Source organism: Dermacentor variabilis, chromosome 8, assembly GCF_050947875.1.
Source record: "Dermacentor variabilis isolate Ectoservices chromosome 8, ASM5094787v1, whole genome shotgun sequence".
Taxonomy (NCBI): Eukaryota; Metazoa; Arthropoda; class Arachnida; order Ixodida; family Ixodidae; genus Dermacentor; species Dermacentor variabilis.
Genome location: NC_134575.1, coordinates 71,343,731 through 71,415,819, shown reverse-complemented (window position 1 = coordinate 71,415,819; position 72,089 = coordinate 71,343,731). Strand labels below are relative to the sequence as shown.

At 47.4% G+C, this 72,089-nt stretch overlaps 1 long non-coding RNA gene across 1 annotated transcript; it reads right to left on the bottom strand.

Moving 5' to 3' along the window:
• Nucleotides 1-14,487: 14,487 nt before the first annotated feature.
• LOC142591095 (uncharacterized) lies at nucleotides 14,488-50,115 on the bottom strand. The gene is made up of 3 exons (XR_012830336.1): nucleotides 49,989-50,115; nucleotides 32,321-32,432; nucleotides 14,488-14,762 (listed from the first exon to the last, which is right to left on the bottom strand). It is a non-coding gene; the product is annotated as an uncharacterized LOC142591095 (long non-coding RNA).
• Nucleotides 50,116-72,089: the final 21,974 nt, after the last annotated feature.

The following is a 72,089-nucleotide window of genomic DNA, read 5'->3' as shown; positions in this document are numbered from 1 at the left end:
CGGCTTATAATTGGATTTGTATATTGCAACTGGTGCCCTAAAGTAGATCAGTTAGAAAGTTGTTTATTGAAACTTTATTTGGTCAAGTATACATTCTATTTTTCAGTGTATGAGTAATGTCTGCGTCTTCGAGTGATACATATACATATACATATATATATAAATATATCCCAAGAGGAGATTTTCTTAAATTGGTGGACGTTAATAAAATATCCCATATATAATCTCCTTTCAATCCACTACCTTCAATTCAATTCAATTTATTGATAAGGCAGCGTAAAGCGGCTCATTGAGCGAAAAATCCGGCGTCTGTGGCAGCGAAATGGCACCTAAATTCCCATTGGCTTCGATGTCACGTCACGAGCGCGCCTGGACGGAGCAGAGCGGGCGAAAGGGAAAACCTGCTCCCTCGATAGCGCGCCAGATGCTGCACGATGGGAGAGGGCATCACAGCGACGCCACGTGGCCCTCGCTCTCGCTCTCAGAAGCTGGCACGCGGTCCAGTATCTCTCTCGTACCTTGGTCGCCGCTGCTGCTTCCTTGGTCTCTCGCCACGCAGGACGTCGGTGGCACGCGGCGTTGGCACCGCAGGCTGCTGCTGCTGCTGTTGCTGCTTGCTGGCTCGGGCAGCATGTGCCACTATGGTTCACTACTCTCGGTGCAAAATTGGAATGGCCGCTGAGCGGCGTTTATTTGGGCAACAATGATTTCGCATTCGCAACTCATAAGAAGTCAAGGCCCTGTACACCAGCATTCCAATCCCCAATGGTTTATCTTCGATAAAACAAACGCTGTCGAAACACAATGCACAACACTCTACTGAAGCAAGGAAGGAAGGAAGGAAAAGTTTATTGCTCTATTTACAGCTTTCAGCGGCTAACAGAGGTCTTCATGTTTTACTGAAGTCTCCGTCGTCTTGAGTGGTCGGCGCCCTTATTCCGGAGCACCGCTGACCCTGGCCACTTTGAGAGCGTGCTGCACCAATTTGGACTGTCAGCACGCCGCTGGTGAGCAGGCCCTCCCACTGATCCGCACTGGTATTTTTTTTCTTTCTGGAAAGAAAAGTTATTTCTGCACTCCCATGTGATGTGATATAGTGTTGGCATGGCCCCACACCATGTGCATGTGTCCCTGTATTAACTGGGAAGCATTTTATTTAGGATGTGTAGATTGGAGAATGTTCCTGTCTGCAGCCTTCGCCAGCCGACTGCTTCGTGTTGTGTTAAAGATGGGTGGGGTGGTAGATATATTATCCTTTTGCCTCGGTGATGGTTTAGTATTTCCGCGTACGTTGGTTCCACCGTCGTAGTGGTATCCGGGTCCATTGACTGTGCCACTCGGTATGTGAGCTCGCGAGCTAGACTCTCGGCCCTCTGGTTACCCTCTATTCCGGTGTGACCCGGCACCCAGAAAATCGTATGCGGTATCTTTTCTGTCGGAAGCCCTGCCTCGAGGAGGATTCGCAGCGCCCCTTTGTTGATTCTACCTGCCGTGTAGTTTCTGCATGCTTCTTTGGAGTCTGTGAGTATTATAAAGGATCTGTTTCTAGGGCAACCCTCCGCGGCTGCTAGAGCCATCAGCTGCTTCTTCCCCCTCTGTTACCGTGCAGCCTCTTAAGGTTGCGATGCTTATCAGCTCTCTCATGTGATCCACGGTCACTGCCGCAACTCTATGTTCTTTGGTGTTGTGCTCCCATGGGTATAGGGCTGAATCCGTGTATATCACATTGATTTGTACAACGCCTGTCTTTCGGCCGCATGCAGATTCGGGTCCATATTCCTTGGTAGGGGGCTAGCTTTCAGCATCTGGCGAAAAGAGTCTGGTATGTTAGCAAACCTATCCTCCGTTGCTTCTATGTTTTATAGCTTAATCTATTAAAGAGCGCTTTGCCAGTGGTTGACCGCTGGAGCCTGTACAGCTGCGCACACAGTTCTGCTTCCTTGAGCTCTTCAAATATGTTGTGAATACCTAGCTTGGAGTAGCTTGATTGTTTCTGGGCAGATGCAACGCCGTCTTGCATGCTTTCCTGAAGAGAGTCTCGGTTTGTTCTCTCTCTTGTTGCGTCATGTTGTGGTACAGGAGTGACTACGCGACGCTGCTGACCCCCAGGCTCCTGACCAGCTTGATCGTGTCCCCTTCCTTCATGCCGCTCCGCCTTTGCGACACTTTCGTGATCATCCTGCTGAGTTGCTCCGTCGATTGCTTGAGCAGGCCTAGCGTGTGTCCGCACCGTTTGCTGCTCTGGATCCACATGCCGAGGATGCGTATTATGTCCTCCTCTCGTATGACTTGACCTTCCAGATACACTTCTATCCTTTCCTTGGTTGTGTTCCATCCAATCCCCAGAATTTCTGATTTCTCGGTTGAGCACGCGAGACCTCTCTCCTTGAGGAATTGTTCGATGCATGTTGCCACCTTCTGAAGCTTTTCTTCTTTTTGGCCCAATGATCCCTGATTTAACCAGTCCGTAATGTTATCCGCATACATGGCGTGCTGGATGCCCTCGATCTCGTTCAGTGTCTCGGCTAGCCCGATCATCGCGATGTTAAAGAGAATTGGCGAAATGACCGAGCCCTGCGGGGTACCCTTGTTAGGCGTGTCAAAGGTATCACTCCGCAGGTCTCCGAGTCCTACTACCGCCGTGCGCTTTGACAAGAATGCCCGGACGTAATCGGGGACTTTCTTGCCGCAGTTGGTCTTGTTTAGCCCTTCCATGATGGCTCCGTTGCTGACATTGTCAAAAGCCCCTTTGATGTCTAGGGCCATGATGATGTTTTCGCCTGCTTTGGGGATCTTGTTAAGGATCTCTTCCTGTTTTTGTAGCGAGACATACTGTGTTGAAAGGTTCGCCCGGAAGCAAAAGATGCTGTGGGGGTAGAGTTCGTTGTCTTATAGGTGTCGCTGTATTCTTTTGGTGACCACTCTCTCGTAAAGCTTGCCGAGACACAAGGTTCGCGAGATGGGCCGCAAGTCTTCTATCTGTAGCTTCTTGCCGGGTTTGGGCATCATGATCACTTCTGCGTTCTTCCATTCTTTCGGTACCGTGCCCGCTTCCCACTGCGTATTGAGATAGTCCTATACTGAAGTCGCCTTGTCTCTCCTTGAATTAGTTCTAACACATAGCAACTTCGAATTTGAGGAGAGTTAGTACCTACAGGTACATGGTACAAGCATGGGTACGCCTTTTGCACCAACGTACGCGAACATATTTATGGGGATTCTAGAAACAGATTTCCTGTCACGCTGCACTGATAAGCCCCACACATACCTACCATACATAGCCGACATATTTATAATATGGGGACATGGTCAACACAGTCTAGATAAATATGTAGCATTTCTAAACTCTTTTCATCCAACAATAAAATTCACATCAGAATCTTCAACTCAGCGCATAGACTTTCTAGACACAACAATATACATTTACAATGGGGCGCTAAGGACAACGCTGTATGGGAAACCTTTCGACAAACAACAGCACCTAGAATATACGAGCCACAACCCCAGACATTGCAAGCCAGGCATATTTAAAGGCCAAGCCACACTACTGCGTACGTCGCATTTGCGTTCAAAACCAAGACTCCGTAGATACACTCAGTCACCTTAAAGAAACCCTATCAAACAGGAACCACCCAAACAGTGACCTTCAAAAAGCATACACCGCTGCAACCAAACTTGATTGAGCCGAGGTCCTCAAGCCCGGCCCGAAAATCACAAGAACAACGCCTCTTCTTACTACTAAATTGTCAAACGCACTCCCAAACGTGAACAACATCCTCAGTAAATACTACCCAATCCTCACAAGCAACCAGAAACTTAATAAGATTTCTCCCCGCCCGCCCAGAGTAGCCTACAGACGCAACACTAATTTTAAAAATATTCTTGTGCATGTCAAACTAAGGACAAAAACGAAGTTTCGAACCGGTCCATGTGTACGCCCCAGGTGCTCTACATGCAAACATATTCAATCTGCTACTACAGTAAAAAGTACAGCGTCGAATTACTCACACAAGGTAACTTCGGGTTTCACCTGCACATCAAGGAACGTAGCCTACCGTCTAGAATGTGCCGCTTGTAGCAAACAATGCATGGTGTATAGGCATAGACTGGACAACAAATTCATACAAGACTCAACGGTCACCGCACGGATACAAAACACAATTTACCTAAAGCAGTAACCAGCCACTTTAATGAACATGGTCATATATTCGACAAAGCAAGGCTATATATATTACGAACAAGTTTCCGTTCACCTCGCGAAAGTATATATACCGAATCATACCTCTTACACAAGTTTAATTGCCTACACAGGACAGGAATTTGGCACGTGGCAACTTAGAATGTTTAAAAGCGGTAACTTAAATCTGAAATTCTCATATTATCAACCAAAGCACAAAACACATTATGCCACCAGCTAACCTTAATTCTTAACCTCCCCTATTCTTCAATTTCAAAAAAAAAAATTATTGCCTACTACTTTATTTAATATAGTCTTTCATGTTTTTACGCTCACATCGACTGTACGAGACCCTTTTCCCAAATAAACCTGCCCCCATCCGCTTCTGCGCACGTCACCCTCCGATTTGTTATTCCGGTTTCACCCCCCCCCCTTTCTTTTGTTTTGCCTGTTTTTTCATGTATACATCTTTTTTAAACACCCTCACCAACACATTCCAAAGTCCTAGACGCCAGCATACTTGTTTCGGTGCCTCAGCCATAGAGGGTATGGTCATTTCTGTATACCTCAGTAACGACACCTACGTTTAGTTTCTGGGGCTAACGTCCGTTGAAAGACTATGCCGCTGCCTTCCGGTAACCCATGCATTGCCCCCCAGACTCCTTGTCACCAGCTTAACTCCTTCAAAATTGCTCGATACATTTCTGCTACGCTATTAAAGTCGCCCTTTCAACTCATGTCTTTTCGGGTCTTTTTTGTTACTCGCACACTGATCGTCTGACCGACTCTTCTAAAGCCACAAAAACATGCCGCTGACGACACGCCAGAATGCTCCCTAACCTACGCTTCCCCAACTCCCTTCCCATGCCCCTTTTTCGTTTCTTGTTCTTTCCTTTTTCTGTGCCTCCTTTTTTTCTTTCTCTCCTTTTCTTATTTTCTTTTCTCCACGCCTTTCCCCTCTCCCGCTCTTGTCCCTTCGTCTTGGGAACCATGCTCACAGACGTCAGGCGACAGCGCTCGTTCTCTTTGAAGCCAATCCTTTTACAACCAGCCGCCACCGCCAACAACCGCACCTGACGTCACTGCACTAACAATTTAAAACTAACATGCCGAGGATGACTAGGCCGCCTTTGACGAAGATAGGTCCTCCTATCGAAACGTTGGCCAGTCTTTCTGAGGCACCTTATCCCTGTTAATAACCTTCATACCACAGAGCGCTCTTATGAGTGATTTGTAAAAACATCGCCAGCACCGCGCCCTCCCTTCACGTACGAGAAAGGGCTTCAACCTTTGCTCGGCTCTGACATTACCCGCAGCGGCTGGCGACGGCTCTCCGAAGAAGCGCTTCGTCAGCAGCCGCTCGCGCCTGTCGCCGCAGAACGCGTCGTCATTAGCCGTTTATTCTGATATGACGAGAAGAGCAATTTTTCTTTCAGAGTTCAAGTCGTTGCGGAATAGAAAAAATACACACAAAACATGCATCATACATCTGGAACCTGTGCGAGAGCGCATCATTTGTTACAACGCCGCTTTTCTTCTAATCAGCGGCTAGATGCATGAGAGCTCGGCTGTCTATTACTGTCGTGCCGCGCAGCCGTTTCGAAGAATTTGTTTGCAGAGCCTAAAGCATGCCGTACTCAAGCGAGCAGAAGGCGAACATGGTCTTAGCCTTGGGAGCAGCACGGGGCGACAAGAGGAAAACTGCCAAGGTATACCGAAAGTGGCAATGGGGGGGGAGGACTTAGCGCGAACACAATTATGAAAAGTTACTTGTCGCTGAAAGCAACAGATAGCTTCAAGAAGAGGCGGCATAGAAAGGGTACCATCAGTGAAGAGGCTGAAGGAGACATTTTCGCTTTCGTGACTGCAAACCCTCATTCCAACGTGCGTGATGTGAGTGGTGAGGTCGGCATTTCGAAGTCTTTAGTGTCAAGAGTTCTCAGGAAGGCTGAAATGCACCCGTATCACCTCCAACTGCATCACAAGCTGCAAGAAAGAGACTTTCGATGGCGGCTTGATTTCTCAAATTGGATCCTTGTGAGCAGTGGCGAAATACCGGATTTTGTTGACAAAGTGCTCTGGACAGATGAGGCAACCTTCTCCAGAAATTCTCAGGTCAACATCCATAATGCGAATTACTCGAGTGATACGAACCCGTATTGGGTGGCGCAGACCGGACACCAGTACCAATGGGCGTTTAGCGTGTGGTGCGGTATATTTGACGGAAGAATAATTGGCCCCATGTTTTTTTACCACATGCTCAATGCTCAGCGGTACGTGAACGCCATCTTGGAAGGCCCAGTCGAAGACTTTCGCTGTGATCTTCCCCTTGCGTTTTTAAAGCGAACTTGGTATCAGCACGACGGTGCACCAGCTCACAGCAGCAGCCTTGCTCGAGCCTGGCTTGACAAAGCCTTCAAACGCCAGTGCGTCGGGCGGTATGGACCAGTCGCATGGCCTGCAAGGTCATCGGACTTGACATGTCTTGACATCATCTGGGGACATGTGAAAGGCCGAGTGTACCGCAGGCCTACAACTACACCATAAGCGCTAAAGGCATAGACTGCTGAGACCTGCAGTGCGATACCGTCTTGCATCATCAAAAAAGCTGCATCGGACGTGTTGAAAAGGTGCCAATACTCCTTTATGGCAGAGGGCGACATGTTTGAACACATTCTCTAGGCAGACATCACAGTGAATAAATCTCTGCAACCGTTATCCATGAAAAAGCCATCTGGCTGAAACTTTTGCACGACGTGGAAAAGGCACGAAACTAATATGAAATTACAAATTCTTAGCCGACAAGGAATGGACAGGAAGCTAAAAAGTTACGTTCCGTGTCAGTTTACAATACTTCCTTTTGTGACAACCAGCGTAATTCACACGGTGTTATCAAGCTTGTTATAATGCGTGTTTGCTTATTGGGGTATTGATCCCAAATGCGAACTCATGAAGTTGTCATTTTTCCTTCGCATGCATTCTGCTAGCGTGAGAGTGCAATTATCGCCGCAGAAACGGGAGCCGCACTGTATTTCAACTGCCGCCTTAACCCACTGGCGTTTATCTCGGAACCAAGCACAACGCAAAGCTCTGTCGTTGGCAGGACGAAAAACACGAAGCGAGCGATGTTTTTACAAAGCACGGTCGAGAGCACTGTAATCATGGCGTATTCGGGCGCACGGAGCGCGCTGTCACGTGGTATTTTTTTAAACTCCACGGGCTTTCGGTTTTCCTGAATAAAAGCGGCCACGCTAAGTCTATCTCGTTGGAAGTGCCTGGGTTGGGCAATATTTGTGGAGCTCCACAACCTTTATATTTACGCCTGAACGTTTCAAGCTATATTTAAAAACTATAATAAGTTATCTCGGCTAATTACTGAAAAGAATACGAGCAAGAAAATGGCACTTTGAGTTTAGATAAACGATGGCAACATCCACGCGATTTCTGTTGTGAACAACGCATAGGGTTTGTCAAAATGTCGGTCTAAGTTAGATGAGACAGTTAGATGGAATATATATATATATATATATATATATATATATATATATATATATGCAGACGATATTAAGTGAAGGACGGGACGTGGACGGACGTAGCGCAAACTACCAACTGTTTAATACTGTTAAAGAACGGGCTTATATACAAAGAGATATGGAGAGGGGAGATATAAAAAGATATGAAAAGGTGACGACATGTGATCGTAGTTCGGGTCAGGCATACGTCGTTCACTTGCACCCGTTCGCCCGGGCAAACTCGACCTCAGCTTCGATAAAGGTGATGGACGGAGTGCTTACGCACATCTCTTTTTCTTTAGCTATCGCAAGCGCCTCCCATATTTCCCGCTCCGTTTTTGCTTTTGATGTGCCAATGACTGCGGTGCTTTCTAGTAGCGGAGAGCATTTGCATTGTTTGCAATGTGCAGCCAAGTTGCTAGGTGATGTCAGAAGCTGGCACGTGTATTTGTGCTCCCGTAACCTATCATTTAGGCAACGTCCAGTTTGCCCCATGTATACTTTCCCGCAATCTAGTGGGATTTGGTAAACAACGGAAGTAGCACATTCCACGTACTTTGTCACGTGCTTAGTCTGACAGACCGTAGCACTAGGATTGGCCTCTTTGTATCCTGCGTTCACCCTCTTGCACATGCCTTTTAGTTTTTGCGGGGCGGAGAACAGAACTTGAACATAATGGCGTTGGGCTGTCTTTTTTATCCTATGTCTGTCTTTTTTAGCCTTTTGAATAGACGTGAAGGACCTGTTCTACAGTGTCCCGAGGCCAGCGGTGGTACAAGCAGTAGAAGAAGCCATCGACACGTTGGGCTACACCAAATTTGAGGACGTGTGCAAGTGCAGTATTTCTAGTTTTGTGAACTTGTTAGAAGTGTATCTACATGGTGCGTTTATCAAATATGGTGACAGTGGGTATGAGCAGAAGGATGGTATCGCTACTAGTTCTTGTATAGCTCCCGTGCTTTCCTACTTATTTTTGAGTGAGGGAGACAGGAAACTTGCCGCCTTGTTTGAAGAAACTAACATAACTACCTGTTTCAGATATGTTGACGATTATTTTATGTGCATGAAATAAAACTGAACCCATCCATTTAGCGTAGAAACTGTCATCAGAATGTTCAAGAAAGCGCATGAAGGTTTAGAGTTCACGTACGAGACTCCTACCGAAAGTCGATTGCAGTACCTTGACATAAACATTAGGCTCAGAGGCTCCCACATCTGGTGGTGCTACAAAACTAGAGGAGAAAAAGATATCCTGAGGTATGACGAAGCGAGAAATATGGGAGGCGCTTGCGATAGCTCAAGAAAAACAGATGGGCGTAAGCACTCCGTCTGTCGCGCTTATCGAAGCTGAGGTCGAGTTTGCCAGGGCGAACGGGTGCAAGTGAACGATGTATGCCTGACCCGAACTATGATCACATGTCGTCACCTCGTCATATCTTTTTATATCTCCCCCCCCGCCATATCTCCTTGTATATAAGCGCGTTCTTTAATAGTATTAAACAGTTGGTAGTTTGCGCTACGTCCGTCCACGTCCCTTCCTTTAGTTAATATCGTCTGTGTAAATCTGAGCGCAATATAACCATGGAGATAAGTATGTGCTAAGTTGTTGGCGAATTCCCTGTCGGTGAGACCAAGAACAGTTTACTTCTTAATGGGCCTATTCGTTGCAAGGCTAAGGGTGTCCTTAGACTGTTTATTATTGAGGAGACTTTTCAATTAGCTCCATTTGCTACTTCTTCGCATACGCCCGTCCGTTTCGGTACGCGTCTCATCCCATTGCTGCCGGGCGAGCTGAACCAAGCAGGTTTCAATCTCCTTGTTAAGAAGCGCGATGTTTCATCTGAGATTACGATTAAGCTTTGGATCTTCCACCTGGCTGAGAGGGCGTGTTTGGCCTCCAGAAGGTGAGCTAGTCTAGAGTCCAGTCTAGAGTTCAAGATGCGTAATAATTTCTTTGGTTGCTCCTTTAACTGCCATGTTCAGATTCTCTATCAGATCTGCATACATCTCGTCTGGCGGGACTGTGTCATTTCTGATTTTTTCGAAAAAGGTCCCAGTCCACATACTCATATCTCGCGGGTGGTCTGGGTTTGACACGCAGCAGAATTTCATGTATGTAATGGTCACTGCCTAGCCCCTTCTGGAAGTTGTCCCACTTGCCTTCGATAACTCGGAGAAAGGTGACATCGGGGGTCGTATCTCGACTGACCAAATTACCGGATCTGGTGGGGAGCCTTGGGTCTGTGACGAGTATTAAACCGAGCTCTGCAGCATTGAAGGCCAAGTTCATCCCCTTTGCACTTTTGTAACTGTACCCCCATTCCGTATTGGGTGCGTTAAAGTCACCCGCGACAACGAGTGGCGCGCTTCTCGCCATCCTATACGTGGTGCCTAGTAACGTTTTGAAGTCTCTTTTCCTGTCCGATGGTGCGCTGTACACGTTGCGAATGAAAATGTTAGAATTGATTGTTCTGTTGGGTACGATATCTATTAACTGGGCCTCGAGGCCCGCTTTGTACGCGCGGACCTCGTGCTCAACGAACGAGATGTTCTTTCTGATTAGGGTAGCGATACCTCGGCCCTTTTCTCTCCTGTATGCTACCGTGTGGTACCCCGAGAGGGAAACTTCTGCTATACATAGCGTTTCCTGTAACAGTATAACTTGCGGCTTGTCCGCAATAGACCTGATAAACTGTCCTAATGGGGCCTTGCGCCTCTGGAAACTTGCGCAGTTCCACTGCCAGATTTTCAGATTGTTGTTATTCACGTTCGCCATTTTGCCTACTGAGAATGATCAATTAGCCCTTTAGCCCTACTTTCGGGATTCAGGTTTGCTTGATTCCGCACCGTAAGCCTGCCTTTGGCTTGGACCTTGGTTCTCTCTAGTTGAGTTAATGTCGTCTCCATCCCGGAGAGCATTCCCATCATGCGTCCAATGGTCTTTACTATGGTAGCTAGCTTGCCTCTGCTCCTTATTTTGGCAGGAGGATCGGTGGCGGTCGCTGTGGCTTCGCTCGGCTCAGCCATCTCATCCTCCCCTTCTGTCTCGCTCACCGGTTCTCGGTTGGGAACTTTACGCTTGGATTTGCCAGCAAGCGGGCCTAGAGCTTTAATTTTATACTCATTGCGGTTCAAGATTTGCCCTCTAAGTCTATTTAAGGCCTCCTTAAGCTCTGCAAGTTCGCGCCTGAGCTGTTGATTTTTCGCCTCAAGTGATCGGACTCTGGAATCATCCACTTGCTCTGACTGTGCCTCACCACTCGCTCCTTCGGCCGTCGTAGTCTTCTTTCCCATCGACGGCGCTGTGCCGGAGCCCTTGACTTTGTCGGCCCACGCGGCCCGCTTCGCTGGCTGGGAGCGAGACCGGGACTGGGATCTCAATCTGGATGCGCTGGTTTTCCCGCCTTTCCCTGAGCCAGTTCGCCTCTTGGAGCGAGAGTGCCCCTTCGCTTACGAGCGGGCTCGTAGGGTGGAGCCACCATATGCTGCCGCAGGTGTCACCGAGCTTTGTGCCTAGGAGATACTAATGTCACGGCCGCTGGCCATCTCTGCTTTTCGCTGCATTTGTCGCCGCCTTCAACGCCGACGCCTAACGATATATGGGATCTGGTAGTGCTGTTTGCATGTCCTATCCCCGGTGATAGGGGGGCCACCGCATGCTTGACATTTGGGTGTGGATCGGTTTCCCTCCTCTTGTAACTCTGAAGACTTAATTTTCCGACAGCCACGGCACTTGTTCTTTTCCTCTTCGGCTCGTCGGCTCGGTGACCCACGTGGCCACACGCGTAGCATACATCCACCTGCTTTTGCACGGAAAGCATGGAACGAGTGCGGCTCCACACATGACCGTGTTGGGCACTCGCATGCCGTCGAAGAGTATAACTACTTGAGTGTTCTTACTTCTCGTGACTTCTAATGCCGTAGGGTTTCTTAGGTTCAGAATTATCCTCTTAAGGGCTCCTTCGTCAAATGAAGGGTCGATGTTTCTTATTACGCCTTTGCACGTGTCTTCAGGGGCAGAAACGTAGGCTGATACCTCACAAGCGCCGAGTTTAGTATGTATCTTGCTGATTCTTACATATGCCCTCGCGTTTTGATCATGAGGGTAGAGATAACCAAAATGTTCTGCATCTTGTTTGGGCACACGGTGTCCTCGGCAGTCTGCTATTCCGTCAAGGCCACCGCCATGGAAAGGACTTGGGCGAGGAGTATGATATCCGGTTTGGAAACGTCGAGGCCTCTCTTGGGCGCACGATGATCTTGATTTGGTCGTTGGGTAATTTCGGTAGCCTCAAAGCTGCCGTTACCTGCTTCATGAACCTTTTGGCCGGCGAGTTGGCCGTGCGGCTATTGGTCAGTAGTTCGCCTGGAACGCCGGTTGTCCGCGCCGGCGAGGGGGTTAGGCCTATGCCTTCTGGCTCTGCCGTGCTGTGAGTAGGCTAGCCCGTTAAGGTTGGCGCTCTCGCGGCGTGGTCGGAGACTCAAGATGTCACAAAATGGTGAACAGTCCACCCACCGAAAAGAGCCCGCTATCTGCGCATTCCTCGGAACTTTACGCTTCATAAAACGTATAGTTTCCGTGAGGCGGCTTGGCAAAACAGCCGAAGACCTTGAAAAATAGGAGCCGATGGGAGCATGTCCGCACTACTCTGCGCCTGTGGGCCTTAGTGATTTTAGAAGAATGGTCCGGTCAGCCGGTTACCAATAAAATGATATTAGTTGAAAGAATGACTTGAGTTACCCAGCCGCAGTGCGCCGGGAAATTTTGGAAGGTTTAAGATGTTAAAGTCTGAGGAAAAGAACGCCGGGTGCTGGGAAGAAAGCGGGTTAGTATTTCATGGGACGTTAAGCTCACTAGCTCGGCGTAGGCGTCGTCGTGGTGGTATACAGAAGTTGAACTAACCTGTGTAGCAGAAGTGCCGCAGTGCATATGCTGGCGTATGGGACATTGAAACGTGCCTGTGACGGTTTTAAAGAAGTGAGAAAGGAATGAAGCAGAAAATAGGAGGGAAACCACAAAAGAAGCGGGAGCGGGTAGGCGTAAACAGGAAGAGGACTCTTACTGTTGATATATGCCTGGAAGTGTGGAAGAAAATATTAAATTGAGCGGTAGCGTAGGGAAGAAACGGAAGCGGGGGAATAGGTGAGTTCAAGGGGAACCGAGGCTTGTCGTGACCTAACGTAATTTCTTTTGCCTTTGTTAATGATATGAAGGATTCAACAGTTAGGCTGCAGTTTCTAGGGATTCTAAGTTCCCACGCGCCAAATTTATTGCCGTATGGTGTAGGCATTTAAACTTCTAGATGAGGTATTATTCCCTGTATTTAATTTCGCCAAGTGAATGGAAATTCGTTTGTAGTATAAAGAGCCTTGCTTCAACGAATATTTGAGCGTGTTCATTGAAGTGACTCACTAATCCTTTACTTAAATTGTGCTGTTTATCTGCGCGGACACTCTCATTTTCTTTTCAGTCTCTTCTTTAAATGTCAGCCGCCGCCGACAACGCCTGCACGTTAGGCCACCCTGCTAACCCATTAAAGCTAACCTGCCGAGCATCACAAGGCCCGGTTTGCAAAGATAGGTCCTCCTCTTGAAACATAGGTCCGTCTTTCTGAGCCACTTTATCCCTGTTTGTAAACTTTATACAACTCAAACTAGGTAATGATGCACGAGTCTCGCGATTGGTAGTATTATACAGGATTTTTTGTAGGAAAGTCATGAAACAGCATTGTACTCACTGCGCATGCTCCGTACGTTGTTGGGTTACTACTGTTTACGTATGCTAGGCTAACATAGGGCATATTTCGAATGCCATTTTTAGCCTTAAGTGCGTTAAACGCAAGCAACCTTGCAGGACAATACGGCGCCCGTCCCTTCATGACATTAAGTTTAACCTACGGCAACGCAAACGTAAGACGTCAGAAGACATGGCGCCGTCTCGTTCCTCGTGCTAGACCTGTCCGAGCCAAGACAGTCTAATAACAAACATCGAGTCGTTTCTGTGTCGAACAGATATTTTCCGTACGTAATATTTACTTACGCGAAAAAGTAGTAGTACCGAACTTGGCGGCACCCATGACTCCTGCTTCGGCGTGAATTCTCGTAATGGCTACACTCAGGCTATCGTTTCTTGTGAGTAACTGTTGAAGTGAGTTTTGGCTTCGTCTAAACTAACCTGAATCGTCAGTCATGAGCGCATAACGCGCGTTCCTAACGAGACACGTCGGCATAGAAACCCCACGATGGTTGCTGATTATTTTGGCTTTGATATGTTTGACAAGAAGAAGCAGACGACACCCTACTTCCAATGCCATCCTTTCGTTTAGGTTCCCATATATTAAACTAGACGTCTTCAAGGGACGCGCACCGCAACGTCCTAAAAAGGTCCTTGCGCATAACGTTCGCAAGGCAGAAAACGCCGTTCTCAAACCACCTAATGTTGACGGCAATGTGCCTACAGCTTGGCATTGGGCGGTGTTCGGTATAACGGTTTGTGCCCAAGCTTGGATAAAATACACTTTGAACTTCAAGCTCACCTTATCACTTTGAAATGTTCCTGCCACTTTGAACCGGAAAAGAATTAAAAATCGGAATATTTAGCTATAACAAATCATTAGGCCGTGAGAACTTACACTCAAGTTGGTCACGTGGCAGCGGCGCAATGCGCATTCTGTGATGGAAAAGTCAGACGATGCCGCATAGTCCTTGCGAAGTAGACCTCTCTTTTTTTTCAATAACGTTTTGGTAATACAGTCTATATTCTGGGTAAATCCATGAGTAAGCAGCAAACAAAAAACATTGCGGACTTTATACGCAATTTTTATTACGCATACAGTTGCGTGAATTTGACCCCATCAACATTCTGCTACACAGCTCCTGAATCATGCATACCCTAACATATAAATTCCATGAAGAGATGATTTTGTAGAACAAGCAGAGTTTTCCGAATAATGCCGTTTTATCCTTGTGTTGCTGATCGGGGGCAAGAACCACAGCAGAGAGGCCAAACTACGTTAGCTCTAGTTGGTGGCGCCCCGGGGGGCCCTGCGTTGCATCCGGCCGTATCTTGGCACCTGTATTGAAAATTATTCTATTACTTGTACACCCGCACAACACAACCATATACAACAAGTAGCATCATTTGTGCTTAATAAACTGGTAATGATGCATAAGTATTCTCGGAGGGGGGGGGGGGCGATCTCTTCAGCCCTGTCACGCGAAAAGTGTAATGCTTTGAATCTGCATGAAAACTTGTAATTTGCAAACTTAAGGCATATGATTGTTGTGGTAGTGTAAATCTCGATGATTGGTACCTTTTAGGCGATGAACAACAATCGAAAGCAAAAAAAAAATAACAAGAGAATACCCATACAGATAACTTGGCTCCTTAGACAATGCATGGGCAAGATTATAGAAGGGGTGAGTCAACTGAAATATTTTGTTGGGTCAACTTGAAATTTGGAGGTGAGCTACTTAAAATCTGTGGTGGGTCAAATAGAAATTTGGACATGGGCCAAATTCAAGTTGGACTTTGCCCAACTTGAAATTTGAATGTGGTCCAATGAAATATGGCTCTGGGCCGAGTTGAAATCTGGGGGTGGGCCAACGGAAATTTGGCTCTGGGTCGAGTTAAAATCTGGGGGTGGGCCAACTGAAATTTGGGGTTGGGCAAACTTCAATTAGGGGGTAGGCCAACTCGAAATTTGGGCGTCGCCACACTTAAATTTGGGGATGGACCAATGTGACATTTGGACACTGCCAACAGCAATTTTTGGGTGGGCCGACATGAAATTTCGGGGTCGGTCAACCTAAATTTGAGGGTGGGCCAACATGACATTTGGGGGTGGGCCAACTTAAATTTGGGGATGGGCCAAGTTGAAATGTTGTGATGGGCCAGCTTAAATTTACGTGCGGGCCGACTTAAAATTTGGCGGATGCGTCGAATTAAATTTGGAAGCGGGCAAACATAAATTTGGGAGGGCCAACGTGAAATTTGGACGTGGGCCAAGAAAATTTCGGAAGTGGGTCAACTTAGATTGGAGGGTGGGCCAACTACAAATTTGGGGGTCGGCCAATTTATATTCTAGGGTGGGCGCACCTAAATTCGGAGATGGGCCAAGGTAAATGAGAGTCTGGGCCAACTTAAATTTGTGGTTGGGCTGATTTGAAATTTAGCGGATGGGCCACCTTAAATTTGGGGGCAGGCAAGTTAAACATTACGGTGGGACAACTTGAAATTTGGGCACGGGCGAACTTGAGATTTTAGGGTAGCCTTCGACTCCTGCGAGTTATTAGTACCTCGAGGACAAGCCAGCGCGTTGAGCCGCTTGGCGCGTTTTCACTGGGTTTTACAAAGGCCCAGTCAGAACACAGGTGAGAGCTGGCAAACAGGCCTGTGAGAGCGACAGTGAGGGTGACGTAGCATCGCGACGATGCATTCTCCCCTCACGCAGCGCCTCATGCGCTACTGCAGCAGCTGCTGTACCCTTTCGGCGGCTCTGCTCCGTCGAGGTGCGCTGGTGCCCGCCGCTCCAGCTCATTTGATACGTTTGCATTGAAGGCGCCGGATGCGGCAAGAAAATCTGAAAATTTTCTACTAAAACCTAAACACTGCTTGCCCACGGAGAGACAATGGGTAGATGCGCAAAAGCTAGGAAACGCAAGCAAGCAAAACTAAAAAAAATGAAGTTACAGCTAGGCCGAACAATGCTTACGGATTAGTAGACAATTTTCTGAGTTTCTGTAACTTTTTTGTTCCAGCTGCGTTCGGTGCTGCTGCACCACGTGTTCATTACTACTGCGATATCAGTTATGGGAATCATTAAAATGCGTTCAGGCCACCATCGCCACCGTCGTGCTGTCAGAGTAGAGCGCTGCAAAAGCCAGGGCTGGCCCTAAAGCCTAGGCCCGGGCTAGAGCGCCGGCCAGGCACGGGTCGGGTAACCAATTGTTCTTTCGGGTGGGGGCCGGCCTCTGGCCTAGTAGCCTCGGGATTGTCGGGCCAGGGCCTCAATTAGGTTCAGATTAGGTCCGGGCATGCTATTTTCATCGTATCTCGGATCAGGACGAGTGTTTTTCTCAACTACGAAGCTTTCATTACAAGAAATTTGTATGCGCTGCCTTTGTAACTACGAGCTACATTTGGGTGCATGATGATGATGATGATGATGAAAAACTTTATTTATCCCTCTTTAAAGGGAAGGGGGCCATGGAATAGAGGGTGGGGGGAGGAACTACTTGAAGTAGGCCTCCTTTATCCTCTCAGCCCACTCCAGGATGGCCTCCTGAAGATCGGGCCTGGAGCTGCGCAAGGCAGCCTCCCACTGCTCCTCACTAGATATTAATTGCTTGAGGAAAGGGGGAAGGGGGTGCTTAGGGCACCCCCACATGATATGGTTTAAGTCTGCTCTGGGAGATACACAGAATTTACAAGAGGGAGAAAGGTAAATGGCGGGATGAATGCGGTGGAGGAGGTAAGGGGACGGAAAGGTGCGAGTCTGCAGCTGTCGCCACAGAACTTCACACCTACGCGGGGATTTGCCCATGAGTGGCGGAAAGGTTAAGCGGTCTAATCTGTAGTGTGTGCAGATTTCGTGGTAAGTAATAAGTCGATCCCGCGCTGTAAACGGCGCCTCCTCCGTGGCGAGGTCCGACGCATGTGATGCCTGAGCCCGGACTGTAAATCCTCGGGCTCTGGCATGAGCCGCCTCGTTTCCGGCAAGGCCCGCATGCGCGGGAGTCCAGATTAATGCCACAGTTTGATTGAAAGGATGAGCCAAGAGGAGAGAAAAAGCTGGCTTAGAGACCCTACCCGCTCTGAAGTTATGTATGGCTGCTTAAGAGTCGCTAACGATAACTGATGAATTTGGAATTGTGAGGGCCAGGGCTATGGCCGCTTCCTCCGCCTCCTCCGAGGAAGATCCAGGAATGGAGGCGGCCGCAGCGACCTGCCCGTGAGAGTTAATGACTGATATTGCGTAATGATTTCTGTTCCCATATTCGGCTGCATCAACATAGAGCACGTCTTTAGAGGTGGAGAATCGTTTTTGGAGAGCCTTTGCTCGCTGCCTCCTGCGCTGTTTGTGATGCACAGGGTGCATGTTTTTAGGAAGTGGGGGGATGCAGAGGTTCTCGTGTATGTGATGTGGAATGGTGTATTTAGTCTTGATGATGGATGCCGGAGTGATAGAAAGAGTTTGTAGAATGTGTGGACCTGTTGCGGTGTTAGAAAGCCTGCTATATTGGGATGTAAGGTGGGCTTCTGTGAGTTCAGAAAGTGTGTTGAAAGTTCCAGTAAGCATTAGCCTTTCAGTGGAGGTACGTATGGGGACTCCGAGAGCGAATTTATATATTTTGCCTAAAAGAGTGTCGATCTTATCTGATTCTGATTTAAGGAAATGTAGATATGGTGTTACGAATGTAATCTTACTGATAACGAAGGCCTGAATCAAGCGGAGAAGTTCGGCCTCCTTTAGTCCGCCATGTTTATTGGAGACTCGCCCTAGAAGACGCAGGGTGTGATCGACTGTGGTCTGGAGTGTATGTAGAGTATATGTGTTGAGCCGGTTGCTTTGAATGTGTAAACCGAGCACCCGGAGCCTGTCCACTCTAGTAACGGGGATGTGGTTTAGGATTACCTCTATGCTAGGCATGTGTTTTCCGGTCCCCCGGTGGGATGGCAGAAGTAGCAGCTCGGATTTTTGAGGGGAGCATGTGAGATTCATAGCCCCGGCATGAGCCACGACGGCGTCTGCTGCGGCCTGTAGAGTGTCTTGAATCTTTCCGTCGGAGCCGCCAGTCGTCCAAAGAGTGATGTCATCGGCATAGAGTGAAAACTTGAGATCAGGAATAGACCGCAATGCTTGCGCCATCGGCATCATAGAAAGATTAAAAAGAAAAGGGGACGGCACTGAGCCTTGGGGCGTGCCGTAGCTACCTAAAGCGTATGAAAGGGATTGCTCTGTGCCTATGTGTATCGTTGCGGTACGGTTGGATAAGAAGGTACATATGTAGTCATATGTCTTTCCGCCAACCCCAATGAGATTAAGCTCTCGGAGGATGGCGGAATGTGAAACGTTATTGAAGGCGCCGTGGAGGTCCAGACTGAGAATTGCTTGCGTATCTAGACTGCTATTGGGTGTAATGATGTCATGCTTCATTCGAAGCATGATATCTTGGCATGAGAGAGATTGATGGATAAAGATTGTTGTCCTCCATGTATTTACTGAGTCGGTTGAGGATGACGTGTTCGAGTGTTTTACCTAGACAAGAGGTTAGTGATATAGGCCTGAGATTAGAAGTGTTGAGTGGTTTGTTTGGCTTTGGGATAAAAATTACCCTGGCATCTTTCCACGAACTAGGGAGGGTGCCAGTGTCAAAGCAGTGATTGAAGTATGCCGTGATGGCTGTGACAGAGTTGTCGTCTAGATTGCGGAGTATTTTATTGTTAATAAGGTCGGGGCCTGGTGCTGACATTGTGCGCAGGGTGGCGAGGGCATGGCGAACCTCTGCTTCCGTGATAGCGGCGCTAAATAGGTCGTTGGGTTCGCCAGTATATTTTGGCATGTCATACTTCTGAGCGGGAGGCAGATGTTTATGGCGGAGGTCGTCGAAGAATCCGTTGAGATTGTTTTTGTGTTCATGTAGCAGTTTGTTTATGCTATGGTTGTGGTGTGTGCGCGATGTGGTAGGGTCTAATAAGTGTCGCAAGAGTTTCCATGTGCGCTTGTTATCGAGGTTGTCATGCATGCTTTCACACACCTGGTCCCACTGCTGGCAGGCCAGTTGTGTGGCGTACTCCTGGATCTGGAGGTCTAATTTGGCAATTCTGAGTCTTAGTTTTCGGTTGAACCGTTGCCTCTTGCACCGTTTGAGAAGAGACTGTTTGGCTTCCCACATGTGTAGAAGCTTGGAATCAACCGTAGTGAGAGCGGTTTCGGGGGGCAGAGTGGTAGTGTGCGTCTGGGCGTCTGCGTGTAGTTGCTGAACCCATTCTGAAATGTCTTGAATGTTTGTGGGAGCTGATATCTGGCGGGCCTCTCGAAAATTGTCCCAATTGGTAAGGCTGAAGCGTTTGGGTGCAAAGGGTTTGTGTTTGAATTGTAGTGTGATGGTAATGATGTAATGGTCGCTGCCGAGGTTAACTTGTGAGTTGTGCCATGTGACGTGTTGGATTCTGTGTGTAAGCGTAAGATCGGGGGAGGTGTCCTTAGCTACGCTATTGCCTAGCCTGGTTGGTGCATCGATGTCGTTATGTAATGTGAGTCTGTGGTCTTGTATGTGGATCCATAGGGCTCTGCCCTTAGGAGTAGAAACGGAGTGACCCCACAAATGGTTGGGTGCGTTGAAATCTCCAAGGATTAGGAGGGGGTGGTGGGTGGCAGCGGCAATAGCTTGAGCGAAAAGGGAGTCAAAGCGGTGATGTTTGTCTTGTGGACGACTATAGATATTGAGAATGTAAAGGCCAGGTGCATTATTTTTGCGAGGAATAATTTCTAGAAAATCGTGCTCTATATCGATGCTGTCGAATTGGGAGTGATTGGCAGTGAGGTGCTTTTGTATAAGAATTGCCGTACCGGGCCGGGAGACCTTATTCTTCTGATAGACATTATAACCTGGGAAGCTGATTAGTCCGTGAGTTTCCTGAAGCACAATGACAGCTGGGAGATTAGAAGAGGAGGCTAGAAACTGCTGGAGGTGTGCTTTCTTTTTTCGAAACCCCCTACAGTTCCACTGCCACACTTCAAACTCGGAGCGGGTCGGGTTATTGGCCATTGTTAAGCGGAGCTGGTGGGGAGGCGGATCGAGCAGGTGCAACTATGTTAGGATGATTCGCGGTGACTCCAGCTATCCAACTTGTAGTTTGTTGGATGTGTGCTTGTACGAATTCAATAAATTTGTCTAGCTTTTCATTCCTGGCTGTGTAATCTGTATTGATTGTTTCAATTGCAGTGAGTACATTATGGAATTTAGTCTCCAAAGCGGTTAGTCTGTCGTTATAATTTAAGATTGTCTCGTCTAGGGTGTCCTCTGATCGCGGAGTCCTCGGAGTTTTACGTTTGCTGGGGGGAGGGTGAGGCGGTTCCCGTTCAGTGGAGGGGCTAGTGTCCATGGGGCGGTGTGAAGAGGTTTCAGGTAGGGCTGATGGATGATGAGTCGAAAGGGTCGTGTTAGAGAGAGGGGCTTCAGAGGTTGAAGTAGAGGGGTGACGAGGTTGGAGTTCTAATTTAAGTCTTTGAATTTCGGCTTTTAGAATTGCATTTTCTTCAAGGAGGGATTCATTATTAGCAGTCTGGTTTGAGGAGCAGCTGGAAGAGGCTACCTTAGTCCAGCTTACCTGGGGTGGGTTGCGCGAGGAGTTGGCGAGAGTAGGGCTTGATGATAGAGCTGGCCAGGCGACGTCTTGGGTTGCAATAGCCAGGCCCGCGGTCCTTGCTTTTGCTCCGACTTCTTCGCCGGCTTGAGTCGCGAGTGCGGTCGAGACTGGGAGTTCGGTTGGTGGGTGAGGTGTCTTGTTTGTGCCTGGGACGTTTATGGCGCGGTTTGAACCTTTGTTTGCACAGTGAGGAGACGGTTTGATGGTTTCCGTTGCACACAACACATATCGGGTCACATTCGTGGTCCATGGGTGCGTCTTTCATTCCACACTTGGGGCAGAGTGTGTCCGTGGCATTAGTGCAGACGTCCTGGCGATGACCAATCCCGCGGCATCGGGTGCAGGCTTCTACCTTCTGCCTGAAGGGGCGGCATCGAAGTGAACAGCCGTCGTAGTTGACGTAGAAAGGGATGATTTCGCCTTGGAATATGACCATGATGGTTTCAGTATTGCCCAGGCGTCGTGCACCACCAATAATCAATGTTGGGTTGCATCTGCGGAGGGTTGAGGCGATGTCATCTTCTGAGTAATCTGGGGGCAAGTGAATGCATCCTCTGCAGGTATCGATGGGATCGGCCACATGGGTGGCGACTTCGTAAGGGTTACCATTGAATTGCAGACTCTGGATATTGTGGTAGAGATCTGCACGTCCCATGTCTGGTGTGCTGATTAGAACGGTATTGTTGATGGTGTTGACACGAATTTGGTCAGAACTGGTGCGGTCGGTGATAGGGAGCCCGGCAGCCTTGAGGATGACTTGTCTGAGGATGCATGCATGGATTCCAGCGCAGTTGAGGCCCCCACGAACTCTTAGGATGATTTTATAATCGCTGCGCGGCAGCAGCGGGGGCTTCGGTTCTGCTCTTGATTGAGTCCTATGAGCCACTGTGGGGTATGCTGGTGGCGAAGGATGCAGACGCTGTTTCGAGAGGTTATTGTGGATCTCGCGCCAGGTGCGCGTGCCATCGCGCTCCGTTCCTGCGCCCATGCTAGGCGGAGCTAGGCCCAGCAGCGAGACGGTCAGCCGAGAGCCCTAAAAAGGGCTGCGGCTCGCGTAAGGGACGTCGGAGTTGCTAAAGGAACTGTCAAGAAGTGCCGATAACACTCACATAGGTCCAGGCAGGAAATCAGGCTCTTGAAGCGATTGGGTAGGCACAAAAATGAAAAATGCAGGAGCCGAGGCAACATGCGACCGCTCGCACCCATTTCCCATGCATGAACCTTCCTCCGCAGTGCGGGATTCCGCAGGGCTGGTTTACCATGTTCATGGAGTATACCTGTGTTGCGAGTTTACGGTGAATTCTCCTCCCGCTGCTACCTGCTGGCCTCATGGTTAGCTCAGATAGCAAAGGGAGAGGCCCGGAAACGCGATGGCCGCGGGTTTGAATCCCTAACCAGGACGAACTTTTCTTCAAGCGGGAAGTTTGCTTTATGAGAAATCTCTGTGGGCTTCCTTTGTAGCTTCGTGCTAAATACGGATGTGTGATATTTTCTTCATTCATGAACCTTTCTCAACCTTGCGGGATTCTGCAGAATTAATTTGCAATATAAAGCTCTGGTCAACATTGCTCTCACGATGTTAAGACCTTGGATTTTAAGAAGTGATCCTGCTCAGACGAGATACGGACGACCTGAAGTTCGAATGGAAGTAAATTAAATTATGGAGTTTTACTTGCCGAAACCCCTTTCTGATGATTCCGCAGTGGACTCCTGAAATTTAGACCACCTGGGGTTGTTTAACGTGCACCTAAATCTAAGAACACTGGTGTTTTTTTGCATTTTCGCCCCTACCAAAATGCAGCCGCCGATGCCGGGATTCGTTCCCGCGACTTCGTGCTCAGCAGCCCCACACCATAGCCACTGAGCAACCACGGAGGGTCGAATGGAAGTAATGCTGTGATTTTTACTGAGGCCCCGCCTGTAAACAAGCTGTAGAGCATTATGGCGGTTGGGAAGGGCGGCTAAGGACAAATTTCAAGAGTTAGTTGCTTGCTTTTCAATGTCGTTGAAGAGAGTGGAAACTATTTGAATAGTGAGAGACTCGCTGCAAAAGGAAAGCACTCCTAAACAGCTTTCAGTTGTCCAAATTATCCTTCCTATTGTAACCACAAGAGGAAATAATTTAAGTAGTTTCAGTACATCTGGTTACATTTTTCCAGAGGAGGGAACCCGTATAAAGGCAGTCATTTACAATAATTTGTTGTTGCACAAAAGTATGTAGATTTTCGGCTGGAGTCATTGATATGACGCCTCGCTCTGCCCTGTGCAAGTTTATTTTAATAGAAAAAGACGTCAACGAAATAAATTTTAAGTGAGTTCATAGAGCATTGAAATAAAGTGGTTTCAAGTAAGTTCTGCAATATTCATTAACAAATAATTTGTGCGGTATGGGACAGAGCAAATTTTTACCGGTCGCCATTTTTTTCTTCACTGTTTATCCTAGCCAGTTCAATATTCGGTCGTAGTTTATCGCCAAATTAGTCAAACTAATAAAGTGTACATTTTCAAGTGCCCATTGTTCTTCGACAAATAATTTTCTCAGCGAATTTTTAGATGTTATGTTCAGGCGTTTGGGCTCAGCCCTGTTGTTTGCAGTATTGTATGCTTTTCCAGCACTGGGTGGGTTGCCTACGAATTTACGTGAAAAAACAATCTCATATTGCAATGTGACGAGAAAAAATAGCTACCTTACCTACGCTGTACATGTACTGTGCTTAACGCCCTACGTGATAAGATAACAGTAGACAGAGCCCCAAACTAGCTCATACTGCTAAAAATGATGGCTAAATTGACAACATTATAACGAAACCGAATAAAACAATAAAATTTCTATAATCCATGTGGCAATATAAAGAAATATAGTCACAAGAGTAACAAATAGCCAGTGCAGTCACAAGAGACGAGGAATAACTTTGCAAACGGCCAAGCAAAGGGTGCGAATATAATGAACTTTGAGGTGTAATAACGACAGAAATACGGAAAAAGAATGAACATGCTCGTTGGAAAGGAAAAAAGACACCGGAAAGCTAGGGGACCAAGGAGATACAGAAACCAACATACGTACGACAGAAATCATCCCGAGAGCACAAGCAGACAAAAAAGCGGAGTTTCCGCAGGATGAAGTAGCCAGAATATGGTAGATATACCGGGAGAAAATTGTATGCTTCAAATACTGCTTCAAGGAAAGAGTAAAAGTGAAGTGAACGTTGGTTGTCAGAAATATTTGATAAAATAAGACCGCGGCTATAATATTTTGGAAGCACATAAACTTATTAGGAAAGAAGTCTCGAACAATACAAGAACATATCCTAGACGAAGGTGGAAACAAACTGGAAGGGGACGCGTCATCAAATTACATCTGAAAAATAGCAGCCGAATCTTTCCAAGGCAATGACGAGGTTGTACTTGAGGAAAACAAAGAGCATGAAAGAGAACCAGTTGGAAAAGGTGGTGGTGCTGAGAAATTCCAAATGCAAAAAACCCGAAGAGAAAATTCCGCTGTGCACAGCCAGCAGGCTAAACGACGTTTACGTTAGGCTGATTATTGAGCTAGGACCGAAAAGTACGGAAGCTCTGTTGAAAGCAGTGGAAGAAAGTTTAAAAGATAGAGAAATGGCAGAGAGTTTGCGACTAAGTAAAACAAAGTTAATTTATAAAGATAAAGGGTAGAAATATTTCATTCATTTACACCTTTGACCATTACATAGGTACTGTACAGGCTAGCAATGTAGGCAATAAAGTTAAAGCTGAAAGCATGGGCAAAGAATAATGGCATTTTGGCACAATTTCAAAATGGCTTCAGAATACGTAGGCATCTGGATAACTTAATTGTCGTTACTCAGTGTACTGAATTATCCAGACTAGAAATAAAACCACTATATGTGGCCTTTTTAGACATCACAGGAGCGTATGGCAACGTAGGCCGCAACATTTCATGGGATATTGTGAAAGGGGAAAGCCTGGGCGACCGTTGCATACAGCTTTTGAGAGATATTTGCCTAGAAAATACTATTTTCGTTGAAAGGGAAAAGATGAGGCGTGAGGAGAAAGTTGATATCAATAAGGGACTGAGCAAGGGTTGCTCTTTATCCCCACTGCTGTTTATGATGTACAAGTTGAGGATAGAAAGGCCACTAGAGGAAAGTAATATCGGGTTTAATTTCTCATACAAAGAGTTCGGTACAGTAGTAGTGCCACCCGCCGCGGTTGCTCACTGGCTATGGTGTTGGGCTGCTGAGCACGAGGTCGCGGAATCGAATCCCGGCCGCGGCAGCCGCATTTCGATGGGGGCGAAATGCGAAAACACCCGTGTGCTTAGAATTAGGTGCACGTTAAAGAACCCCAGGCGGTCAAAATTTCCGGAGTCCTCCACTACGGCGTGCCTCATAATCAGAAAGTGGTTTTGGCACGTAAAACCACAAATATTATTATTAGTAGTAGTAGTGCCACAGCTTCCTGGTTTGTTTTACGCGGACGAAATTGTGTTGCTAGCTAACAAGCAAAGTGAACAAGCAAAGTGATATCCGAAGTTTGGCTAATATCTGTGAACAGGAAGCCGATAAGCTAGGTCTGAAATTTAGCGTTAAAAATTATGTGTTATGGTATTCATTGAAAACAGTGAACAGACAGTGACTATACAGGGCCAAGAAATTCCTTGGTATATGGGTAAACGAATGCAATAGATATGTGGAAACACAGGAAAAAACCATAAGAGCAAAGTGGAAGAGAAATACGTCCATAATGAAACACAAAGCGCTCTGTGGATGCAACAGGTAAGAGGGGTTCCGGGGTATGCGGAATAGTTTAATGGTTTTAGGACTTACATTTGGAAATGCGGTTGTTTGCTTGAAATAAGGGGTATAATCAGGACTAAACAGCAACCACTGGTCTGTGGGACGCCTCATATTGAGCGCTCACGGGAAGACTGCTGAAGAAGCTTTGTAGGGCAATATGGGCTGGAGAACCATTGAAGTGTGAGAAGCTCACAGTAAAATTGATTATGAAGAAAGACTGAAGAATACGGAAGAAAGTAAATGGGCTAGGACAGTGTTGAGGTATTTGTGCACGAAAAGTACTGATTCACAGTGGAGAAATGAAGTAGGAAGCTTACCAGCAAGTATGCCACCTGCATGGTGAGCAACATGGCCGCAAAAAAACTCAAGCGAAAAAAAAAAGGCTGAGATAACCTCATGGATAGCGGCAATGGAAAAGAAACGGGCTATGAGTAACTACTTAAGAAAAAAGACAATATCAGGAAAGAAACAATTTATGGTAACTCAAAGGCAAGGTCATTTCTTTTCTAAGCGAGATCAGGATCCCTTAGAACATGCACTCATAAAGCGAGGTATAAGAAGGTACAAGAAGCACGCGCTTGCTACGGTAAAGCTAGAGAAACAATGGAGCAGGTTTTATTAGCCAGCGAAGATATCTGCTTAGCTGTCAACTTAAACATCTCTGGAGTCTCTGGGTTCAGCCAAAGCAGGGGGAAAGTACAATAAGGCGTACAATAACAACATTACCAATAAGTGTTCAGAAAGTTCGGTGATGTGAATTCGCCGTGTTTCTTTTTCTTTTTTTAGCCTACGTAGGACATTATGCAATACAATAACAAGAGCTTGGTGGCACAACTCACCGCCCCGTTCCAAAGGGAACGCTCATAGCATCCATTCGTTCAGCCAGCCAGACATTACATGGCGATGCATGCAAAAAAAAGCAAGAAAGAGGATTCCGGTTGCCCCATAATGTGTTTTCCGCCCATGCAGCGGCACGCCATGCATTCCGGAGACCACGCGCGGGCTTTGCAGTGACGCCGCTATATGACGCAAAGTGTTCGTACAGCAGGCCGAGAGAGCAGTCCCGCTGCAGTACACGCCTCATACGTAAGGAGTTTCGTCGGTGGCAATATGTTCTGATGCTATATTCCTTGAATGCTAAGCGCACTGTCGCCAACAGTAGTCTTCAAATACACTCTGCCGAATTTTTTTAACGCGACCAGAAGTCCTGACTTCTCAGGTGAGTAGGTGAATCCTGGGGCTGCTGCATACTCGTTTACTCTGTTTACAGCTACTTTTAGTGGATCCTAGAAAGTGCCGTCAGACACCATGGTCCACCAGATTGGTACATCACTGTCACGCACGGCATGTTGCACGCTTAGGAGTTTGTGTAGGTGCGCTAGTCGCCTTTCAATGGCTCCGTTGGACAGAGTGAGTTAGAGAATGAAACTAATTGCTAAAAGCAAGGGTGGTCACTTCAACCGGCAGCTGACCTAGTGACAGACTGATTCAAACTTACGAGTCATGACTAAAAGGACTCCGTACGCACTTAACAGCCGACACGCTGCGCCAGCGTGCTAGAGCTATGGGCAAACAATCCGCTTGGTAACCTGCTTCTATAAACAATGATACACTAAACAATAAGCTCACATAAAAGAAGTAAAATATAGCTTACCGGAAAAATTCTGGCAATGATTACCCTAGTACTTTTTTTCAATTCATTCACTCGATTTGAATCAACCAGTGAAAGCCTTCATCCATGCCCAGGTCTTACGGATTCCTTTCCCTAACACCATGCACCCACGCGCAATCAATCACTTTCGACACTTTCAGCAATCATGAGAAACATAGCACACGGCTCCCCAGGGCATCGACTAAAGCGAACTAAACGCATCAATTTTCCGGAGAGGCCAATGAACGCTGCACACAGGAGTGACAAAGGTGACGTGAAATACACGGCGCACTAAGAGCAACACATTTTGTGTTAAATTGTTTGGAATTCTGCTACCACGGCGAGCGTGCGCCTTCGTTTTTGTTGGACGATATTTAACCTGCTAACATGCATACCACGTTTCGACCAATTACAGTACAACTAAGAGCTCATATCGCAATATCGTGACAACGTTGATTTGATTATTACGCCTCTAACCGATATTCATATTAGTATTTTTACTACCACATGCTCCTGACATTGAGATAAACTCTTCCTGTTGAAAAGTAGCAAACATGTTATTACATAGAATAAGAGGAAGAGCTGTGAAGGTTTTGATATAATGGTGATTTTTTACTCTGAATTTAACTATTACAAATGAAAAATCTAGAATAGTTCCATATTGGTAACTTCTCCGCCTGCTACGTCAATATACCATGCCCTGAAGGTAGCTATAGACCACGCATGTAATCACATACATTTCAATACCCTTACGAATAGTCAAAAATAACCAAAACATCAAAAAGGGTAGGTATGTTACCATTGCACAAGAAGTAATAGGGTCTGGTCTTTAAAAGCTTAAATTTTTGCCTTTCTAAATATTACTGCGCACAGAATCATCATCAGCCTATTTTATAGCGATAGCAATTATATGACCACTCCAAGCGGATTTCTGCAGGCGTGAGGCGAGGAAAAAGGGGGAGGGGGTTCTTCTCCGGCGGCTCTGGGCAGCGCTGGCGCCGTATCTTAAAAGCAGTCTACGGCGGGGCCAAAGCGCACGTCTGCTCGAGCCTCGTCTTCAAAGCGATCTGCGATGTTTATAGAGTGCGCGTAGTGCCGGTAACTTCGTATGCGCTGTGCTTTCGACGTTTCATTCTTGTTGAATCGAGAGGTAAATTTGATCGCTGCAACTTCCGCGATCCCTCACTCCATTATTTTGACAGCGAGTTCCCACGCTCATCGAGCGAGATCTGTTCATGTTTACCTGTGCACGCGTGGCACCGTGCTTATTAATTTAGTTAAAACACGTTGGTGGGCCAGCCGGTTCCCATCCATGATATAACGTGTAAGCGCGACTGAACGAGGACGTAGAAAGAAACAGACACAAAGAGACAGCGCTGTCTATGTGTGTCACTTTCTTTCAACAGCTTCGTTCAGTCGCACCAGTAGAATGCAGTGATTGTACACTTTTCTTTTCAATGATAGGGGTAAGCTTCCAGTCAGGATCTGGTAATGACCGCCGTATACGTCCCAACCTATTTTCATTCTTCTGTAAATTTGCTTCTCATGATCAGGGTCCCCTGTTAGTAACCCACCTAGATAAACGAACTTCTTCACAGGGTCTTGACTGGCGATCCTGAACTCTTGTTGCCTTGCCAGGATATTGAACATTGTTTTTTTTCATATTAATCTTCAATCCCGCTTTTACACATTCTTAGTTAAAGTCCTCCATTATTAGCTCTAATTCGTCCCCAGTGTTCCTGAGCAGGTCAATGACATCGACAAACCAAAGGTTGCTGAGAAATGCGCCGCTGATCCCTACACCTAAGCCTTCATCTGGGCATCTCACTAATAGCATTGGAGAGATTGTGTTTCCTTCTGACCCCTTTCTTGCTAGACAACTTTTTTCTTGTGAAAAACCAAGGTAGCTGTGTAATAACTGTAGACACTTTCAAAGGTGTTCACGTAGGCATCCTGTACTCCTTGATTTCTTAATGCCTCTGTAACTACTGGTATGTCTACGAAACAACTGCCTTTGCATAATCTACGAAAGCCATATAGAGAGCTTGATTGTACTCTACAAATTTTTCGACTACCTGATTGGTGACATGGATGCGATCCATTGTAGCATATCCGTTCCCCAAGCCAACCTGTTCTCTTGGTTGACAGAAGTCTAGTGTTACCCTTATTCTATTGGAATTATCTTGGTGAATATTCTATACAATATTGAAAGAAAGCTAATGGGCCTATAATTTTTCAATTTTTTAACGTCTCCGTTCTTGTGCATTAGTATAATGTCGGCAATCTTCCAGTTCTCTGATACACTTGAATGGTGAGTCAGTGCGTATAAGGTACCGCTACCTTTCCGAGCATATCTCGTCCATCTTTTATTAAATCGACTGTTAATCCATTTTCTCCTGCCACTTTTCCCCGGTTCATGTCTTGCAAGGCCCCTCAAACTTCGTCGTTGTATTCGGTTCCTTGCTACTTTTAATGAAAGTAACGGGGCTGCTCTGGGTGCTGTAAAGGTCAGTATAGAATTCTTTCGTTACTTTTACTGCATCTTCTGAATTGCTGATGATATTACCTTGCTTATCTTTCAGTGCATACATATTGACTTGTTTTATGCACTTTTCTTATCACTGATTTCATGTTGCGTTCATTTCTTTAGTGCTTCCTCAGTCTTCTTCTCGTTATAATTTTGAATATCTCTTACTTTCTCCTTGTTGATCAGTTTTGACATTTCCGCGAATTCTGTCTGATCTTCTGAGTTGGACACTTTCATGCTTAGTCGTTTCTTTATTAGGTCCTTTGTTAGTTGGGAGAGTTTACCTACTCGTTGCATTGGCGCCTTACCTTCCACTTAAATTGCAGCTTCTGAAGCCAGCCTAGTTCCGGTTTCATCCATTATCTCTATGTCATCTTCACCTCTGTGTTCTAAACGCGCTAATAGCACTAGCACGTAGAAGCGAAACAGGCACATGCACAGGCATTAACTTGCGCATGTGTGTGTCGCTCTTTCTTCTACGTCCTTGTGCTATTTGCGCTACAGAGAAAAAACAGCAAAATGTTACACTAACACGCCTAAATATCCACACGACTGTTCTGTAGCTGCATATTTGTTTCCAAGCATCAGACTGAATTGGTCTGCCTTTATCCCCAACTGCGTCTAGGTTGGCCTGTTTCTTCTTGTATAGTTTTACTTTTTCTCTCTTCAATCTGTGGGAAATCTTTGACCTCACTAATCTACGATCACTGCACTTTATCTTACCTAACACATCTACATCCTGCACTGTGCTGGGATCGGCAGAGTGCATGAAATCTATTTCATTTCTTGTTTCTCCATTAGAGCTATTGCAGGTCGATTTTCTGTTGATGCGCTCCCCGAAGAAGGTGTTCATAATCCGGAGCTAATTCCTACCCCTGAATTCCACCAACATCTCTCCTCTAGCGTTCCTGGAATCGATACCGTAGTAGCTTGTTCACCAGCCTGCTCTGCCCCCACTTATGCATTGAAGTCACCCATGATTATAGTATACTGAGTTTGCATTTTTCTCATCGCTCATTCAACATGTTCATAAAATATTTCTGTTTCTTCATCTTTGTGACTGGAGGCTGGAAGCGTAGGTTTGTACAACCTTTCTTCAATACCTTCGATTCAGCTTCGTTACGACCACTGCTAACCTCTCAATATTGCTGTAGAGTTCATCAATGTTGCCCGCTATGTCCTTATGGATTAGAAGTCCTACCTCGTATTGGCTCTTATCTGGAAGTCCTCTGTAGCAGAGAAGTTTGCCTTTAGTCAGAATTGTATAAACCTCACCAGTTCTTCTAGCCTAAGGCGAATATTATCCCGCGCAATGCCTGATAATGCCTCAAAGATTCCTGCTAAGCTAGCTTCACTCGAGAGTGTTCGTCGGTTGAACGTTGTCAGGTTCAATTTCCAGTGGCCGCCTGTATGAATCCAGAGATTGTTAGCACCCTCTGCCACGTCGCACGTCTTACCACCGCCTTGGTCAGGTGCTCCGCCGTCGCTGGGGGCTGAGCACCATGTGTTAATTGTAGGGGTCATGTGAGAGGTAATGGCCGAATACTGCACCAGGGAGGCCAATTCCTGATCTGGTAATGGAGTGTTTTTGTTGAAGCTTAGTGCGCCTTTTTAATTTGGCTGCACCTGGACTAGTATAGCAAAACAGGCTCTCGACATTTTTTGCCGGTGTCAGGTGCCACTCCAAGACGAAAATGCAGTGTACTAGAGGAGGATTGCAACTTAAGGCCTTCAAATTCGAAGCCCGCTGTTCTACCTCAGCCACACGCCATCGCCTCAGTCCCATAGCTGCAAATGAAAAACTTCGAATGGATTATTAAACCGTGGTGCTGGCCATGACCGCGTTCCGAGCATACCAACCCGCCCTCCGACAAGTCGCATGAATGACCATCAATTCATGCAGGCGGGTACCAATCATGGGCACTTCATTTTCCTGTATATTTAAACCCTCTTACAAGTAGTGCCTTTGTTGCACCGCTTATAAAGTGCGACCCTGTTGTCTATGGTCAAGGGTCGATGAAAATAAGTGATTTCTAAGGATTTTTTTATTACATGCCTTCTGTACCTTGAGTGCTGCTACTTACGTGCCAGGGAATCAATCATAAATGCCAAATAATATGCCTGTTGCCGCTCATGTTCCCACAAGAGCGAATAGAAATCTCCACTTCGTAATATTATTATATGCACGGAATGAAACTCATTCGTTGCATTATGGTAATGCGAAGTACTATTAAGGAAGGCTCATATATATAGAATTCATATACTACATCCAATATCGCACTCACCCTGTTATTGTAACTCGGTGTCCGTTTGCGCTACATTCAACATGCATGCATGGATTGTGAAGGTTCCTGCTCTGTCCCCGCTCAATTACTTGATCGAGAACAACGCAGCCACCTATTAGTGAAAGAGAAAAATCACGAACAAGGGTCATTTCTATCACCCCAGACAGAGAGAAATACACAAAAACAGGTGAAGTGGACAGTTATTTGAAATGTGGTTACGGCGCAAGGAAATCTGATTGCAAAGAAGAAAACACAGAAAGAAGTAAGGAAGGAAGGGACAAAATTGCGCTCTTTTTGTCCCTTTTTCTTTACACTTAATTTTCCTCGCGCCAGAACCCCATTTCAAGCATGAGGAAACTAGCTCAACATCGCATTCTGCAGGATTACATTTATTCACGACAGTTACCTGCTCTCTATTGTGCTTGCTTAAGTTATATATATATATATATATATATATATATACATATACATATATATAAGTGTGTGTGTGTGTGTGTGTGTGTGTGTGTGTGTGTGTGTGTGTGTGTGTGTGTGTGTGTGTGTGTGTGTGTGTGTGTGTGTGTGTGTGTGTGTGTGTGTGTGTGTGTGTGTGTGTGTGTGTGTGTGTGTGTGTGTGTGTGTGTGTGTGTGTGTAAGGGCACAGACATATACGGTGCCTCAAATGCGATCAAGCAGAATAAAGCTAGCTAGTGCTCAGACCAGCACATTTATCTATGCCCGCAACCTCCGGCTCGCGTCACCTGAGTCTACAGGGTGAAAACCTAGTTGGTGGCCATCTCATCAGCCTCACACCATTGAAAGTGACTTCAACACCACGCCCTTAAACCCAAGCGCAGAGATCATCCACATAATATCAACCGCCATTCAAGGCGAATGCAACTAGGGGGCATATACATGTGAAGATCAAGCTGCTCCACAAATCTCAACGTTTCGCCCTCGTACTGCACCCTAAGTCGCTGTCACTGCAGAAGTATCGAAGGCACCAACCATCCCACACTCTGGAAAGTCAGAAGCGCTCATTTTGAATAATATCGAAGCAGTCTCAGAAGGCTATTCTGGAAAGCCCGGCATACTGCTCTCGCTACAAGTCAAGTCCCACAAAAGCGAGCAATGTACCAGCAACCCACTTATCAACCCGTCTATGTACGAAACTATGTGCAACGAACTTTGGAGCTGAAAACGTCACGTAGCTATCAATCACAACAGGTGAGTCGACGCCTATGGCATCTCATTAATGGAGTAAATCACATAGAATGCATCGGGGTTCATACAAGCCTCAACATAGACCCTATTTCGCTTAGCTAATAGGTGTCCAAAAGTTCCTTTATCAGGGCAGAATCATTCACGTGCACCGGCAGTAGATGTCATCCAGAGCGCAACGTAAGGGGTCGGCCGCCTGAGATGCACATTGTAGATGTCAGTAGAACATACACTTTTATATCTAAACCCACCACGAGTTTACTCCCTTACATGAAGTGCCAATGCCTTTTACCTCATGTAACCTATGCGCAGTATATGATCTTTCGCTAACTGCGTCATTCGCTTAGAGTCCTCATTCCTGGCCCGCTCCTTGTTAAGTTAAAGGGGCCACGACACCAAATCTCGCAGCTTAAACTATGCATTGCATGTTGAACTGTACGCGCGCCACTGCACGCTGCCAAAATTTGGGTGCAAGTGTGGCAGTAGAGCGTTTGTACTTGGATGTTTGATGCCGCTTTTAAACTGTAATGCAGTCTGGGGAAATGAACGGGCAACAGAAGCAGAGAAGCGGACAACAGAGTAACAGAAGCCGGTCTCGAGGGCCATCTTTTTATGCAATGCAAACACCGTAAATTATTTTCGTCATGAACGCCATGCGTCGTTTTGTTTTTGCATGCGCGTCTCGCCGCATCTCTGTGGTTTCCTACTGCTTTTTCTTGCCCGAGTGAAGCAAATGATGGCGCAATTGAGCGGCGACGCCATTGCTACGCTGTTGGCTGCTAGAGCATATGGCGAAAGGCCTCCGACTTTCTCTGAATCAGTTTCAACGCAGACGACAGAGAGGTGATCTATCAGTTCCTGACGCCTCACAGCTTTGCGAAACTGGCACTTCTGTCGGTGGCAGGAGTATAGAGGCAGCGATTGCAAATAGAAATTTCCTGTTAACGTGTGCGCTGAGAGCCTGGGTTCCTTGTGTACATAACCTTATTCAGCCCTCTACTCTCAATTACAAACATCTATTGAGAATTATTGAACTGTGTCATGGGCCCTTTAATGTTCAGTGTTGCTCGCGCTTTGAGGGGAGGAGAAAAGTGTAACGGCGTACAGATGCACCATGGCTGCAATGCGATGAATAGGAAGAATATAACGAGTGTTCGGGCGTCCACGTTTGTCTGCTCCCGCAGCTTTATGCTAGCGTCATGTACTTTGCAGCAACAGCATCTGTGCCCAACCAGGTTGACGATGAAGGCGACGACCTCGTATGTGCATGCGAGGCGCTAGAGAAGAAGAAGCCTGGACTGAGCGCTTGCCCATATTCTTTCGAATAAATACCGCTCTCGGCTCTTATGTCCAGTGAGCTGTGACAATATATATCCTTTCTTTGTATACAGCGCCTCCATTACTTACGATGCAGCCATATTTTCGAACCTTCCAATAAAGGAAGACTATGCACTGAATGGTGATATGTACAAATAAAGAAGAGGACAGTGTGTCACAACACACACACACACACACACACACACACACACATATATATATATATATATATATATATATATATATATATATATATATATATATATTACGTTTCTAGGAACACTTCGTGTGACAGTTTAGGATAGCTCTTCTGAAATAAAAGTACGGATGACACGAGGTAATTTGTCGTTAATGAGCAAAAACCTAACAATTAACCTTTCATCATTTACTTTCAGTGGGTTCACAGCTCTGCGTAAAAGCCATGTCAGCTATTGGATCTTAAAAAATGCCATCACCCACGGAACTGTGGCACGACAAATTTAATCGATGAGAGCGTGCAAAACCGAAATTTGGACGACGCAGTGAGCACAATGGCGCGCCCATTGAGCTGTTCTGCAGACGTCACCCAGCAGCAGGCAGCCATCGCTACGGTTCCGTGCTCCTCGCTGTGGCGGTGTCAACGGTGTCATCACTGCACTTGTCCGTCGTTTCGTCACTGCCGTCGTCTTGTGGGATTGGCGATGGAGGGCCTTCGGTGTTCCGGGCGTCAACGGCCTTGCCTCCACAGGTCGCTGGCTCTAGTTTTCCCGTCGCGACCTTTGGGAGCGACGCCTCGGTGAAATGGAAGCGGGACGCGGACTGGGCGACCTATAACGCCCAGGCGCTGCCGATCGAGGTTCATGTTGCTGGGGGTTTCGAATAGTTTGGCGCGTAGATAAAAATGCCTCAATCTCATAAGGGCGTTCACCGTTCCGAGGGCAAGGCGTATTCACAGAGAAGCTACGCAGTCCTACTCGGTGTTACTGGCATTCCCGGTATAGGTGACCAGCCTCTCCACAGTGGTTGCAGAGGGGACGCCGGTCTGCAGTGCGCCATACATGGCTTTTACGTGGGCTTCCTTCTGGCATGGGCTGCAGATTGCGAGGAAGTACCTGGGGTATTGTGGCCGTTCGTCCAAAGTCGGCACGTCCTAGGTCCTGACGTAAAGCTTGGGCGTACGATATCCGCGGCAGACGCTCTGGCTGTGCGTGGGGCCGTACCTGAGGCTCTGGCTCACAAATTACTTGCCGGACTTCACGTATGACATCAGCAAGTGAGGACACGGTAGGAGGGCTTTAGGCCAGCTGCAGTTTCTGCAGCTCTTCCCTTACGACGGACCTCACCATTTCGCGTAGGATGTCCATGTTGTTGGGGAGGGCTCCTGACCCAACGTCAAATGATGCGATGCATACATCTCTGTTGTACTGCCGTGCACGCTGCTGCAGCGTCTTCTCCATCGTCGTCGCCTCTGATCGAAATTCGGCTACAGAGCGGGGCGGATTACGAACCAGGCCGGCAAAGAGTTCCTGTTTCACACCGCGCATTAGGTGCCGCAATATCTTGTCCTCAGCCATGTTTGGGTCGGCTCGGCGGAAGAGGTGGGTCATGTCTTCAGTGTACATGGTCACACTTTCGTTGTTCCGCTGGTTCCTCGCCTGAAGAGCGGCTTCTGCCCTCTCTCTGCGGTCCGTGCTCGGGTACGTAGCTAGCAGCTCTCGTCGGAAGTCGTTCCACGATGATAACGACGCCTCGTGGTTTTGAAACCACGTGCGTGCAGATTCCTCCAGTGCGAAGTACACATACCGGAGTTTCTTTGTCTCGTCGCAACCGTTACACCTGGCGACGCGCTCGAAGGTTTCGAGCCAGTCCTCGGCATCCTCAAATGTGTCTCCGTGGAAGGATTCTGGCGTCCGGGGTGAGTCAACGACGACGTGAGAAGGGGTTATTTGAGTAGCCATCGCACTGGTACCTCGGCTGGCTGCCGCCGCTGCCCTTGGGGAATCGGCGAGAGGACCAAACTCGGGGGCCTCACCTCATACGCGGCGACTCGTGCGTTGGTGGACAGGCGTTAATTCTGTTGGCTCCAAACTTCAGGGATCCGGGCTACCTTCCCTGGCGTGTGTGGGGCTTGGAATCATACCCCGCACCTCCACCAGTAATGTAACCAACAGTTACAACAGCCGTTTCTATGAAAACTGATTTATGCTGGGCGAACCTGTGCCCGTCAACAAAAACCGACTGAGCACTCAACCACAACAACAAAAGCGTCCCTCGAGCGTCGCTCCTTCGAACGTCGTTCTCCTCTTTGCCGCCTCCTGTCGCGTGCCAATCGTCCGATGCTCGTGCACGAGCCGCCGGCCTGTCGCCTTGCGGTGCTTTGCTTGACGCTCGCGATGTGGCGACTACGCAGTTGGGATATGTCGGTCGTCTTTTTCTTCTCGCAATGCTGGCGGCAATATATTGTTAAGCGCCACCTATCTCGTGGACAAAGGCGTTGCATACCAGTCGAGAAAGAGGACTTGCGGTGCCCGGCCCACCTTCTTTATTTTGTCGTGCCACTCGCCGTCATTGTGCAAATATTGCATATAAACATTTTTTTTACATATCCATGTGATATCTATGGTAGAGGTGCCGGGTAAATCCTAAGGACAGCATGGAACTTAGCAGCGGACACCTTGTGGGCCATCCAACTATGTCGGCTGAGAGGCCCGCACGCCCAGCCTTGGCTACCACAACCTCGGTTGTACTGGCCCCATTCCTAAACCCTCGTACCTTCTCTGGTACTGACGCCACAGACGTTGAAGACTGTTTAACCGAATAGGAGTGAGCCAGCAAGAACAAACGGCTTGACACCATTGTCATCTTGGCTAACCTTATCTGCACCTCAGGGGAACGGTCCGTGTTAGGTTCCACACACTAGAAGGAACTGCCTAGTTTGGACACCTGCAAGCAAAAACTACACGAGCTCTTCGGCAAGCCAGTCAGGCGTCAGCAAGCCGCTAAGAAGGAACTTTCGTGCCGGCCCCAAATATCAAATGAACCATATGTCGTGTACATTCAGGAAGTGTTCGCTCTGCGTCGGCGGGTTGACGACAAAATGTCTGAAGCTGACAAAGTCAGCCACCTATTTAACGCATCGAAGATGACGTCTTTAATTTACGGATATATAAGTACTGATCGACGGTCAACTACATTATAAAGGAGTGCCGACGCTTTGGCAAAGCGAAGAGCCGTCGTGTCACGCAGCAATTCGTACGGCTCCCTAACACCGCTGTTACCTCAGCGTGCGGGGACGTCCTGCCGCCCGATACCGGATTTTTGCTGCGTCTTTTGGGGCGTGAGGCTAAGACCCTGTCTCCATCTTTTCCTCAGACCCGTTCTTACGACGAGTGCCGCCCAGAACTGTCGTTGATCCAAGCCGTGATACGCGAAGAGTTGGCAAACGCAGGCCTTCATCCCATCTGTGCTGTAAGTCGCCATGATGCCAGCAATTTCTTTCAACCCACCCGACAACAAACGACCTATCCTGGACACCGGGACCCAAAACTGTGGTCAACGCATGACGAAAGGCCAATGTTCTTCAACTGCGATGAGATCCTGCCCTTGTCGCTATCGCCGTCCATCGACACTTCGTCCCGCGCACACTTATCGCCCGGAAAGCAGTCGGTCCTCATCGTTTCAAACTGACTCACCGCACCCTGATGTTCCTGCCCCGACTCTATGCTAGGACCCCTCGCCATCCGCGCAGAACCGGCGTTCTCGCTTTCCGTTGCCCAGTCGGTCGCCGTCGCCGTACCCTCGTCGTCCATCTTCGGAAAACTGACCTGTGCAGTTTCCAGAGGTGACCCTGCATTGGCCAACCGAGCCGGAAACCCTCCGTTGATTCTGGCCATTCGACAACACCTTTTGGACATAGAGGGGGACCGCGTGCCGGTTTCGGCTCTAATAGAGAGTGAGGTGCAAATATCTGTCATGAGCGCTCGCCTCTCTCTTGGTCTCCACAAAGTTATTACTGCCGCCACGTCATCTGTCGTTCGCGTTGCCGATGGCAGTACACCTTGCGTTGTTGGCATGTGCATTCCGCAGGGGAGCATCGCTGGCCACCAGACCTCAATTCTATTCACCCTTTTACACCAGGATCCCCTTGACAACATCGACGTCGATGACTTCCTGAGCCCCCATTCTGCCCTCGTTGACTGCTCATCTGGCCATATACAGTTGGAACTCTCGTCTGTACTCGACCTCAACACCGAGTCGCCACCACGTTTAAGTGTCATGGAGTTTGTTCGTCTGCGACCTGGTACCGCGAAGCATGTCATGTTGATCTCAGAGCCGCCTGTTTTTGACGGTGACTACGGGATCTTCCCTTCTTTGGACGGTGTATTAACGCGGTATGTAGCGCGCCCTCACTGGGTTGTGTCTGTGGCAGAGAATCGGCCGTGAATACCTATTCTTCACTTTGGAAGCGCCCCACAATATCTTCCCGAAGGCATCACATTGGGCAGCATATCGTCTTTACATGTAGACGACCATATGGCCCGGACTCTCGATGCTCTACAGTAATTACCTGGAAGCCAGAACACAAGTACCATGCCTCTTGACGACCCTCTTGGTGGTATAATTGCCCCTGATCCTTCCCATTCTCTGTCCATAGATCGCACCTTACTGCGATGTTTCTAATTTTCTACGCCACGTTTGAGGAGACACCACTCATTACCCATGGCATCGAGATTGGGGATGCTAGACCCATCCATAGGCGCATTTACCGAGTGCCTGCGTCCGAACGCCTTGTTATTCAAACAGAAGTTGTGAAAATGCTAACTAAGGAGATCATTGGACTACTAGTGAGTCCTTGGGCATCCCCTGTGGCGGTTGTCAGAAAGAAACACACCTGGTGCTAGTGTATTGACTACCGGCACCTTGCAAGATTACAAAAAGTATTTCTATCCATTGCCACGAAGAGATGATGCACTCGACTTTCCGCATGGTGCCAGGTACTTCTATTTTTCTTCCATTGATCCGGCTATTTCTTCGGTCCGGCTATTGGCAAATTGCCGCTGACGAGCAGGATCGCAAATAGACCGCTTTCGTTACACACGATGGACTCTACCAATTTAAAGTCATGCCCTTTGGATAATGTAATGTCCCTGCAAAATTTGAAGAAATGATGGACTGCCTGCTTCGCGGATTTGAGTGGTCTGTTTGCTACTGTTACCTTGACGACGTCATCGTTGTTTTTTTCGTATACATTTCCCAGTAATCTCCAACGACTACTCGTTATTTCCCCAACGCTCACCCTAAACTAAACTCCTCCAAATGATGTTTCGGTCGCCGAGAGATCATCGTACTTGGTCATCTTGTTGATGCGGCCGATATCCGACCTCACACTGACAAAGTACGCGCCGTTACCAACTTTCCAGCACCCATTCTTCACAAAATTTCCGCTTGCTTTACCGCCTCTGTGTTTACTTTTTCTCGTCGGGAAAGACTTTGCACGGCCTCTCCCAAGCCTGCTCAAGAAAAACTTTTTTTTCCTGGTCCTGCCCAAGCGTCTGCCTTTCCGCAGCTCATCCTATTACTCACTACGCCACCTGCGTTGGCTCACTTTGGCGATTGTCTTCCCAAGGAAGTCAGCACAGATGCCAGTGGACATGGCATCAACACTCTTCTGGTTCAACACCAGCGTGGTCAGGACTGTGCTATTGCATATGCCAGACACCTCCTCTCCACCACCGAGCGGGATTCTTCCAATACAGAGATGCAGACCTCACTCTTGTTTGGACGCCGCAAATGTTCACCCTTATCTGTATCGCAGACTTTTTACGGCCGTCACTGACCAATCACGCTCTTTGCAGGCTATGTTCACGTAAAGATCATGCGGGTCACCTTGGACGCTGGGAATTACGGCTTCAGGAGAGCCGATTCACAGTCATCTAAAAGTCTGGCAGTTTGGATTGCGATACCGAGGACTTTTCGTGGTAACCCGTCAACCAACCGAAACCTGCACAGAGCGACTACAGACCTTGTGTGTTTGCCATCTCTGAACTCTTCGACATTGCTGCCGAACAACGCTGTGACCAAGTCCTGCGCAACATTATCGACCGTCTCAACTTCCTGGTTCCTGATGCCTCTTTGCGCCTCTTTTTACTGCACAATGACACTTTATATCGTCGCAGTTTGCTTTCTGACGGTCCCACAAGGGACTTGTGATTTCGATACACCGCCGCTCGTCTGTTCTGGCCCCGTTTCATGTTGCGCTAACAGAGGGGCCCCTCAGCGTTTCACGCGTATACGATCGCGCATGCCGTTGGTTCTACTGGCCAGGCATGTCCTGCTCGGTGGGTCCTCATGTGGCATCTTGTGACCTTTGCCGTCAGCGCCGTTAAAAGCCGCTACTCTCGCCTGCTGGCCATCGTCAGCCTCTCGATGTTTCATATGAGTCATTTCATCGCGTCAGTCTTGACTTACTTGGCCCGTTTCCTCTGTTTCAAGAAACAGATGGGGCGCCAGTGCTACAAATTATGCGAAGCAATTTTCGATTACCCGTGTTCTTCTCGCCAGCTGCGCGACGGAAGTTGTGGCCTTCTTACGTCGTAGCATTACTCTCCAGCATGGGGAACTTCGGCAACACCTCACTGACCGGGAGAGACAGTTTATTTCGAAGGTGAGTGAATACATTTTGCGGTCTTGTTTGATGTAACACAAACAGACCATGGCCTACCATCCACAGAAGAATGGCTTGACAGTGCGACTGAACCATACAGTAACCGACATGCTGCCAATGTATGTGGCCACCACCAGGATTGGGACATTGCATTTCCGTTTGTGACATTTGCATACTACACTCGATCACATGGGACCACTGGTTATTCGCCTGTCTTTTTATTACTCGCTAAAAATTCTACGTTGCCAATGGACACGTTGGTGCCTCCTTCCACGTGCCCCCCTACAGAGTATACTCGAGAGGTATTGCCCGTGCCCACCATGCACGTCAAGGTGCCTGCGCTCGATTCAGCTAGTCGCAGATACAAAAGCAATCGCCATACAATAGCCCTCACAGGACTACCCACTTTACCCCTGGGCTGTCGGAAAAGCTGCTGTTCCCCCACATCAGCCCACATCGAGTGTACCGCAATGTGACCGACGTAACGTAAGAAATTGCTCCGCTGTCTTCGTCTCAATAGGCCCAGACCGCACCGACATCGTGCAAGTCATCCGCCTGAAGGCCTATGAGGTGCCACACGCTGATTCACCCCGTGCGTAGTCAACCTTTTCCATGCCGTCATATTTTAACTGCACCTAGTCGGGGATTTTGCCTCCGGAAGGTAATGTTATGAGCCAACTATCCTGCGAACAAGACGTTGTGGCACAGCAGACGAGAAAGAGAAGGTGTGCCTGACCCACCATCTTTGTTGTTCTGGTGCCGCTCACCATGACTGTGTTTATATTGCACATGAGCCTTTATTTTACATCTCCCCCTAACGATATTGTACAAATAGGGTAGAAATCTGGAAATAAACATAAAGACACTGACGTTTTCTCTCCCTGCTCCCTGCGAGAATCATTTTGTCGATATCCATCCCTTTTCCTGCCCTACGTTACCTCTCTAGCAGACGACTGTATCAGTTTCGCACGTTACGACAGATGACGAGCTGGGCTTAGAGTACCAAGTTCCGTCTCTATCTGTGACCAGAGGGCTGAACCACACGGCCACATCATCATTGATCACCTCAGCAGTCCGTCTTCTTCCCCCTCCCATCAGCCTTCGCAAACAACTTAAAGAGGCCTTGACACCATATTATCAACCTTGAAATAGACACCACATGTAAATCGCACGCTTCTCGCAGTACACTGGCAAAGCTTCAACTACAGGGTGCGAAGACATTTGTATATGTGTGTGTGTGTGTGCGCGTGCTTGTGCGTGTGCGTGTGTGTGTGTGTGTGTGTGTGTGTGTGTGTGTGTGTGTGTGTGTGTGTCTGTGTGTGTGTCTGTGTGTGTGTGTGTCTGTGTGTGTGTGTGTGTGTGTGTGTGTGTGTGTGTGTGTGTGTGTGTGTGTGTGTGTGTGTGTGTGTGTGTGTGTGTGTGTGTGTGTGTGTGTGTGTGTGTGTGTGTGTGTGTGTGTGTGTGTGTGTGTGTGTGTGTGTGTGTGCGTGTGTGTGCGTGTGTGTGTGTGTGTGTGTGTGTGTGTGTGTCCGCGGCGCTATAGCCACATTGCAAATCTCCGGGGAAGAGCGAGCTCGACATTCCCTGGCCTGCTCTGGTTGAAAAACGCCGCCAGCACTTATTGCTGCTCTCGTGCCGTGTCCTTTATATATATATATATATATATATATATATATATATATATATATATATATATATATATATATATATATATATTGAATGCGATTTGTATGCAAGAGAATGAACAGTCATATCTGAAGCGACAACTAATACATGTTTGCTTTTTTTTAATGCTTAGGACGGACATTCATTTATCATAGCGAATAAGCCAGGGTGATGAATCAGGAAATCAGCAACTATGAATGCTTACTTTTGCATGAAGTAATTTGTCGTGATCCTGCCCATGTTGTAAGTTATGTGTCTTACGTTGAACTTATGTTCATTCGGAAGGCATGCTCTGAAAAGGGCGCTTTCATTGAGTCTTACCTCTTTAAATACTGCAGTGGCTCTTTTTTGGTTACTAAGGTATTCTAATGTTAAAATACAATTCTTCTTGAAATTATACATAGTGATAAACTCCATGGGCGCGCCTCTGCTTAGTGTTTCTTCCTATATAGTGAGAAACTCTAAGAGCCCGTGAGGGTTGTCCGGTCGTCATTCAAGAATTTTTTTTCTGACGAACGTACAATGTAGTGCTCCTGCACCGTCTTGCTGACGCTTTATTTAGGTGTTCATTGAACCTGCCCGCGTGGAACCGCGGAGTTTGGCGAATGAGGATGTCACATTTCAGGATTAAATATAAGCTTTTTCCATATTTATGGGTGATAGCGGAGCTTTCCAATAGAGCCGCTGCAATCAGAATCGCACGTAGTGCATTGTTAATAATATTTGGGGTTTTACGTGCCAAAACCACTTTCTGATTATGAGGCACGCCGTAGTGGAGGACTCCGGAAATTTTGACCACCTGGGGTTCTTTCACGTGCACCTAAATCTAAGCACACGGGTGTTTTCGCATTTCGCCCCCATCGAAATGCGGCAGCCGTAGCCGGGATTCGATCCCGCGACCTCGTGCTCAGCAGCCCAACACCATAGCCACTGAGCAACCACGGCGGGTGTAGTGCATTGTTAAGAATGGTATTAGCTAATGAGGCCGCATGTGGTACACCGCGAGCGCCGGCTCTTCGATGGTTTCCGCGATGTTCGTTGGCGTCAGACATTTGTGTCGAACTTCGGTCGCAGGGCTATTTCAATGAAATAGCGTCGCCGACGCAAACGCAAAATCCTATTTGCGCCTCTCGCATGCGCAGTGGCACTGGCGCTATCTTTTGCGGCCGCAAAACATTCGTGGCCCATATTCGAAAACTCCCCCATGTGCATGGCGGGATATGAATATATTGCGTGATGTCAAGTTCATTGCAGATGCGCGTACACGACCAGTCTTGCAGTAAGCCTTTGCACGCAAGCCTTGGCTGTCGCTGTGTGTTTAATAATGTTGGGTTAATAAACCAGTGTTTGTTGGCAATCTGTTTGTAATGCCATTTCTGCGCCGTATTGACGTACCCTGCCGTAGGCGAACCCTGACGAACCCTTCGTGCGCAGCGGTGTGGAGGAGCATAGCATCCTTTCCTGACCGTGCTTGTAGGGTAAGCCTCGCGCAAACCCGTGTCCACAAGATATCAACTATATCCGTTAAAGTTTTCATGGTATATGTTAAGCACACGAGCGTTGCTCCCTGCGCCAAAAGTTCTTGCTGCTGCGCCAAATAGGCTTTTTGATACGCCATGAACTGTGCCCAAAGGTGAAGCAGCGGTAAAACCATTGCATTCTCGTACTTGCACAAAGACAAAACACCCCTGAATGGCCCTCTGGCGGCTTCTTTTAAAAGTTTGTTATTGGTCATGTGACACAACCCCAACTTCCTTGAAGTCGAGCTCCCATAGGAAGTGTGGTGCTCCCTTATACAAAAGCACCTTGTGGGTGCCCGTCTGACACTGCTACAAGCGATTCACTAGCGATAATACGTCTTTGCTGGAATCTATTACAAATTACAAAATATCTACGCTCAGAGCTTTGTGTACGGCAAAAACACATCCATCTCAACTGAGCAAACCCGCGAGCCATTAGGCAGAGCATAAGAAATGAGATAGTGACTGCACCAAGATGCTTTGCTGAGTCATAAACATGACAAGCCTAACATTCAAAGTGTTTGCCAGTAAAAGTAAAGAGAAAGAAACGCTGATCCCGAATAAATGCGTAAGTGGAGTATATGTTTGTGCAACTTGGAATTAATTTCCAGGCGAGCTTTCAGAACAAGCACCGTATACGCAGCTCGAGCCTTTGGACACGATGTAATGAGCAACGAAAGCACTCACATTTTTTCTGAAGCTGTGGCCAAAGCTTGGTGTCGTCCGAACAATCACCGTCAACGACATCCGCCGAAACAGCGATTTGCTGAGCCACACCGGCATCATGCACAACCATTGTAAACCGGGAGGGAATGGAGGCAGCTGCAGCAAGCAGTTTACGTTTCACGGTGCCATCAAACATGGCGGCGCGAGCAGGGTTTCCGTAAAAAGCTATAAATCAATTTACTTATTTAGCTACGGGCGAGCGTTCAACAGGCGCAGTAGTGCCACCTGGCCAAGTTTGTCAGATCTAAGGCAATTTACCAGTGCGACACATTCGTTTGCATTTCCACGTTTATATGTTCCACTGCCCGTCGTTCATTTGAGATACTATTGAAACCACGATGCGCTAACCTGAAATAGTGGCAGAAGGCTGAAAAACATACAAATTTGCGCATATGAGCAGCGTTGCATAACGATCACACCAGTTGGAATGAGCTGTCGAGTATCGCAAGCGGCTCTAATAAATATATTATTTGGGGTTTTCCGTGCGAAAACCACTTTCTGATTATGAGGCACGCCGTAGTGGAGGACTCCGGAAATTTTGACCACGTGGGGTTCTTTAACGTACACCTAAATCTAAGCACACGGGTGTTTTCGCATTTCATCATCATCAGCCTAGTTACGCCCACTGCAGGGCAAAGGCCTCTCCCATACTTCTCCAACTACCCCGGTCATGTACTAATTGTGGCCATGTTGTCCCTGCAAACGTCTTAATGTCATCCGCCCACCTAACTTTCTGCCGCCCCCTGCTACGCATCCCTTCCCTTGGAATCCAGTCCGTAACCCTTAGTGACCATCGGTTATCTTCCCTCCTCATTACATGTCCGGCCCATGCCCATTTCTTTTTCTTGATTTCAACTAAGATGTCGTTTACCCGCGTTTGTTGCCTCACCCAATCTGCTCTTTTCTTATCCCTTAATGTCACACCCATCATTCTTCTTTCCATAGCTCGTTGCGTCGTCCTCAATTTCAGCAGAACCCTTTTCGTAAGTCTCCAGGTTTCTGCCCCATATGTGAGTACTGGTAACACACAGCTGTTATACACTTTCCTTTTGAGGGATAGTGGCATCCTGCTGTTCATGATTTGAGAATGCCTGCCAAACGCACCCCAGCCCATTCTTATTCGTCTGGTTATTTCAGTCTCATGATCCGGATCCGTGGTCACTACCTGCCCTAAGTAGATGTAGTCCCTTACCCCTTCCAGTGCTTCGCTACCTATCGTAAACTGCTGTTCTCTTCCGAGCCTGTTAAACATTACTTTAGTTTTCTGCAGATTAATTTTCAGACCCACCCTTCTGCTTTGCCTCTCCAGGTCAGTGAGCATGCATTGCAATTGGTCTCCTGAGTTACTAAGCAAGGCAATATCATCAGCGAATCGCATGTTGCTAAGGTATTCTCCATCAACTTTTATCCCCAATTCTTCCCACTCCAGGCCTCTGAATACCTCCTGTAAACATGCTGTGAATAGCATTGGAGATATCGTATCTCCCTGTCTGACGCCTTTCTTTATAGGGATTTTGTTGCTTTCATTGTGGAGGACTACGGTGGCTGTGGAGCCGCTATAGATATCTTCCAGTATCTTTACATATGGCTCATCTACACCCTGATTCCGTAATGCCTCCATGGCTGCTGAGGTTTCGACTGAATCAAACGCTTTCTCGTAATCAATGAAAGCTATATATAACGGTTGGTTATATTCTGCACATTTCTCTATCACTTGATTGATAGTGTGAATATGGTCTATTGTTGAGTAGCCTTTACGGAATCCTGCCTGGTCCTTTGGTTGACAGAAGTCTAAGGTGTTCCTGATTCTATTTGCGATTACCTTAGTAAATACTTTGTAGGCAACGGACAGTAAGCTGATCGGTCTATAATTTTTCAAGTCTTTGGCGTCTCCTTTCTTATGGATTAGGATTATGTTAGCGTTCTTCCAAGATTCCGGTACGCTCGAGGTTATGAGGCATTGCGTATACAGGGTGGCCAGTTTCTCTAGAACAATCTGACCACCATCCTTCAACAAATCTGCAGTTACCTGATCCTCCCCAGCTGCCTTCCCCCTTTGCATAGCTCCTAAGGCTTTCTTTACTTCTTCTGGCGTTACCTGTGGTATTTCGAATTCCTCTAGGCTATTCTCTCTTCACCTATCGTCGTGGGTGCCACTGGTACTGTATAAATCTCTATAGAACTCCTCAGCCACTTGAACTATCTCATCCATATTAGTAACGATATTGCCGGCTTTGTCTCTTAACGCACACATCTGATTCTTGCCTATTCCTAGTTTCTTCTTCACTGTTTTTAGGCTTCCTCCGTTCCTGAGAGCCTGTTCAATTCTATCCATATTATAGTTCCTGATGTCCGCTGTCTTACGCTTGTTGATTAACTTAGAAAGTTCTGCCAGTTCTATTCTAGCTGTAGGGTTAGAGGCTTTCATACATTTCGGCCGCATTTCGCCCCCATCGAAATGCGGCCGCCGTGGCCGGGATTCGATCCCGCGACCTCGTGCTCAGCAGCCCAACACCATAGCCACTGAGCAACCACGGCGGGTCGCAAGCGGCTCTCGTTGCGCATTCTGGTAGCTAGTAATCACCTTTCGTGCCATTTCCCCGCTTCCCGTTTCTTCTGTACGCGCCGCACGAAATGAAGATTAGTTAATGTCATATTGGTGTGCCCATAACTGAACTACATTAAAACTCAGGTCCAGACAACTAAATCAGCATCGCTTCGACCTGGTGTGCCCGAAGCTTCAATCAGCCACCCCTGTCATGCACGAGCTCGTCGGCCCAAAGTTAGCCCTCAACTGAACAGTATCGAAACACTCTCAACCACAACGGTTGGCGAGGGTTGACGATCGTGCATTGCAACTTCGCAGCATGTTTCCATTCGTTGTGAGAGCTATTTAGTATGCACAAAAGCACGGAAGCAAAGACATCATCGGTCCACCGTTTTCGCTCGGCAGCGTCTCACAAAGATTGGCTGAACGACGGTCAGCAGACTTTCACCTTTCAACATCGGTACAGAAAAACATTGCAAAGGGCACGTGCTTTAACGAAACCGAGTTGCGAGGCACCCGTGAAGTCGCATGAGGTCTTGGGACATCTACAGGTGCAGATGCTGTCGTGAAGTACTCGGGAAAGACATTCCTCTTTTTCTCCTGGTGACATTTTCCCCTTTGGAGGCTGTAGGAGAGAACTGTGGGTAGCGGGAAGGAAGGTGGACAGTCGCCATCTATGCCAACACTCCCGCCTCTGGAAGCAGCATATTTATGACGAATTGGCTTAGTTGTAAACTGACGCACCCTTTGGGTGCGTCTGTTTCTGTATATTTTCCACAGAACAATAATCGTCATCTGTCTTGCCCGCATTTCCTTTCTTTAATGCTGCGAGGCGGTGGTTCCAAGTCACGAACGGCATGCGCATTATCAGCATGACAGAGCATTCTTGGCAGGAAAGTAGCGAGCAAAGCGTTTTCAAGAAGGAAACGCAAGCAAGGCAGATGACCATGATCGTGGTGTGGCGAATATACACCCCAAAGTGTGCAAAGGTTTCACTCTGAAACAAAATATCACCCTTTGGGGCTTATCTTGTCCTACAACAATAATCGTCATAAGTCTCGCCCGCGTTTCCTTTCTTTAACGCTGCGAGCCCGGTACTTCCCAGTCAGGAACGGCTTGCGTGTTTGTGTGACACAGCATTCTCGACAGGAAAGCAGTGAGCGCCGAGCTTTCAAGAAAGGACACTCAAGCAAGACAGAATACGATTCCTGTTGTGTGGTATGATACGACCAAAGCGTGTACATTTCTTTAAGAGTGTAGCTACCTACACTGCCACTGCAGATGTGCTGATTAAAGGTTTTATTTTAAACGTAATTATGCAATTAAACAACAAACACAACCTAAATATGCTCACTTCAATAAATATATTCCTTCAAGAGCATCACATTCTATAAAGTTTTTAGAGGCCTTCGGCTATCCCTTATATTAACAATCATATTCGGTGGTTTCCACGCACCTTTTTAATGCCTCTTGGTAAACACCGTGAATTTGGTCGCACTTCCAAGCTACACTGCTCAAAGCAGCACTACCCTATACGTGTGAGGAATTCTACGCAATTATTTTCTTAATGCTCAAAATTATTTCAACTGTTTAACTCTGTAACGCATGAACGCAATTTTACATCACGGATGAATTAGTACAACTTTCTCGCCTTTATTGCACCCCTTACATAATACTTTCCTACAAAGTTAACCAATGGCATGGCATTTCAGATTTAACTTGAACAGCAGAGTATTTCATCGCTTAGTAATTGGATTCCCTGAACTATCCACAATTGAAAACTCTCTCCAGCTTATGGACAACACTTCGTTTGGCTCTGCGCTAGGTTTCCTATGCTTAGTTGAAATTTTGAATAATATTAATACAACGTAGGCAATACACTACTTTGAACCTTGCGAGGTTAGAGCTCTTCGCTGAGACAGCAAATTTATTACGCTGTGAACCTCGGCGTGTCCTGGCTACGTGAACTCTTTACGATCCTCCATATTAGACTGCTTCCCGCAGTGCACGTGGAACATAATGGAAAGGAGAAATGGGAGAAATACTTACGGCTACTGTATCTCACCGGGCACTGAACAGTTTGCGTTGACACAAACGCGATGTGCCCTACGAACAAAATTGCCACTGCTGGAACATTCATAGCTTCTCGCATATGCGTCGCTATCGGCCTAGGCACCTGTCGGGAAACAAAAAGATAATTTTACATACTGAACAGGGAACATTTGTAGTTAAAATACATCCAATATTAAGAGGTATTGATATTTATTAGCATCTGGCTTATTCAATTTCGGCAATGACAATTCCTGCTTGCGTCAGACACCATTTCAGAGCGCTTCAAAGGCCACTTAAATCTGTAAATGTGTACCTGTTATAGCATGCTCAATTGGGACAGCAAGTTAGAAGAGCACAAATTGAGGACATACGCATGTCATACACTTTTCGATTAGCAGATAAGCACCATGTTCGCAAAAAACACGGTGAATTTTCTTATTGAAATACATGCAAAATGTAGGAAACCTTTTATTTGACAACTGCTGTAACAATTTGAAGAATATATGGGTCATTTGAAAGACAGAAGTACGTTATAGAAATTGTATTTCTCATTTAGGATCTCATATGTTTACAAAAGTTACGAAAACGTGGGTAGTTGAGAAGAAGACTGAATCACAGAGATTATAAATTCAATATTTCGTGTCGAAAGCAGATATTGCCGTTCAATAAGTTGCATCTGCTAGAGCATATGAAGCAGACAAATTAGATATATCAGTGTAGTGCCGCGTATTACATGCTTACGCCAAGCCAGTCAACAACGGAAAGTGGTCTTTATTGTGAATTACCGACATATACGTGTGCCGGTGGCGCCATCTCTTGGTGCCAGCACAAAGCATAACACAGGGACACGTGTCTTCTGTGTTCGGCATCACATCTATTCACGTTTTCAAAAGAAAAAAAACAAGGCCTTCTGAACAATCTGAAATTTTATAAGGAAGGCAGAGTTAATGTATATTAGGCGCACATTAAGAAACACAACGCCTAAAAAAACGGTAACTCTCTACGATATACTCAGAGCAAAACGAAAAGAGAAGTCACCTTTTGAGCGAAAGATAATCTTCAAATCTCACTGGTGGCCTTCTCTCGCGCGTGCAGCTGCGTAGCACCATTTCACTGTCCGGCCCATCACTACCAATTGCCAACTACCTCCGCTCTTGTTGCTGGGAAGGGCGTCTATGATCTGCAGGCTGAGAATCAGCAGCAGAGAGTTGCGAAGCATTCCATGACCGGTCATCCTCGACGCGAAACCAACCATCGCCGCAATCTTCAGAGGCTAGGCAAAGGTAATTGTACATTTTGGGCCGCCACCATGATTCTTCGCTCTCACAAAATGTCCCTCTTAACCTTCAGCACTTTTGCAGCCCACGGTGGTCAGCATACGCCTTCCTCTTTCCCTACTTTTTTTGTGCACGACTCCTGCGCCGCTGTATTTCTTTTACAGGATCCCTATCCCTGTACAAACCGACTGTTGGAAGACCGCTGACGTCAAGTGTTGTCCTCATCTGCCGGCCATGAAATATTACAGCGGGCAACAACCGAGTTGTGCTATTAAGTGTGCATCTGAAGATGCCAAGGTGCTCTACCACAGAATGCTTCCCACGATGCTGTTACAACAATGCCCTGGATGTATGTCTATAACGCACAGGTAAATATCTCTACCGCGGAAAAACACCACAGAAAGAACTTGCTTGATGCTTGCGGTTTCCAGAAACGTCTGAAACTCTACTGATACGCAGTGTCGACGATAATCTGACACCAACCCTGTTGGGTAGGCTTATTGAGAAAGAACCCCTAGGAGAAAATTCATGAACTTTTCGACGTAACATCACCGCAGAATTCTGGACATTTCGACTAGTACTCTACTGCGGTCATTGCGTGCTTGTACGCTGCTCGTAGGTGTTCAAAATATCCAACTATATCAAACTCCATCTTCGCTTATGATGTGTCAGAAGGCGAAATAAGTTGTTGCGGTGTTCCCTAAACATTGCTTCCTTTTTTGACCGACTGGCAAACTGTAGAGCAGTGCACCACGCTTTCCACTTGTTTCTTCAGTCCTGAAAACAGCACTTCTCTCGGAGACGTTACGTGGTCCTTAGAATATTTGTTTACTATTTCTGAGCGGTGTTACGTTTCGCCTACGACGCGCGGTATAGCCGGCGCGGATGCAACGGACACCGGGGCTTCGTTCAAAGCGGCAGACATTTTGGCCCGTTCGGCGCCGCCGCTACGCCTCCCCGCCAAGCGCGTCCAGGCATGTTCCAATGCCACGTGTCTTCGTGTGCGTGTATGTGTGTGTGTGCATGTTGGGGCCCACGCTTGTCGAAGCGCGGCAGCCGGGGAGAGGAGCTCCCCCAACTGTGAAGCGAGGAGGTCTGAGCGGCGCCGGCCCGGCGGATGCGTCACCTATTCTTCCCAACGTGCCAGAGCGGCGCCGGCCCGGCGGATGCGTCACCTATTCTTCCCAACGTGCGCGAGCGGCGCCGGCCCGGCGGATGCGCCACCTACTCATCCCAACGTTCCCGAGCGGCGCCGGCCCGGCGGATGCGCCACCTACTCATCCCAACGTGTCCGAGCGGCACAGTCACGTGCGCGTCTATAGAGGCGTTCCTTCTTGCCCTCAACTGCGAGAGTATAAAAGCAGCTGCCCCCGGACGCCAAGAGAGAGGCTCCGATTTCTTCTGTTGAGTAACGTGGACTCCCGTCTCTCTACTTCGGTCGACCTGACCGCCCACTCTTTGCAATGCTAGAATAAACAAGTTGTTCTGTTACGAGTCGACTCATGCTTTGCTGGGACCTTCGGATGCTTGCAGTTGTGCCCCAGGCCGCCAGGCCAACGCTACCCTTGGGGCTTGCGACCCAGGTGCAACAACGGGTGTCAGCGCCGAGTTCCCAACAACTGTCTGCCAGCGGTGAGATCGCGACAACGGAGGCCAGCAGCGAAGATATGCAGTTGACTGTATGCTGAGCAGCTCAACGACCATCCGGGAGCAGTGCAACGAGCCCTGTGTGATGACTGGTTGCCTGCAGCGGAACGACTGCGCTGAATTCTTGGCTGCGAGGTTTGGTGAGTGCGGGACTTTCTTCTTCTGAGTTTTGCCAGGCTTTTGTTAGTGTAAGATACAGAGCTGGTAATTGTGGTTGTCGTTGCTGCCGGGTTAGTTTGCGGCAAGACAATAATAGGCCTTAGAGAAAGCAGCATTCAGAGCAGCCATGGATTTGAAGTCGTTGCGCAAACCGAAATTGCTGGAGCTTGCAAGAGAGTTGGGTCTGGATGTCTCAGACAAACTCAGAAAACCAGAACAGCTAAGGGCTATTCTTGAGTTAGAGGCTGAGGATGACGAGCTGTCGGAATGCCTTGAGACCATTGAGGAGAGGGAGACGGCAAAAAGACAGGAGCGCGAAATTAAAGAACAGACAGAGCGAGAGCAACAAGAGCGCGACCGTCAACACGCTTTGGAAATGAAGCGTCTCGAGATAGAGATCGAACGCGCTCGTAATGGAAGTCAGGCACACGGTGCAGGAGAACGCGTATTGTTCAAAATGACTGACCTGATGCGGCCGTTTAAGCTTGGAGAGGACATTGGTTTGTTCCTGGTTAACTTTGAGCGAACGTGCGAGAAGCAGGGGTTCTCTCGGGAAACGTGGCCACAGCGCTTGCTCACTTTGTTACCCGGCGAGGCGGCCGACGTAGTCGCTCGCTTGAATAGAGAGGAGGCAGAGGATTTCGACAAAGTGAAATCGAGTCTGCTAAAAAAGTACAGGCTGTCAGCGGAGGCGTTCCGTCGGAAGTTTAGGGAAAATGAGAAAGGCAAAAGTGAGTCATATACAGAGTTTGCCTACAGGCTTATGTCAAACATGCAGGAGTGGCTCAAAGAAGAGAAAGCGTTTGGTGACCACGATAAAGTTCTGCAGTGCTTCGGGCTGGAACAGTTTTATAGTCGGTTACCTGAGAACGTGCGGTACTGGGTCTTGGATAGGCCAGACGTTTGTACGGTGGCTAAAGCCGCTGAGCTAGCCGAGGAGTTTGTGACGCGTCGGGCTCGCGGAGCTAAGGACGGTCAAAAGGGTGAATTTGGCTCCAAGTTTGAGAGGCCGAAGTTCACACCCATGAGAGCAAAGGGGAACACACGTAGTGCGGATGCGAGTGAAAGCAGTGCGACCGAACCTAAGGAGACGGCGGCAGCCGAAGCCGAACGCAGAAAGCGGTTCGAGACGAGGCAAGCGCGCGTTTGTTATACGTGCCAGAAGCCGGGTCACTTTTCGGCGCAGTGTCCGGAAACAAAAACAAAAGTCGTGTTTTTGTCATTGTGCAGCACTGACGAGAACATGAAGCTTCTCGAGCCTTACATGCGAGACCTCCTCGTGAACGGGAAAGAGTGCCGAGTGCTTCGCGATTCCGCAGCTACGATGGATGTAGTTCACCCCTCTTACGTAGAACCCGATATGTTCAAGGGCGAGTGCGCATGGATCAAGCAAGCCGTGGAAGCTCACAGCGTGCGTCTGCCCGTAGCAAAAGTGCTTATTGAAGGACCTTTCGGAGCGCTTGAGACGCAGGCGGCAGTGTCATCTATGCTGCCCCCCCCAGTACCCGTCCCTATTTTCGAACAGGTCCGATAAGCTCCTGCGCGAGAAAGGGGCTTTTGTTTGGTGAGGCTAGCGTTCAGGCCTTAACGAGATCGAAGGTTCGGGAGCTCGCTGCAAAGGCGGTAGTTGCGGGGCCGACGTTATCAAACAATGAAAAAGGGTCAGAGGCGCAGCAAGCTGATATTCAGAGCACGGCCGAACTGAATAAAATTGAGTCTGTAACGTTAAAGGCACCAGATACTGGAGAGGAAATGCCCGACACGGGAAAATTAGAAGAGCTATCTGCAGATTTGCTCATCGCGCCTACGTCAGACGGACTTAATAGGTTGCTAAAAGTCAGCAGGTCGGCTTTGATAGCCGAGCAAAAGAAGGATGGCAGCCTAGAAAACATACGCTGCATTGTCAAGGAAGGTATCGCCAAGAAAAATGCTCGCTTTGTGGAAAGAGGTGGGGTCCTGTACCGGAAGTATCTAGACCGCAGGGGAGTGGAGTTCGATCAGCTGATCGTGCCTCAATGCTATCGTGAGGATCTGTTGCGCTTGTCGCACGGGGGTTCGTGGTCCGGACACCTAGGAGTTAAGAAAACTAAGGACCGTCTCTTGCAAGAGTACTATTGGCCAGGGTGTTTTCGGGACGCAGACCACTTTGTGAAGACATGTGACACCTGTCAGCGGGTGGGCAAACCAGGGGACAAATCGAGGGCGCCGTTGAGATTGGTACCCATCATTACGGAGCCTTTTAGACGGCTCGTTATTGATACAGTGGGACCTCTGCCGGTAACAACCACGGGGTACAGACACATTTTGACTGTGATCTGCCCAGCGACAAAGTTCCCTGAAGCAGTGCCGCTTAAAGAACTCAGCTCAGTTGAGATAGTCAATGCACTACTGTCCATATTTGCGCGAGTTGGTTTTCCTGCGGAAATCCAATCAGATCAGGGCACAGTGTTTACTAGCGCTTTGACGACGACTTTTCTCGATTGGTGTGGGGTAAAGCTGTTACACAGCTCAGTGTACCACCCACAATCGAATTCCATTGAGAAGCTCCACTCCGTCATGAAGCGCGTGTTGAGAGCATTGTGTTTTGAACATCAAACTGACTGGGAGCTGTGTCTGCCTGGGGTGATGTTTGCTTTTCGGACCGCGCCGCATGCGGCTACGGGGTTTTCGCCAGCTGAGCTGGTGTACGGTCGCTCGCTGCGATCTCCGCTTCGCATGCTTCGAGAATCGTGGCAAGGCAGGGGCGACGACCCAGTCGTGGTGGAGTACGTGCTTAGGCTCCTCGAACGCTTAAGAAGGGCACAGGAGTTGTCAGGTGAAGCAATGGCAAAGGCCCAGCAGAGGGCCCAGGTTTATTACGATCGGACAGCCAGGGCCCGTCGTTTCGAGGTGGGCGATGAGGTCATGCTATTGCGCACATCGCTAAAAAACAAACTCGACGTGCAGTGGGAGGGCCCAGCACGGATTGTTCAAAAACTGTCGGACGTTAACTACGTGGTGAGTCTGCCAGGAAAGCGGAAAGCACAGCAAGTTTACTACTGTAATCTGCTCAAACCTTATAGACAAAGGGAAGCAGTGGTGTGCATGATGGTAAACGTTCCCGAAGAGCTTCCGGTCGAGCTTCCGGGACTAGGCTCAGTGACGAACAGGAAAGACACCGATCAAGTCATTAGTGACTTAATCAGTAGAGCATCGCTGTCGCCTGAGCAGAAAACCGAACTACACCAGCTCTTACAAGAGTTTCAAGGTCTGTTCTCTGAGAGGCCTGGTAGGACTTCTGTCCTTACTCATGATATAGAACTTACCTCCCCAGAACCAGTACGATCCAAGGCGTACCGGGTGTCACCCCGCCAGCACGATATTATGGAGGCTGAGGTAAAGAAAATGCTACAGCTCGGTGTTATTGAGGCTGGTGAGAGTGATTATACCTCCCCTTTGATTTTAGTTGAGGTACCGGGCAAGGAACCTCGTCCTTGCGTCGACTACCGCAGGCTTAATTCCATCACTAAGGATCAAATTTATCCGATCCCTAACATCGAGGAGCGCCTTGAGAAAGTTAGTAGCGCTCAGTTTATTTCCACCCTAGATCTTGTCAGGGGTTATTGGCAGGTTCCACTTACAGAAGAGGCTAGTAGGTATGCGGCGTTCATTTCACCAATGGGAACGTTCCGTCCTAAAGTTTTGAGTTTCGGGTTGAAGAACGCGCCATACTGCTTTTCAAGCCTCTTGGATAAAGTGTTGCGGGGACAGCAAGAATTCGCTTTACCGTATCTAGACGACCTAGCGATATTCTCCGCATCCTGGTCTGAGCATATGGCACACTTGCGGGCAGTGCTAACCCGCCTGCGCGAAGCGAGCTTGACAGTCAAGGCTCCTAAGTGCCAGTTAGCACAGGCCGAGGTTGTCTACCTCGGTCACGTGATTGGTCAGGGTCGTCGCCGCCCCTCTGAAATAAAGGTGGCCGCTGTGCGAGACTTCCCGCAACCGCGCACGAAGACCGATATTCGGTCGTTCTTAGGTGTCGCCGGCTACTATCAGAGGTACATCCCCGGGTACTCTCATATCGCGGCTCCCCTGACGGATGCTCTAAGAAAGACAGAGCCGCAAACAGTCGTCTGGGACGAGACAAAGGAAAAAGCTTTTAGCGCCCTAAAGAGTGCCCTAACAAGCCAGCCTGTGCTACGATCGCCAGACTATACAAAAGGGTTCGTAGTTCAGTGCGATGCTAGTGAGCGAGGCATGGGCGTTGTACTGTGCCAACGGGAAAATGGAGAAGTGGAACACCCCGTCCTGTATGCTAGTCGTAAGCTGACCAGTCGTGAGCAGGCGTACAGCGCCACCGAGAAAGAGTGTGCGTGTCTCGTGTGGGCCGTTCAGAAATTGTCATGCTATCTAGCCGGCTCGAGGTTTATCATTGAGACGGATCACTGCCCTCTCCAATGGCTGCAGACCATCTCTCCCAAAAATGGCCGCCTCCTGCGCTGGAGCCTCGCTTTGCAACAATATTCCTTTGAGGTGCGTTACAAAAAGGGGAGTCTCAACGGTAACGCCGATGGCTTAAGTCGAAGCCCCTAACGTAGGAATCAGCCTCAAAATTGTTTGTTACTGATGTTTTTCTTCCTGAGGCAGGATTTTTAACATATTGCTTTTGTTTAGTGTTTCAAAGTGATGACGTGCTTTCTAGTGCAATTTTCCAATTTGTCGACGCGGTCTGAGTGCTGCTAGACTACTGTAAGGAACTAGGCAGTGGTATAGAAGGGGAAAGAGCCTGGCAGGGCTTAGTGAGGGTTGTGCCGTGATTGCTGACTGAGCGGTTGAGTTTCGGCGTAGTTCTAACGCTTGCCGGGAACGAGAACAAAAATGTGAACTCTCCCGAAGTCACTTTGCAGTGTCCTGTGTGAACCTGAACGAGAGAACGAGGCCTTCTCTGTGCGCTGCGCTGAAGAAACGTCGAGGGACGCCCGACTTCGGTTATGAGCATCATCGAGCGACATCCCTCCGGACAGCGGATGCAGTCCCCTGAACATCGGGATCTCCTTCCCCCGGCGGGGCGGTCTGTTACGTTTCGCCTACGACGCGCGGTAAGTTGTTGCGGTGTTCCCTAAACATTGCTTCCTTTTTTGGCCGACTGGCAAACTGTAGAGCAGTGCACCACGCTTTCCACTTGTTTCTTCAGTCCTGAAAACAGCACTTCTCTCGGAGACGTTACGTGGTCCTTAGAATATTTGTTTACTATTTCTGAGCGGTGTTACGTTTCGCCTACGACGCGCGGTATAGCCGGCGCGGATGCAACGGACACCGGGGCTTCGTTCAAAGCGGCAGACATTTTGGCCCGTTTGGCGCCGCCGCTACGCCTCCCCGCCAAGCGCGTCCAGGCATGTTCCAATGCCACGTGTCTTCGTGTGCGTGTATGTGTGTGTGTGCATGTTGGTGCCCACGCTTGTCGAAGCGCGGCAGCCGGGGAGAGGAGCTCCCCCAACTGTGAAGCGAGGAAGTCTGTTCGGCGCCGGCCCGGCGGATGCGTCACCTATTCTTCCCAACGTGCTCGAGCGGCGCCAGCCCGGCGGATGCGCCACCTACTCATCCCAACGTTCCCGAGCGGCGCCGGCCCGGCGGATGCGCCACCTACTCATCCCAACGTCCCCGCGCGGCACAGTCACGTGCGCGTCTATAGAGGCGTTCCTTCTTGCCCTCAACTGCGAGAGTATAAAAGCAGCTGCCCCCGGACGCCAAGAGAGAGGCTCCGATTTCTTCTGTTGAGTAACGTGCACTCCCGTCTCTCTACTTCGGTCGACCTGACCGCCCACTCTTTGCGATGCTAGAATAAACAAGTTGTTCTGTTACGAGTCGACTCATGCTTTGCTGGGACCTTCGGATGCTTCCAGTTGTGCCCCAGGCCGCCAGGCCAACGCTACCCTTGGGGCTTGCGACCCAGGTGCAACAACGGGTGTCAGCGCCGAGTTCCCAACAGCGGGCTGCACGCCACGAGTTCCGAGGCCACAAGTTTATCTTCGAAATGCAGCCCACGCTCCGTGTCCGGTGCAGGCACCAAGGACATATGACATCTGCTGCCTTGTTTTCAGAGCTTTTATGGTACTGTACTGTGATGTTTGCGCACTACATGCCCGCTGTCCACCTTGAAATACAGAGAGGGTGGTGACCGGCAATGCGAAAAGAAGGCACTGTCACTAGGGCCTTGTGGTCATTTGCAGAATAAAGAGGCGTTTTCGTAAGTGATTTTTCACATTCCCCGATTCTAACAATTGCTCCCGCTGGCAGGACAAGAGGAACCACGAAACCTTGGTAGCCGTTGCCGGTGTCATCGCTGCTGTTTTAGCATAACGTGTTAGAGTATTACCTCAGGCTATTTTTCAGTGGTTGTCATTTGTTGAGCGCCGGAATGCCCTGAAAATATCCACTCCTACCTTTTCGAAAGAAGATGATGGCGGGGTTACAGGTTAGAAGACTCCAACCGGAGCTGGGGTAGGACACTTGAATTATTGACGTTTGTCGCAGCTGGTCACTTTTCTGTATTCTGTCCAACCTAGGCCAGTAGAATTTGACCCATCTATTGCGGTGGTACGCACAAGTGAAACTCATGCGTCCAGCAGTCGTAACAACTGCAACCTACGTAACCGTAACGTTTTCCTAGAAACGCTGGTGGCGAAGGCTGTGCCCGAAGGCAAGCTTTCTGTCTTTCTTTTTATATGGTGTTTTAAGGAACCGAGTGGGCCCCGCCACTGCTACTAAGACATGCCTCCAACGGCAGCTGGAAAAAAGATTTGTGTTCCAGTTTTCGAGTAACAGAATTATATCTTCTAGTATATCCAAACTACAGTCCATCGCTATTACGTCTGTAGGTTGTGTATAAGTCGTACTTAACGAATTTTCTGACGCATAATAATTTAAGAAATTCAATTAGTTCTGTACGCCCGTGTGCGAGGCGGAAGGCCTGCGTGATTCGGGATGATTTTCTCGGATGGTCTTCTCGGGTTTTCTGTGGCAGGGGGCCCTTAACGCTGTCACGTTCAAGCCTTCTTCAATCCGATTGCACGCACGACGCAAATAGAGTTGAACATACAGAAACGCATGCGAGCACCAGTGAATAAGCCGGAATCGAAGACGAGCCATGTATAAAGCGCCGACGCGTTTGACCCGTAGGTCAGGTTTCGACGACTAACGACTGTGCTCGCCGCTATTGTTGGGTTTGAGCTTTGCTTGCTTTTATTGGCCGAAGTTAACTCATTAAAGAGTTTTCGAGACTTGCAGTTGTGCAACTCTCTGACTGTTTACCGTCACTGATGACATTACAGGTGACTACATTTTACCCGAACGCAATCTCAGACAACCGGAAGCAAAAAAGCAAGGACATAAGCCACGACAGGCAAACAGGACGTATCAGTCGCGATTTGCAAACTTCCTGCTCAGCTTTAGGACGTGAAACATCGACCTTGTCCAAGGGGAGAAGCGCCATATGACAATACCATACAGGTGGTTTTGTGGTGCCTCTCTTTACCAATTTGTTTCAAGGATGATAGGATATAAATTTTACGCCATGGAATGTCTATGCGTCTTAGAACTTACCGTTACCAATAAGAGGGCACAGATATGCCGGCTGCATGCCGACGCAGTCGGTATTATTTCAGTTTTAAAAGCAATGAGCCACACGGAAAAGCTCGTATTTGCATTATTAGGCTCGTTTTACCACGCAGACATGATAAGAAAGAAAACACTCAACTATACCTCCGACTCGCGCCCTGTAAGCCATTTTACACCCTTTTAAGATTAAAGGAACGCTAAAGTGAAAAATGATTTCTTCTGCATCAGTAAATTGCCGTTCTACAACACCAAAAACACCACTCTTACAACGCTAAGACGTTTGGTAAGCCAGAAAAAGCGCAAGATCGAAATACGGGTGGCGACGCCTACTTAAGATCCCGCACCTGGAGGTTGAGACGTCTTGGATTTTGATCGCATCTTCTAGGGCCTACTAATTATATATAGCGGTACAGATTGACTACATTGCGTTCTAAAGGAACCAAATATAAGACATGGCAAGTTTCGGGAACCTTTATTCAGCCAACGCGGCCCAAATGCGAAAACATACTTTGGAATCCCTGACGTCACGCTGACGTACAGGTGCTGGTGTTCCGGCGCGAAATTCAAATACTGATGCTTGGATCTTCATTTTCTCATCTAATAACCAAACTATTTTTAATGACTGCCTGCAGGGTACTTAAACAATGTTTCATTAGTCTAAACTGATTTATTGTTTCGCTTTAGTATCCCTTTAAGAGTGCGGATTGGTCTATCGCTCACGCCCTTACACCAATAAAGGTACGAAGGAGTCACTTATAAATTGAAAAACCTTTTAAGAGTGTAAATCAGTTTACAGTGCCAGGCAACCACTTGCCTTCAGTGTTGGATACTATGTAATGAAGCGCTATTTAGCATAGCAATAATTTAAAATGCAAAAGAGAGGTAAAATTTTAAGTACAAAGATGCGATAATAGCTATACGAGATCTAAATTTGAGACACCTGGACAACTCACCAATTCGGCTGTACGCTTCGGTACAAAAGGTAGCGTGCTGCTCGTAGGGAGCTGGTATGCATCATGGAAATGCGCTGCTGCTTTTATATTTTGAGTCGACTGCAAATAAGTGCGCAAGATAAGACGTATTCACGTATTCCTAATTTATTCATGAAACGCCTATACCATATAAGAAAAACATTTCAGTCATATTTAGTCATAGCGTTGGAGCTATGTGCGTTCTTCTAGTTTTTGGCGTTACTGTAGGTGTAGCGTTTCAGTACAAAGATAGCAGTTTGTTCACCAACACGTCACACTCCAGGGAAATTTCAAACTGCTGATGCAGAGAATGTCAAAATTCAAGGGACTGTCTTAAGCTAACGTTACTCACAGGCTGCAAGTAGTGACGTCTGTGCATGTATTTCGGGCGTTGCAGCAGATAGTGCACGCATGTGTAACAACTGGTGCGCGATGCAGCAGTCGTTTGCAGCGTTCCTCTCGCAAGATGGATTTTCGCCTTAAACATTAGTCAACAAAGGGTCGTGCTCCCACCACCATTATCGTCATAACTGTCGCGGTGTTCTTGTTCTCATCCCCATGTCGGTGTCGTTGTCTTATTGTGGTTTTCACTGCGTCGATTTGGGGAACCCAGAAAAATTGCAGGTACTTCACATGAAGCTAGGAGTAGGTTTTATTGAAGAGTCTCTAGCCTGCTACGCCTCACTGGGGGTAAGGGGAAGGCTGAGATACAGGGAAGGGTAAGTGACTGGTGATTATGTTGTTGTGCAACGAGTATATACACGTTGTCCAATACGCGGATGCGCGCTGTGTACACAATACACGCAGGAGTAATCTTGTCCACGAAAAACATTATCGCGCAAACATATTTCGCACTGTCTGCACGTCTCACAGGTTCTGGAGGCGATCGTCTCAACCAGTCTCAAGTAGAAAGTTCAAGAGTGACATTATGGAGCGTTGGGCATGGTCAACCCTTCTCCACAAGCCTAAAATCTTTTCTTCTGAGAAGGGGCGGGAGCCCAAGTACTCAATAATAGACTTAAGTGTTCTTCGCTCAGCCGAATATTGAGGGCACACTCAAAGTACGTGAGCTATTGTCTCGGGAGTGTGACAGACGCTACAGTGAGGCTCCCAATCTTGTCCAATCTTGTGAAGGTATCGGTGAGTGTACGTCACACCCAGCCTTAATCGATGGATGAGTGTTCCCTGGTCTCTCCGCAACCGAGGTGGAAGCCGGAATCGCAAACTAGTTTCAAGTCCATGGAGGCGCTCTTGCCGACGTACGGGGTTGTCTTAATGTCGCGTCATGGAGGTTTTGATGGAGCTATGGAGCAAGGCCTTGATATCACACCATAAAATTAAGTTTTATAATCTTCCCGTCAGTGTGTACCTTTCTTGCCCCTCGCGTCAGCCTGTTCATTTCCAGATATTCCACAATGACTAAAAATCCACTGTAGCGCAATCGTATACCCGGAATAAGATGCCTCAGCAAGCAGGGACATGATATCACAAACCAGAGGACTGTATGTGGTTCAGTGATTCATATAATTGCTGATGAGTTGCAGTGCTGCTTTTCAGTCACACAACAATGTCCATTCCTCGAGGCTTTGTTGCAGTATGCAGCGGATTGCTTCTGGAACTCTGGTCAACGGAGCAGCTGCAGATGACGTTCTTTATCCTATTTTGAAGGGTTGCGATATCCCCATTCCAGTATAAACTGCCGCGGAAGATATATGTGTTACAAAACCATCTGCAAAAACGTGTTTAGTATAGTCATACACGTAAGCAATGTAGGGTAATGCGAAATGCTTGGGCCCAGCAAGCGGCATTTTCGATTTCTTGGTTATTCCGGGGATTGAGAGTCTCACCGTTGGCTTTGCCATCGTCCAGAATGGAACTTCCGTTATGCCATGCGGCTCGAATATAAAGGAGATCTGCAGCGCGAATAATTGCTGCAACGTGTATGTAAGTGACGAGGTGCAGGCATCACGGAAACCTTTGGTTGTTCATATCAATAGTTCAACATTACCATGAAATACACCTTAATAGAAAAAAAATATGGCAACAAATTCCGCAATCTTCCTTTGGTATTACCAACACTAACAACTTTTCTCATAGCGTAAATAAAGACAAAATCTCTTTCCCAGCAATTACTTTGGGCCTTGGAGAAATTTGCCAGTAAATCATGAGGCTTGCTCGTGGAAGACTGTAATCGAAAGAATTTGAGATCTTGGTGCCGCGAACGTGCGGCTGATGATCGTACTATTATTTCTTTCATGTTAATCTTGTTTCCCCAAAAAAAGAAGTATTGGGCATGAACAGTGTATGGCTGGCTAAGTACCCAGTACAGAGTGGAAACCAATCTGTTACCATCGTGAAGCAATGGCTCTCAAAAGGAGCTTTTTGATTATACCAAGAGGCATGTGAAGGCTGTCAGCACTGTATAAATCATTGACGTACTTCCGACGAAATCTAAACCCATGCAATAGTACAGGAATACAATAGTACAGAATAGTACAGGACGTTCCTGCAATAGTACAGGAACGTGGCGTCACACAGTGTCGCGAAGAGCGCTACCCAAGGTGCCAATTCTATCGCTGACATGTAAAGCAGACGGTACTGCCGAAAACAGCATGGCACGATCAGCACATTTCGCGCAATTTCGGCAAGTTTGCGTTAAGTAACACTTGCTACGTTAAGGCACTAATGAATACGCCCCCTTCTGCATGACACGTAAAGGATGTAATTTCAACGCAAACTTCTGCGCTCAGCGAAGAATATAAGCGAGACAAAGTATTTGCCTAAATGCATCAGAGACACTCGCGAGACGACCGCACGCAGTTATGTGGGAAGGCGTCAAAAAATAATGACCTGTCGGTATTTTCGCAGATAGTAGTGCGTCGTCGCTTCTTGCCTGCTGACTCTGACTTGGAATCATATATGACTTAGCAGATGTAGAGCACGACACGAGCCTGGTGTTGCGGCCCGGGCGTGGTCTCCCCTTGAATGACCGAGCTTCGCCCCGCCCCGCTGGAGGAACTCTGTGCCTACATGTCCTAAATATCACATTTAAAAAGGGGTTTGCCAAAGTACCACCGTGGCTCAGCGGCTATGTTGTTGCGCTGCCGAGCACGAGGTAGCGGGATCAAATCCCGACTGCCACGGTGGCATTTCGACGGGAGCGCGCCCGTAACATGTGCACAGAGGGCACGTTAAAGATCCCCTGCGGTGAAATCATTCCGGAGCCCCCACTACGGCGTGCCTCATAATTGCATGCAGGTTTTGGCAGTTCGAACCGCAGAATTCGTTCAAAGTGATGCGCCAAGCAGGCATTACAATAAAGGTGCACGGACAATAAATCACAGCAAAAAAAAATAACCCTTAATATTACAAGACCTAATAAAAGCAGTGCCTGAGTTACGGGAGTCTTAAAATGATAATTTCCATTTTTTAGCACGGAAATGTTATGCCAGGCCTCACTGAAAATCTGTACGATGTACTACCTACGTCACGCAGTCCCCATCCCGGAAACAAGAGCGATGCAGCAACGGGCGTTTTGGGCCGCTGTGGTTTAGGGAAATAGGCATAAAAAATCAGAATGGTCTGCGTTATTAAAAAACTTGTGCTCTTGACGATGTTTATTGCAATGCGGATATTTAGGCCTCATTTCTTTTATCACCGAGTAATCCCGTAAAAAATATTTCTGAAAGCTTGGGCATAGCAGTATAATAGATGGTAGTCCTTGGAAGAGTGTTTTATGTTAAGAGGAAGCTTTAGCTCGGAGGCTCCTATCTAAATACATGGGAAAGAAGAAGTTGTTTTTCTCAGCAATAATTACACGAAATATGATGACGTATGGTGCATTTTAAAGGAAACGTTTGTGACTGTTGGCGGCGAGTTTTCGATTTTGGTCGCGAACTCTTTATAGGAATTGTTCAAAATCGCGTTTCCAGAAAACGACACTATTAAGTTTACAACTCTGTAACTCAGCAACAAAAACCGCTATCACAATTCTGTGCATTGCCTCTCATAGTACAACTAGAATGGGCAGAATTTATGTACTATAAATAGTTATCAAATTGACTACGAATATGTGAGTCTTGCAAAACCAAAGTAAAACATGTAACAAGTTCACGTAACGTATAAGTTGATCAATCAAATTTATTCGGCTTGGATGAAATAACGGATGCAGATTACAAAACGTAGATATCTGTTTTTGGTGCAGAGCTAGAAATTTGTAAACTTTGGGCTTCTATTTTAAATGCGCCAGCATTTCCATGCCTACCCAGCAAGAAATTTGTGCGTCCGTCACATAAGAAGAAAGCAATGGCTCATAGACCCTTAAACAATGGTTCCTACCCCCGTAAGCTATGACTCATACTACCATAAGCAAGCGAAAAATTCAATCGCTCATACCCACGTAAGGCAGAGGCTACAACCGGTTATATTGGTCTCGTCATGGTTGATAATGGTTCGACGCGGATGGATAAGGTGCGAAATTACGATAAAGGCTTATAATAGTCGGAGCAATTCAGATAACGTTAATAAAGACCGATAAGGGTTGATAAAGGTGGGCTCGAGTCCGATAAGGTTGATATCAACCTATATCGGTTGATAAGGGTCGGATGCAGTTTGATAAGGTTGATAACAACCGATATGGGTTGATAAGCGTTTATACTTGTCGGATCAAGTTTGATAAGCTTGATAATGACACTGGGCTGCGCGGAGATGAGCAAGACTTAGTGGTAAAATGCTTAAGCATACTTAGACAACTCCAGTGGAGTAACTGCATCAGCTTTTTTTACAGCGAAGCTGTTTATGGCTAGGTTGTGGTGGATCTCATCTCCGTGGACATAGTGCAACAATTTTTCATACGTGGGCCGATCTTGAAGATAGCGCAATGTCGGGCCAACCCGCGGCGGATATGAAGCGGGCGTTAAGCACTCCCCATACGTAGGCCTACCCGGAAGATAGTGCAACGCCGGGCCAACCCGCGGCGGACCTGAAGCAGGCGTTAAGACTGCCCATACGTGGGCCGATCCCGAAGATTGTGCAATACCGGACCGACCGGTGCCTGGAGTGCAGTTTACCGTTAAGGTGCCCACATTCACAACTTCGCTGGGCATCCTTCTTCACAGCGTGGAAGGGAACGCAATTTTAAGCTGACCGATTTCTGATGAAGTCTTTTTAAATTCCAAGCCTTCCATCTAAATTCTGCTTCAACACTCACTAGGATGACTCTTTTCCTTTCAAATGCAACAAATTTCAATAAAATTGGTCAAGTCGGTATCTCAGGAAAGTGTTGATGCGTTTTACAGTTATTTGAATAGGCGACATCAAAGTAGGGACCCAGCTAAAGCCCCTCTTCTAAACTCAGTCGGGCATCTACGGGCGCGGCGTTCCTGGAGCTCTTTCTCAGCCGATTCGGGACAACCGACAATGCTGGTTGGTGCCCCGTCTGCTCACGCCATTTTCACCCTTCTCCTCATCGTTGGAACAGACACCAGCCGTCCGTTTAACGGTCATGTTATGATAATTTTTTGACAAGTGACTGGCGTCATTCTGACAAGACATTTCCATGGCTGTGAATAAGAAGGGAAGGAGAGAGCCACAGGTACCACATGAAAAAAGAAACCCAGGACACCTAAGCACTTCTTAGGAGTTGTGAATGCGAAAGCATTAGTGTCCAATTGAACACTCCTGAGAGGATCTTCGAGCTTGACACTTTGAGTAATGTACCATAGTGTTACGGTGCTGCCCGAGCCTGCAACTTGCAGCAGCCTGCGATGCCAACGCCGCATGCCACCAACGTCTTGCGCAACGAGAGACCAAGCAAGCAGCAGGTATGCAGCAGTGGAGATAAGACAACGAGAGACGGACAGCGCACTGGCGTGTGAGAGCGAGGGGGATGTGGCGTTGCGGAGCTGCCCTCCTGCAAACTAACACATACCCACACTTGTCTCGTCTACACGCAATCTCCCCAGACAGTTATACGTCCCGGACATGTCCCTGGTGCAGCAACCACACAGCGACACTCGCGCACATAACACACAAATGTACCGACCGTCCGGGCGACGCAATTTCGCCACGAGTCACAACACACACACACTCACTACGTGGTCTTGGGAGGCGAGACTCTCCGAACTGGACCTGGGAAGCCAACTGGCAACCCTCGACCAGGCCCGGCGAGCCGCGATCGCCAGTGAAGCCCTGTCAGAGGGAACCACCCAGGAATAAACCGCGCAACAGTTTCTGCAATAATAAAGTTCCTCCTCCTCCCCTCACGCAACACCTGGTACACTAACGAGTGTTGCCTTTCGCCCGCTCTGCTCCGTCTAGGTGCGCCGTGATGTGGTGTCGAAATCAATGGGAACGTCAGTTTAGGTGCCGTTTCGCTGCTGCAGACGACACACGCCGGCTTTTTCGCTCAATGGGTCGGTCATTTGACGCTTTAGCGTCAGAAGGCTCGGGATAATAACGGAATCGCTCGGGATAATAACGCCATTCCACTGGCTGTCTGTGGAGTACGTCATCGTGTGCGCCCCAAAAAATGACGACGTGCTGTGATTGTTACAATGATATGCTTGGAAATACGGGTGTCAAGATATCTCCTGTTGCTTACTTCAGAATTCTTTAAAGAGTGTGTATATGCGCGCGCTCGACATGCTAGTCGGTGCTCTAGCGGCGCACTTTTGGCGTATACTACGCGAACCGCTGCATCGTCTCTAACGGGAAGAGGGAAGAACCATTTTTTTTCTACTTAAATGCTAATCACCGACCTCGAAATCCCGAAAAGTTCTGAAATCCTGAAAATACCCTGAAATCCTGAATCACTGCAGAAACTTCCCAGTGGAACTTATCAGGTAACGCGTTAGCATTACTTCCAGTTGCTCATCTTGCACTCATGCAATGAATTATTGATAGAGTGGCCGAGTGGCGGAAACCACGGCTCACTGTGTCGAGGGTGACCCAATGTGCTGCAAGTATCGCAAGCACCTGTTGCAATTACATAATAGGTGAAACCTGTTATTCGAAATTATTCTGATTGGGCGAAATAAATGTAATCCTAAATAATATGAATCCTGGTTAAACAATAATGTAATATGAATAAATCTTTATTACCCCATTGATCTTGATTGGGTGGGAGTGATGTAATCGCAATGAATCTTAATGAAGCTGAAGTCATCTCAATTACTTCTATAAACTACTGATTAGCATTGATCAATTGAATGTCAATCAATAAAAACAGCCTTAATTATCTTGCGTATAATTAATGATGTATACTTCATTATACTCACATATATAAACTTCAAGCCTAATTACTTTAAACTAAATTAGCTTTAAATAACTTTTGTTATGTAGGAGATGGCACGTCATCATGCCATATTCTCACCAAACAATTCGATACATCTTATATCTGCAAGTGCACACGCTCTCACACCACTGAATAAAATACTATATACTAATACTAATATTAATATTATACTAATGCTCCCCTATGGCGTAGCTGTGGCTTCCAGAGCGTAGTTGCGTCCTTCATCTTTGCGGTAGTGCTTTCGTCTGTTTTTCCTCCTTTCTCGTAAGCTGAAGAGTTTTGATTGGCTTGTGGCTTTCCCACTGCTTGAGTGCAGGGCTATCCGTCAACACGCAGAGTGTTACTGGTGGGGATGAGCGCGGGTTATGCTGACTAATTCCCACGGAAGCCTGTCCGGCTATTTATCTATCTGGCGTCGAAAAATCAGTTTTGTGTTTAGGTTGCGTCATCACTCGATATGGTCACGTGACAATGCCGTTGCACGTAACGTAATGTTAGACATGTTCATGTCATCATGCGATGTTTAGTAGGATAACTTCATCACGTGTCGTTTGACGTGATGATGCAATCACGTTACGTCATTCAGCGCCGATCCATGATGGCGTCCATGATGCCTCTTGAAGAAGTGTGCTACTTCTCCAAGGGACATCACACGATTTCATGAGGCGATAACGTGACGTTGCGATGCCGTTATCACGCAACGTAAAGTTTCACGTAATGATGTCATCACGAGAACTTTGGTCTGAAAACGTCATCATGCGACATTTGAGGGGATGATGTAATCAAGTTTCGTCATGATATCAAACATGACGTCGCTACTTGGTCAAATGTATTTAGGTACCATCGAATATTAGCGCCGGATTATCCGCTTCATTTGTTACATTATGACTTCGTATTTATAAAGAATGCAGCAGTTGCAGTGGTGGTTTTCCTCAGCTTCACTGGACATCCACTTCCGCAGGGTGGAATGACGAGACATTTTTTTAAAGTCAAGCAGCCATGTTTAAAGCAAATCTAATTGGTTTATAGCAAGCGTACTTAAACTCGAACCTGGTCACCATCTGTCAGCGCAGCTCACGCATGGACATGCAGAGACTCCAGCTTGGTGACGGGGCAGCTGGCGACAAAAGACATGACTAGTGGACACTGACGGCCAGCTTGTGGTAACATACTGAGTTCTATCAGAGCCGTTCGCTCCGCCTCTTCCCGCAGGCCCTTGAAGAAATGCCTGCCACTGCAAAACGCTGCAAATTTTGACCCATACACCAGAATTTTTCGGTATGGTCCATAGACCAGAATCAGTAACTATGGAAAGTTTACAGCATTTTAACTGTGGCGCTTAAAACGCGGCAAACGAAATGTTTTGTTTTCACCACATTATGGCAAGTTGAGCACTGAAGCGTGTTAAATTACATTGGTGCTTTCACATGTACGGTCTCTGACGCGGTTTTAAAGAAATAACTAGTTGCTAGTGACGCTATGTAAACTGGTTATCCGAGCTCAAACTTTGCAACGGCATTTATTGCAGGAACCGCAACCACTGTATACATTTTAGCAATACTATTTGATAATGTTGAGATATTGCACCGGCTTTGTGAACGGCAATAAACGAAACGGTTGAGCCAATACATTTTAACCACCTTAACTTCCATGAGGAATTTCGAAAACTTTATGTAAAATGCATCTTCCGCAATTATTTTGTAGAAATATCACATCAACATTACCCATAGCGTAAGTGAAGGTCTCATCGAATAAAAGAGCAGAAAACATGATGTCATATTTACATGCCTGAATATTATAAAGTAGTCCCACTTTTTTTGCCATGACCAGTTAAACCACCCTTGGCAGTTAAGAATTTAAAGTGATCGCTTTGAATGAAGATGTGGCAATTGTTTGTGTAATATCCTTCCCACAGGAAACCTAGGCTTTCTACCTCTTTATAAAAATAAAATGAGTAGCGCTCCAATCTCGCTGAGCGCTTTTATTTCGATTACAGCCCTGTTGTCGAGGCTCCGACTCCTTAAGTGCGTTGCCGTTAATTTGCGCCGGGTATCTCTCTCTGATAAGCGCACTTTGAAGTTCTTCCTAGATACGAATGAATTTGCTATCGGCAAATCATACACGCCAAAATCGAACTCCATTACATGGTAAAATGCTACTGTTGCTGTGATTTGTCCCGGAAATTAAAATGCTGATATTTATAGTTTTGTTCGCTTTAAGGTTCGGTCGTTAATTTATTTTTGCACATGGTTATCGTGATGAAAAGAACGTTGATTGTGACGCCTGAATAACAGTGACAAGGAATGAAGAAACAAATAACAAACATGAAGCTCTGGTTCATTATGGCGCCAGATTGGAAAAATACCGATGAAACATCTGAGGCAAAAAGTCCTCAGATCACGATTCGCAAAAAAGGGTGTCTTTTATTAAGCCCATATCAATATTGAGGTATAGCAGTGCAGGTCGTCGAGCGCAAGTCGTTGAGTTCAAAAAATAGTGTATGCAGTGCAGCTGACCTTTGGTTCCTCAGTTGGTTTCTCAAACACATTCCGTTTGCTCTAGAACACCCTGGATGTCATCAGCGTCAAGAATATTAGCCTACAATGACGACCTCCTTGACGTAGTTGGGATATGTTTTCATTAGAAGTGCCGCTGACAGGCATAGATGACGTTAGGGTGGAAGAGTGATTGTCTACTGCAACGAAGCACATTGACGCAGTTGAATATCAAGGCAGATGAACCCGCTCGAAGTCAGCGAGGAAAGCCAGGGCGTGAGCATGGTATACCGCTACGAAGCATCTGCCACCACCAGAAAAATAATGATGGAGGACTTTGGCGGTGAGGGTAATAACACACTGCTTAAGGATTGAAAGTGATCGCTTCGACTGAAGATGTTTCAATATTTTTCGTAATATCATTCCCGTAGAAAACCTAGGCTTTCTACCTCTTCATGAGAATAAAATGAGTAGCGCTACAACGTCTTTGAGCACTTTTTATTTTCGATTACGACCCTGCGGTCAAGGCTCTATGCATTTTTGACTGCGTTGCCGATAATTTGCGCCGGGTATCTTTGTCTGATAAGCGCGCTTTGAAGTTCTTCCTAGATATGAATGAATTCGCTATGGACAAATCATACACGTCCAAATCGAAC